Source organism: Gossypium arboreum, chromosome 6, assembly GCF_025698485.1.
Source record: "Gossypium arboreum isolate Shixiya-1 chromosome 6, ASM2569848v2, whole genome shotgun sequence".
Lineage (NCBI taxonomy): Eukaryota > Viridiplantae > Streptophyta > Magnoliopsida > Malvales > Malvaceae > Gossypium > Gossypium arboreum.
This window is the reverse complement of record NC_069075.1, coordinates 4,857,806-4,929,894: the sequence shown is the minus strand read 5'-3', so window position 1 is coordinate 4,929,894 and position 72,089 is coordinate 4,857,806. Positions and strand designations below refer to the sequence as shown.

Genomic DNA, 72,089 nt, shown 5'->3' with positions numbered 1-72,089 from the left:
TATTTACCTTTTAAAAATTAATTTTGTTTTTCTCCAAAAATAAACTATATTTTTACAAGAAATTGAATTATCCAACTGTAGAGATGAAACTAAAATTTTTCCTTATAACTCAATTATTGGTAAATAAACAGGTTTTATCCTAAGGAAACCCGTGTTTTTCAGTATTTATTGGGAAAAACCTAAAAATTAATTCTAAAAAGGAAATAAGAAAAGAAAAGAAAAAGGTAAAATGGTTTTTCCTTGTAAAAAGCCCCAAGTAATTTTTCATAAAACTCCCAAGTTTTCTTTTTTTTACCTAAATTAATTCTAAAAAAATTAAAGTTAAAAAATAAATAGGGTTTTCGTATAAAAACCCAGATAATTTCATGCAAAATCTTGTGTTTTACTTTTACCAGAAAAACTAAAATTAAATTCAAAAAAGGAAAAAGAATAAAGGAAATTAAAAAGATAAAATGGTTTTTCCTGTAAAGATCCAAGTTTTTCTATAAAATCTCATGTTTTTCCTTTTACTGAAAAAATTAAAATTAATTCTAAAAAGGAATAAAATTAATTTTAAAAATATAAAATTAGTGACCAAAATAAAACTTATTTAAGTTGGGTGACTAAACTGAGTGCACCATAACATTGAATTAACAATGAGTAACCAAAATAAAAACTTATTAAAATTAGATGATTAAAATAAAAATAATTGATAACAGCAATTTTCAGTTTTTCTTTTTTGTCCTCCAAATGAAAATTTATAAAAATTAAGTGATAACTATGGAATTTACCTTAAATTTAAATATTTTAATTATTATTCATACTATAAAATGAATTTGAATATAAACTATATCCAGGATATAATTATGGACTACATTTTTGTCGAATTGTGCATGTACATTTATCTTATGTTCAACTTACATGTGATGCATGCCAAAACTCCTAGTAATTGTGAACTTGAATACGGCATAATTATTTAGATTTATGGGCACGTGGTACGATATTGATTGTCAAAATTTTTGTACTATACTCCTTGTTCTCGCATTAAGAGTTATGTTATCATCGGCTCAAGATTAGAATGAGTTTGGGCTGGACGAATCAGTTTTTACTGAATTCGTGCATTGATCATGTAAATTGAATTCACAGTATGAGCATTTATGTTTTCATGCGAAATCACACATGAGATTGTATAAACATGTGTTAAGTTTAGAGTAGGATACATGGTTATATGCATAGAACCTGCCTAGTACGTTATATCAATAAACAGTACACTTATCATATAAATAGGCAAATACCACCATCCAAGGGAGATAGAGAAAACACTCAACAAAATCAAAAATCTTTTTAGGGATCGAAATTAAGTTATATAATTTTATGAGAGTTAAAATGTAATTTTATGATTATATTAACTTTTATTTTATGATTTTCAAAAGAATAATTCAAAATTTTAGCATTTGGGGTTAAACTTATATTTTACTTTATATTAATTTAAAATTTTATAAATTTTGAGGATTAAAACAATAATTTTCTATTAAAACAATAATTCTAGCTTGGAATTGCAATCTTTTACAAACCATTACCAAATTATTATTATCCCTTATAATAGCAACTCCACTAAAGCAATTCTTTTCTCTACTTTCTATAAGTGTTAAGGAGAGGTTTCAAATAATGGCCGTCTTTTCTAATAATAATAATAATCGAACTATTTATCAATTCAAGTGTTTTGTGGGGTGTGCTTTATATTTATCAGACAGTTTGCAAGCACTTAATAAAGGTAGAGGCAAAATAGGCACGACGTGGAGGACACCTGTAGCGACGTAAAAATTTAATTTTTTAGCTTGGCCGCTAATTGTGGCAATTTAGTGAAAACTTGAAAATTGACGTTTGATTTTAAAATAAAGAGGGAGTCGCCACCGATCTTTTTTCTAGGTGTGATCAGACACCTAATAAAATCATCTTTTTGAAAAGAAAATTTATTCTCGAACAAAAATGAAGATCAAATTTGGGTCTACGTGAAAATCAGAGTAAAGTAGGGTTCGGGAGTCTGTTACGCGCGAGAGAGGTATTAGCACCCTCGCGACGCCCAAAATTGGTATCTTGTAAAACACCTGTTGTCTTGATTTTCAAAAATACGAGTTCAATATAAGATTTAATCGTGATCCGATTGAAAAGACGAGAAATTTTAAATTTTGATTTATTAGAAGGGCATTCCGTTTTCAACACGAGCCGATATGATTCACCCAACATAGCGATGAAATCAACGACTTAGTGTCAAATCGGTACGTTGCCTCGTATATTTAGGAAAACAAGAATAAGATTTTCGAAATAATGCAAAGCAAATTGATAAATAAATGACAGAGCTAGAAATATATTGAAGCAAATATAAGTGTGACAATAATATTACAAACAATAAAGATACATGTAACACTAGAATAAAACATGAAATAGAAATAATGAATGTATATACATGATATTAAGAGTATGTATGTAAACTATATATAATGTTTGAATTATAGACCTAAGATAGTAAAAATATAACTAGTAATGTTAAAATATATACATAATATATACATATATATATATGAAGTAAATATTGAAAATGTATGTACATGATATATATAGGAAAAGTATATACATATTAACATTAAAATTAAATAATAAGTGATAATGATTAAAAGAATAGGTATAAATATACGAAAGTAATACTATATATAAAATATGTATACAAGAGTAATAAAATATATGTACTAATATTAGTAATAAATTTAGTGGGGTAAAATTATAATAATACGTACATAATACAATAAAAATATATATACATATATGTGATAAAGTATTAGAAAATGTATACATAGTATATATACTAGGAATAATAATAATAGTGAAGAACAACCATTAACAATGCTACATAAATGGACGTAAGATAGTAGTATGCACATAAGATCAGTATAAAAATATATATAATTATGATACCAAAGTAAATACATAATATATATATGAAAACGTAATATAATATTAGAAATATACATACATAATTATAGAAATAAATATATATGTATATATAGCACATGCAAAAAGAATATTCACGTAAGTATACATGTATATGTACTAAAATATATGTAATAATATCACTTGAAGAAATACACATTAAAAATGCCTATACATAACATGGGATTTAAAATATATATACATAAATAATAATAAGTAAATAATAAATATAGTGAAAATAATAAATATAAAAGTAAAAAATAATATATAAACAAAATTAAATAAAACGATGATATAAATAATAATGTGTTAAAAATAAATAATAAATATAATAAGGTAAAATAATAAAAAAGGGTATATTTACGTATATAATAAAACATATATTAATAATAATAATAATAATAAGGATAATGTAAAAAGTATATAGGCTAAATAGTACAAAATGTGTAACTATGATATATAAAGAATATACAAATAATATGGTATTAAGGGTATATAAATAATTTATATAAAATGCAATATTTAAAGACACATACACATAATATATATGTTGTAGGCCAATTTTGGCCCAAATACAACCAAATACCCACCCCAATTTCAGCAGGCCCAACTCCCACATCAAATGACCCAAACAACAAAAAAAACCTAAAGCCCACCTAGCCCAACAAACTAAACATTTTCAGCAGCAAAAAAAACCCTAGCCACCAAGTTTTCAGTCGCCACTCCCCAACCTTGGCCACCACGCCCCCAAGCGTCTGACACTGCTCCACCTTGTCGGCCACCACGCCCCGCGCATGTTGAGCCATCACACACTCCACCGTTCATGCCCATGCCCTGCAAGAAATAGCAGACAAACAAAGCAGAAGCAAGAATGGCAAAAATAATAAAAAAAAACATGTAATCGGGTTATAAAACCCGATTCAAAAGCATTGTAAAAAGGGGGGGCTGCCATTTAACCCCAAAACGACGTCGTTTTGACTTGGACCGGTTCGACCCGACCCGACCCGCCTAGGATCCGCGTGTTTTTTAAAGGAAGGGCTAATTACGCTTTTAGCCCTTCCGCTTTTTATTACTTTACAATTAAGTCATTTTTGTTTTTTAATTTGGCCCCGAATTTGTCGCGATTTTCAATTTAGTCCACAATGATGTCTTGCATTTTATGGGAAGGAATATTTTCGCTTTGGTCCCCGATGTTTCGCATGTGTTCAATATAGTCCTTTCCTTTTATTTTTATTTCAATTTTGCCTCAAATATTTTGTTTTTAGCTCAATTTAATCCTTTTAGTTATTTTACTATTTAATTATTTTAGTATTATTATTATATTTTATTCACTTATGTAGTGTGTTAATATTTTATCATTTCTAATATGTATATATATATTATGTGTATTCTATATATATATTATGTATATATTTTAATGCCATTAGTTATATATTTCTTATACTATTCCATGCATGTATTTTATATCATCTTATGTACATATTCTTAAATATTATATATATATATATATATATATATATATATATTTTAATACCATATTGTGTATATATTATTATTAATTATTATTATTATTATTATTATTATTGTATTAGTGTATATTTTATGTACGAATATATATATATGTGTAGCAATGTTTTTATTACTTTATTTTAACATTTTTATTGTAATAGATTTTGTATTTTAATATTCCTATTATTATAACATTATTATTTATTATTATTTTTTCTTTGTATATATTATTCATGCTATGATTATTATACTATTATCACTATTACATTTATTATATTAGTATTATTATTGCTATCATTATCAATATTGGTATTATTGTGTGTTTTCATTATGTGTATGTCGTTTATATCCATAGTATTATTTTAATATTGTGTTTACTATATATATTTACCCTTTTACTATTATTACCTATTATTTTTTTATATTATTAAGTTATATTTTTATATTCTTTTATTATTATCATTATCATTATTAATTTAGATATACATACATATATATATTCGTACATATCATTGTTTCATATTATTGTTGTAAATATTTATATATATATTTTTATGTACGTTCTCTAATATTTTCTTTTATTGTAGATATTATTATTATTATTATTAGTACATACTCTTATTATATGCATATATATGAGTATTTTTATGTACATATTATTTTATATTATTATTACCAAATATATCATTTTCTCTTATTATTAGTACATGATTTGTTTTATTCTCCTTTTTGCAAATATTATTATTATTTTATAATAATTTCTAGTATATCCATGTTAAAATTTTTCATTAATGATATCATTGCTTATGCGTCGTTTATCTATTTTTAAATTCTCACTTTAGAAATAAATTTTTTATGTTTTAATTAATTTCCATAAATAAAGCAACGCGCCGATTTAACATTAAGTCGTAGGTTTCATCGCTATGTTGGGTGGAATTTGTCGGCTCGTGCTAAAGACGGAACACCTTTCTAAAAAAAAAACCAAAAAAATAAAAACTAAAATTTTCGTCTTTTCAATTAGATCACGACTAAATATTACATTGAACTCGCATTTTTGAAAATCAAGACAACATGTGTTTAAAAGATACCAATTTTGGGCGTCGCGAGGGTGCTAATACCTTCCTCACGCGTAACCGACTCCCGAACCCTAATTTTTCTCTGGACTTTCACGTAGACCTAAACTTGGCTTTTTTTTTTGTTCTAAAAAATAAATTTATTGGGTGTCCGATCACACCTATAAAAAGGATTGGTGGCGACTCCCTTTGAATCGAAAGTTGGTTTTCAAATGTTTAATAAATCACCACAATTAGCGACCAAGCTAAAATTTTTACGTCGCTACAATATATATAAAAAAACATTTTCATAACAATATATATAATATAACAGTAAGAACACATATATATTAATATGAAAAAGGTATGTATATATACGATACAATATTAGAATACTTACATATTATACACCTAATATAAATACTATTAATGTTTAAAACTTATTAATTATTACATAGATACATTATAATGTAAAAAAAAATGTGCGTAATATGTATATTAGAAATAATAATAATGACTATAATAATAACATATTGATAATAAGTAATAAGAGGAATAAAAATAACAGTGTACATGAACAATAAATAAAATGACAAAGACAATATGAAAATAAACTTAAATCTAGAAAAAAGGACCAAATTTGAAACAACAACAAGGTTTTGGGGCGATTTTAAAAAGAAACAAAGAAAAAGGATCGAAATGTAACATGCGCACACCCTAGGAGGACCAAAACAGCAATAAATCCCCTGGTCAAAACGCAGTGCAGCACGGGGGGACCGAAATGCAAAACGCGACATATTTTGGGCCAAATTAAAATAAATAAAAAACTTGATTGTAAAATAATAAAAATGCGGAAGGGCCAGAAGCGCAATTAGCCCTTCCGCTATAAAAAACACGCGGATCCTAGCGGGTCGGGTCGGGTCGGTCCGACCCAGGGCGAAACGACGCCGTTTCAGCCCTGAATTTTAATGCCAAAAACGGCACCGTTTTGAAAGGCTATAAATAGCCTAAAAAACAAAAAAAAATCATTTTGAGTTGGGAAAGAAAAAAAAAGGGAGAGGGGGGAGAGAAAAGGAAATCCAAAGAAGGGGGTCATCGGTCCGTCACGGACCTTCACGCCGTCGGCGGCAGCAAAAAACCACCGTGCACTGATGGCGAAAAGGTAAATTTTTTATTTATTTTTTATTATTATTTTTATTTATTTATTTTAAAACATATATATTTTCATAAATAAACTTGAAAGAAAAAGAAAAAGAAAAAAAAAGAAAAGAAATCGAAAACACACAAATCACCTCTTTTAAACTTCGATTTTGTTTCGTTTTTGGGTGTCCGTTTTAGTGCTATTCTCTAGGTTTAGTCGTGCTTGAATCTTCTTTGGTGTTTTGATTGTATCTTGCTATTCTAATGCCTTCCTTTCGATGTTAATTTCTCTATTTTTTTTTTTATTTCAAAAGGGTCCAACCCCCTTTTACATTTGCTTTTTGATGGCTTTTATAGCCTTACAACTTGATTTTTCTATATTTTTTGTCCTATCTCTGCCTATTGCTTGCAGGTGCGGTGGGTGGAGGACATGACCGGGGGCAGTGCTGCAGGGGCTGGTGTTAGAAGGCAAAGGCAAGTGAGAGCCAGGGTTTCGAGTTAGAGCTAATTAGGGTTAGGGGTAATTGGGCTGTTGGGTTTAGGGATTAGTGGGTTTGGTAATTGGGTTAATGGGTATTGTAATGTAAATGGGTCAGGGGTATTGGGTAAAATAATTGGGCCTCTCGGGTTTTTTAATGTAAAATGGGATTTGGGTTTTGCGGGTTAAATTGGGCTTCGGGTTTAGTTTAATTTTGGCTGGTAAATGGGGTTATTGTAACTGGGTTTTAAGTTGGGTCAAATTGGCCTACAACAACACCGACGTCGCGACAACACGATGTATTTCTCAAGTAGTATAGTTGCGTTTTAACAGTCAATTAAGATTTCTTCTCTTAGTCGAGATCTGATTACTTCAGGGATAGTTTAGTTGTTTTAGCCCTTTAAACTTAACCTATTTAAAGGGGTCTGAAGCAATTAAAGATGTAGTACTACAGGATTTTTCTTTTGAGGGCAACAAGATATAGGCGTAGATGAGTTTTGGTAAGAGTTTTCGTGGTAGCAATTGTAATGCCCCAAACCCAACCTAGATGTTACAGCTGAATCTGATGATGTCACATGGAATGGGTTTGAAACCAAAGCTAACTCGATAAAAACCTTAAGCTTATAAACCCTTCTGCTTTCATTTATTTCAAAACATTTAATCATTTGCCTTAATATCCTTTAGTGCGGAAGTTTATGAAAAACCATGATGTTTTAAGCAATACAGTCCGAGATTTAGAAAAGCTTGTTTAAGTAAACCGTTATTTTAAGAGAAAACATTAATCAAGCATGCATAAATCGAGCAACAAAACCAAAACCATAGTTAAAGTCCATACAGTCCAAAAAATTACAAACTCTCCAAAAACAAGTACCGAAACTTAAATAAAATCATAAAGCAAAATAAAACAGTTCTATTGTAATGGCCCCAAATTCTCGAGTCAACGTTCGAGTGTTGACCTAGGTTGGCGATGAATAAATTTATTTTGGGATTGGGTTTGTAATAACCCGAATTTTACCGTTACCGAAATAGTGTATTTTCGGGTCTCCGTTTCTGAAAAACGGATTCGTAAATATTTATTAAAAATATTTACGAAGTAAAATGAGTGGTTAATTAGAGTTTAATTAAGTAAATTTAGCTTAATTAAGAGTAATTAGGAAAAATGTCTAAATTGAATAAAGGATGAAAGTTGAATTGTAGATTAAAAGAAAATGAAGATGACCAAAATGGCAATTATGCCATTTGTCCTAAGTGAGTGGTATAAACATAAAAATTTGAGATTTTTATGTGTTAAAATATATATTAAATTATTATTATTTATTATAGTTTTATATTTAATTATTATTGTTATTGTTATTATTATTTAAATTGATATTATATTATAAAATGAATAAAAGTAAGACAAGTGTGTGGTAAAAAAAATTTATATGTGTACCAATGATATACATACACTTGTAATACACATATATGTTTGCTTATTATATAAGTATATTATATATTATTAAAAGTAAAGTAAATAAAAGGAAATAAAGGAAAGAAACAGAATGAAAAGAAACAGAATGTGGAAATGAAACAGAGAAGAAATAGGGGAGAAAGAAAGAAAGAAAAAGAAAAAGGAAAATTTGGGGTTTCAAGGTTCAAAGTTAATTTGCTAATGTTGTCTCGAGAAGTTTCGGCTAAGTAAGGAAATAGCAAAGTCGACGAGGAAAAGCTTGGAAAAGCTCAAAAAATACGGTTTGTATTTCTATAATCCGAACCTAGTTATTATTTGTTATATTTATATACATATGACAATTGTTAGTGTTAGAATTATGATGTTTTACTAGTGAAATGGATTGATTTTGGTATGTGATGAATTTATCAAATTTATATTGATTAAAATCATTTTGATTAAATTTATATTGATTGAAATTATAATATATATATATATATATATATATGATCTATGTAAAAATTTGAATATTGAATGAATGTTATATTGAAAGATTATATTGATTGGAAATATGAGGGAATTGATATGAATATATGAGATTTGTGATAATTGAATATTTGATATTGAAAAGTGAATTGAGTTGTATTGGATTATGAATTAATGTGAATAATTAAAATATATTTGTTGAATTGAATGAAAATGTATGAAATTGTGAAAATGTGTGAAAATATGTGATTATTAGAATGGTATATTGATGAAAGATTTATTAAATTGAGAAAGTGAATCAAATACCCTATTAACAGTATCGGACCAGATTGGATACAAATGGCATGCCATTGGATTTGTGATGTGATGAAGAGATTTGTAGTTCGACCGAGAAGATGTTTCTGTTATTATATACTTCGGTTTATCCGAGGAGGCATTTAATGCCTTATGGGTGTGTTTGGGAGGATATGATATACTGGTGTGTTATGGAGGATTTATAATATTCCGGGTGTGCTTGGGTTGGATATTCTAGTGTGTTTGGGTTAAATATTCTGGTGTGTTTGGGTTGGATATTCTGGTGTGTTTGGAAGGAATCCGCGTATCTATCAGAGTTCGAGTCTTGTTAATAGGGGTAAATAAGTGAAAAGATAAATCGAGTGAATTTGATTGATTGAGCTATTGGAATGAAATGAGAAATTGAATTGAGAATTGAAATTGAGATATGAGATTGAAAATATGAACCAAAAGGTTCATGAAATGAGTGAAGTTTAAATGGATGATAATTGATGCCACTTGATGAATTGAAATGTGAATTGAGATATATGACTTGTATAGAATTTTTATGGTAAGTAAATGAAATTTATCTATAAAACAAATAAATGAATACTTATAATTGTTATTATGATTTTAAGTTTAATTGTTATATTATTAAGTGTTCGGATTATAGAAATACCACTGAGTATACCATACTCAACGTACGGTTTGTTTCCGTGCGCAGGTTTAGTAAAGATAGAACGTTGAATCAGCATCCCAGTTCGATCCCGAATTCATTAAGGTAAAGTGTGTTAATTATTGGTAATGGCATGTACCTAGGATGTCTTATATGTGTGTCATTTTGAAATTGTAAATGTAAGTATGAAATGATATTGTATGGATTTAGTGAATAATAGTGGTAAATGAATAAATATGGCCTTCAGTAGTGTAACTTTTGAAATTCACCATAAATTGTGGAAATTGAATTAATGGCTGAATAAAATATGAGATTAAAGCCTGATGAGTCTAGTTTCATATAGAGGAAACGGTGCATGAAATTGGATTTTATATTATGAGATATTTAAATTGTTGTGAGACAGAGTCTGAATGACTTCGAGATCCTCTGTTCTGATTTTAGAAAATCATTAGAAATTATAAAAAAATAATTATGAGTTTTAATTTATATAGTTAAAATCCTTATCAAGTCTATTTTCAAGAGGGATAGATAGGAACATCATCCGAGTCCCGAATTATGAGATAAATAATTTTTAGTGAAGAGAGGTCAGAACTATTAGACAGCGAAACAGGGTAAACTTTTAGAAATAAACTGTACTAATTGGCTAAATAAAAAATTCTGAAAATTTTATGGTAGAAAGATATATGAGTCTAGTTTTAAAGAAAATTAACGGAACTTAATTTGGAGTTTCGTAGCTCCAGATATAATTATTTTAGTGACTATTGCTCAAGAAGACAGTTTTGACATGAACATAAGAAAATAATGGAATTATGTGTAATTATTCTGTAAACTCCGGTAATGCTCCATAACCCTCTTCCGGGATGGTTTGGGGTTAGGGGGTATTACAGGGTTTTTGTTGGAATTAATTTGGGTGAATTTTGGACCTTTTTATAAGAAATTAAGGATGTTGGGAAGCTTGTGTGAAGTAGGGGGAAGATGGATGACTAATATGGTGATTTTACCATTTTTTAATAAAAATCTTCTCCCAATTAATGAGAAAAGATGGTTTGGTAGATTGGGGTATGAGATAAATTAGATTTGTCCTTATTTTTTCCTATATTATAATCACCCTATTGTTTTTTTTTTCCTTTTACATTTCTTCATTTTTATTTTTATTTTTCTTCTTTTCTTCATCTATTTTTTTTCCTTAGCAAGTCTTTTAGACGGAGAGAGATTTGAGTGAGTTCTCACCATTTTTTTTCATCCTCCAAATCTCAAAGAAGGTAAGAGTCTTGATTTTTTTTTTTTGGTGTTTGGAAGGGTTTGAGTTTGAGGAAGTCTCTATCCATCTTCTCATATTTTATTTATTTATTCATTTAAAGTATGTATTTTTACATTCTATCAACTCTTTTTTTTATTTTTTTTGTGTGTGGGAAATCTTATGTGTTACATGGTTATTAGTTAAAGAGGGTGGTGAATCTTCTAAAGCTAAGGGTAAAGGCAAAGTGGTGGAGAGCTAGGCAAGAAACTTTGTTGGTGTTCTTCCATCAAGGTGATACCCTCTAACTCTCCTACACTTCTTGATAAGTCATAAATATGATGCTTGTGTGACAATGCATGCATGTTATATGTCTTTGGGTGGAAATCTTGTTTGGGTGATTTAAAATGAAGCTAAAAACTTATTTGTGAAATATGATAGAAAGAGATTATTACATAAACAGTAAGTTCAAAAATTCACCATAAATTCTGTAAAAATAATTAAGAAATGATCTATACATTGTTGTAACCATGAGTCAGTCTAGTTTTTTTTTAGAATAAATGGAGATCAATTTCAATTTGTATTTTAAAATATATGAATTTTTGAGTGTTGAAAGGTCATAAAAATTTGGCAGCAGAATTCTTATAAAACAGATTTAGCAGTGACTTTGAAAAATCACCAAAAATTTCATAAGATAAAATAGAAAGCGAGCCTTATATCTCTATAACCATACAGAAGCCTAGTTTCGTTGAAAACAAACGATGCTAGATTTAGTGTTATATATTAAGAGTTATTAATTTTTGAATAAGGAAAGGTCAGAATGTCAAGGTAGCAGACTGTTACATCTCTTTAGTTAACATTTTAGCTGGAATGATAAGCAAGTTGAAACAAGTATGAGACTCGAATGTCATGGTTGTATTTTTGTGATTATATATTTGATGCTTTGTTTGCGCTCAGCCTTCGGGCTCTAACCTAACTAGCGGCCATGAGTGGCGTTCGGGATAACCCTACAGACACCCAGGATTATTTGACTAGCGGCCATGAGTCGCGCCGGATACTCGATTATTTGAGCAATATGTGCAATCTAACAAGTTTGACAAGTTTGATATGAAAGCGGTTTGGTTATGTAGATTTAATGACTCATGTTTTAATTATTAGACACTCATGTCATGTTTTATGTATACATTTGATTTGCATGCTTATATTTATGAATTGCTTGAAGTATGGTAATTTGTTGTGTACCAATGAGCTTGTAAAGCTCAGCCTTCGAATTTTCTTAATGTTCAAATTTGTAGACTTTTGTTCGTATCTGAGGAACATCATCAACGAGAGACTCCTAGCATCACGTATTCAGAGTACAATACCTTATCTATTAGTGGGCATTGTATTCCTAAGGACTTACTTGTATTTTTTTTGCAGGTCTGTAACTCATTTATCATTTTTTGTTATTTTGACTATTTTGATATACGATGATATTGGAGCTACACATATTTTGTATTAATATTTTCAGTATAACTATATATGGTATTTTCTCTTATATAAAATATATTTCAATGTTTTAAAATTATTTGAAAATTTTGTTGGGTTACTCCGGTGACTTGATGTAGCGCCTTAGTATTCGAGTACTCCGTATTCAGGATTAGGGTGTTACATCTATGGCGAGTGGTCACCTTCGAGTCCTCCGCTGCACCGATCCACCTAAGACTGTGGATTACCTGTGCAGATTAGACAGAAAGGAGTGAGTTTACGTAAACTCAGTATGTAACCCCACAGAATTAAGCATGCACACAACTAAAAATTAGAATCAGATAGATTCGAATTCGGGCTTAAGCCCATTACAGATACAAATACAGAAGTACAAACCAGAATTAGAATCAGATATCCTACCCCCATCTTCTACACACCATCTCTGTTCATCCCTACACACCATATAGGGTTTAAAACACCCACCTAGCCCTACACACCATGTTGTACCGAGTACGGCACATAACAGATATAATGCAATCATGCTGCCAGATAATAGGCTCAAAATGCCTTTCAGAACACTTCCTCCAATATACATCATCCCATACCCAATATCAGATAACATAACACACATACAGATTTAACAGATATATCATACTTAACATGCTTTTATAAATAGATAATTGATGTACAAACATAGGCATACTCATAACCATTTTTCAGTCTAACATATCACTTAGTTTTAGGGTTAGATAACGTTTACAGACCCTACGGTAGGCCCACAGTTGATTAGGACGACCCGAGAGACCTTATGAAAAATCTTAGTATAGTGGGCCCACATGCTCGTGTGGGCCCACACGCCCAAATTGGCATTGCCTTTGTGGCCCACACGGCTTGGCCCAATAATCGACATGCCCGTGTGTCATGCTCGTGTGGGACACACGCCCAACTTGGCCTAGCCCGTGTGGCCCACATGGCTACACTCGAGCCACCACACAGCTGTGTGCTGCGCACGGCCATGCCTTCATTAATCATACGGCCGTGTCCCCTCACACTACCTACCACATGGGTAACCACACGCCTGTGTTGTGTCAACAGTGGCCTTTTTCGGCTTTTGTCGAAACCTCATTTTTTATATTTCAGGTACACACCTAATATCGATTCGCTGCCAACCCCTCCCGAGCCTTCCAAAACCTAAATATTGTCATTTCAGAACCCGAATTAGTAACACTTATGAAATCTCCACCGAACTCAATTCTCCATCGAAGCCTTACACTATTAAACAACGCACGCGGAAACTTACCGTTATCGAACAGACACCCCGATCACTTAAATCATTACTGTAGCTTAAGCCAATTCTTGTTCTTCCCCTAAACCGAAAGTGACAAGAACACCCCCTCATTAACCGCTTAACAAAAAAAAAACAATAAGAATTGATAGAAAGACTTACCAACCAACGCAACTGGAAATTGCACAAAAGAAATCGCTTTGAACAAAACCCGAAAAGGAAAGAAAAGAGGAAGCAATGGACAAGGAAGACAAGAGAATTGAACGTAAAAACAGAAGGAAATATTTGGAAAAAAAAAGAAGAGATAAAATAAAATAAAATTAATTTGATATACCCCAACTTCCCCCTAACTGCACAATCTCAACCATTTTAGCATTTAAGTCCCACCAAAACTCTTAACACAAAATCGAGCAAAAATAAATACCTATGCTCACACAATGATTCAAACACAAGACATCCAACACACCAACACCCTTACCACTCGAACCAGTAGACTTATTCTAATGTGGATTAACAAACAATTAAATATAAGCCCACTGAACAAAGATAAGGCTTAAGTCAGGAAAATAACAAAATTTGCTAAAGGTAAAGCTTGAACCTAAAACCTCTCGCACACCCAGAACACTTAACCACTAAAGCAGATACACAATCGTGTCAAAATTTTACAAAAGCACACATAAGAAATTTGGGGCATTACAGCTATGGAGAGAATTTTGTACATGAGTTAGGCTTTGTTTTCGAGGCTTGGGTTTATAGGTTTAGTACATTTAGATTTATTTTTTCCATATTATACTATTGTTTATTTACTCATTTAGTGAAAACCCGAAGCCTTCTAGTTTTTAATCCTCTTTAGAAGAGTTTTCCACGTAAATTTTGTCTTCTTGATCTGCTTTATTTTTCTCTTTCGTTGTTTATACGAGTCAATCCCCAGCAATATGGACTCGGATTTGTATGTCCAAAAACAAATCTTGTTTCTTGCTTTCTAAATTTTCCCACAAAAGTACAAGAGAATAAAAACTTCTTGCCTCTATGTTCTTTAAATCCTCTCTTTGCAACCATTAAAGGATTTGATCGAAGATCGACTCCGTATTGGAGGATTAAGTTCTTACAAATAAACCCTCCAAACATATGACTCTTACAAAATCACCTTTCGCAAAAAAAAAAAAAAAAATTTACATAAAAAAAAGTATAACATTGTCACGTTGATTGATCTCTTTGTCGGTTTCTCCTTTACAGGGATCAAGAACAAACTAGAGGTGTGCATGGGCCGGGCTACCCGGTCCGGCCCGAAGGCCAGCCCGAAATGTGGGAGGGTTTGGGCGAAAATATAGGCCCGAAAAATGGGCTTGGACCAAAAATAAGGCCCGTTTAAAAAATGGGTCGGGCCTCGGGTAAGGTATTTTTAGCCCGGGCCTGGCCCGAATTCACTAAAGGACAAAAAAAATCTGTATTTTTTTTTATTTTTGAATGTTATTTTCTTGTTGTTTTCTCCATTTTTTGCTACCATTTTACTATTATGTTGCTATTATTTTGTTGTTATTGTTTGGATATTGTATAAAATTTATTTTATTGTTAATTTTCTTATTATTTTAAAGGCATTTGTTAATTTTTTATTATTTTAGAAGCATTTGCTTGTTAAGTTGCATTTATCTTAGTGTTATTTAAGTCTACATATTTTTCAAAATTTATTTTCAATTTATTAGGAAATATTTATTTTGATATTTTTATTATTTTAATGTATTATATATATTTAAAAATAATAAAAATAATATAAAATTAATCTGGTAGACGGGCCGGGCCTGGGTTTTAGTATTTTTATCCGAGTCAGGCTTGGGCAAAATTTTAGGGCTATTTTTTGGGCCCGGCCCAGCCCGAGCCCAATAAATGGGCATGATTTTTTAGTTGAGCCCGACCCGAACTCGGCCCGACCCATGAACACCTCTAGAACAAACCTAAAGGGTAACAAGAATTTTCCTTCATATCGTTAAATGGCAAAATTATTTTTAGATCCTTTTAAAATTATAAAATTATAAATTAGTATAAAAATAAAATTATTTTAAAAGTTGTAGCAAATAATAATTATATATATATATATATATATATATTGCAAATCTATTAACTATGAAATGACTTCACTTTTCTCCTTAATTTCTTTGTTTTTATGTTTTAATCAACTTATTTTCTAATAAATCTTTTTAAATAATGATAATTAATTTTAAATAAAAATAATTAATGAATTAATATCAAAGTTAATATATAATTGAATTAAATATAAATTTAAAATACATATTTGTACGGAAGCCAAATATAATTTAATTTTATAATACTTTAATATAATTTTAATGTCAATTTTAGCCTTTGATGTTTACATCTTTTGTCAATTTGGCACTTATTCTTTTTTGAGCTGAATTTGACCATTAACCTTCTAAAAAAAATCAAATTATTTTTATTAAACAAAAATGTTGACTAAAACATTAATTTTTATTGATGCTGGCATGGCAACCTGACAGTCTACATGTACTCCATGTTGACATAACATTGTTTGTCTTATATGTCATGTCAACAAATAATTTAAAATATATAATTCAAAAATTCAAAATTCAAAAAATATAAAATGCTAATAAAATTTCAAAATATTAGCATAAAATACATGTGGATTGTCATGCAGGTTGCCATGTTTAAAATTTTAATGTATTAATTAGCTTTTCTATAAAAACACAATAATTTGATTTTTTTTTAAAAGTTAATGGTCAAATTCGACTATTTTTTAAAGGTTGAGGGCCAATTTTAGCTTAAGAAAAATAAAGATCAAATTGACAAAAGATATAAATATTGAGGGCTAAATGAACTTTATTCCCAATTTTAAAGTGCTTAAACTTTCATATTCTATAAATAAAAATGGAGAAAACTGAATAAAATAAATAATAAATACATAATAAATAATAACAAGGGTATAATTATATTCTTATTAAAATTTACTTTCATAAATAAATAAATGTTAAGAGGTTTTATGAGATACTCTTTAAACCCTAAGGGGTTATAGGTAAATGTATTTTACTCTAAATATCTTTTAAACAACAAACGATTGAGTTTTTAGACTATTTAGACAGGTCACTCTTTTATTTTGAGTTGTTTTGATCATTAGAAATCTGAATTTAGTCTCAATCACTCTGAACACCTAAAATTCGTTTTAAAATGTTTCTAAATTGTTTTCAATGACTTAGAATTGATTTTAAATCAATGTGAATGTGCTTATATAAGTTGTTAATTTTTTATGTTCATAATGTTAATCAAAATGGAAATTAGTTCAAGTTGCTCCGGCAACGAATGTAGTGTCTCCTACTTGGACTCAACGATTAGATTAGGTATGTGAAGTGCACATTTAGTGGTAGGCAATGGCAAATTAAGAAAATCTTTTAACAAGGACTGATATTTAATTATAATTTTTTACAGATCCAAATATAAGTTTATTATGTATCAATTTATAAATTTATTATTTTTAAGAGATTAAACAGAAACTTTTTTATTTTTAGGTAGATTAAAGTGAAATTTTATTATATATTAATTTATAATATATTTTATTTATTTAAATTTTTGGGATACCAAGAACTTGTTCCCCCTCAAATTAGTAGGAGGAACAAAACCATAGTCCATAATACAAAGCACAATAAAAATACACGAAATAGCGAATGTGAACATTATAAAGCACTAACTGGCAGGGGGAAAGTGAACATTGTTGGTGAGAGGGTCTTTACATCCACCGGCAACTCTGGTGGGGCAGCTTTGAACCACCGAAGGTGGCGTTTTCTTGGTCCTTGTGAGGCAGAAACGGATCTCTCTCAGATAAAGTGCGCCTCCTGATCGTTGACTGCATGAGATTTGAGGATAGGCTCCCACGTTCTTGTACACATTTTGTAGCAATGTGTTTAAAAGATAGGGAGTGTTTGATGGTTGAACTCCCAAAGCTGCAATTTCAACAATGAAAAAGAAAAACAATAATCAATCACTTAATTCTGTTAATTTATGGGGTTTAATCATTTTTTATAATAAATTTTTGAAATAAGAAATTATATAATACAAATTTGTTTTTGGCATAGACTAGAACAGGGGTAAGTATAATGTAATTGAATTTACCTCTTTTTAAAATTAATAGTAACAATAATTACCTTTGAAAGGGTCGAATTTGGTGGAAGTTGCAAGATTTAAGGTATCATTAAAATAACTCAAAGGATCTTGAGGATAATCAGAGCATATCCCATGGTTTTGCCATTCATGTCTCCAAAAAACAGAGTTTTCGACCCCTGCCCTAAGGTTTGGCCACCTTTGGTTTAGTCTGTCTTGAATGGGTGTTAGTCTAGCCTGCCATTTTTACAATAAAACAAAATTAACACAACACCACCAATTCATGTTATCTAAGCTAAACACATGAACAATAAAAATAAAGAGGTTACCACAGCAGCATCAGGACCAACAGGATTGGCATTGCATCTATTATTAGGCCCATAAGCAGGAACTGCGGTGTCATTGGCAAATGTTGGCCATAACCCATGGATGGTGAAGAAAGTAGGTAATGGAGTCTTACAGTTGGAGAGTGGATAACATGCAGAAGTCGGCCATATCAGACTCAGTTTATAAAATGCAAAATCGGAGCCCTGAGCTGACACCACCAAGCTTGCAAACACAACTAAAGCATAACCTATAAATTGCTTAATACCCATTTTTTCTTACAACACTCAACTCAATGAACAAGAAGAAGAAGAAGAAGGAGCAGGAGGGGGAGGAGAAGGAGATTTGATATTATTTTCTTGAAAGTATATCAGTGTTGCATTGCATGCCTTCAACATTCCAATGCTAGGATTTTTATACCAACTTTCAAGTTTATTTTAGGGAAAACCAAATGATATAATAATATGAATATAAAGGGACCACTTGGTTTTTATCTTTTTGGCATATTAAAATTTATTAATATCTTTGTCTTATTGTGGACTATATATTATATATAGTCACATTTTTGTTGTGTTGAACTTACGTGGAGGTGATAAATCTATTCCTATCCACAATATATATTATAACTAAATAATTATGATTATTTGGTATAATGATATTTAGAAGAGTAAATGAGAAATTGGTTCTAGTAAGCTACTCGAGTTTGACTTAAATTCAAACTTATTTTGATAATTATTAGGCCGAAGTCAAACTCAAGCAGCTTGGGCTATTAATTAAGCCGAATTTGAGCTTAATAATATTCAACTCAAATGGCTCGCGAGCATTACCAAGCTTTTCATATTTTTCTATTTTTCTCGGGGGGGGGGGTTACCTCACACTCTCTCTCTCGACCACACTCCCCTACACCTTTTTTGGATTCCGGGGAGTGTGGGGATGTGAGAGAGCACGCAAAAAAAAAAAAGAGTAAAATAGGGGCTACGCCCACCTAAAATACTCAAATAAATAGCTTAAGATGACAGATGAACCAACTAGAGTATGTTGTGCACATTAAGTGGCATCATATAATGCCACTAAACCCATGACCCAGCGCTTGACAAAAGAACACAAAATCAAGACATTTATTGGCCAATTGTCGAGGATTCTCGACAACTTGGATCACAGAATCCTCGATTGGTCAGATGTACCGTTACCCCTCTATACCTCCCTAAAGCCAATTACAATCAACCAAAGACAACATTAGAATTAGATGGTATAAAAGTATTATCTAATAGGATCTGATTAGCAACTCTAGTATGGGCAACATGAAACACACGGGGCCCAAACGGAAACTCTTTCACCAGACTAGCCAGGATATGGGGGACAAAGTTCTCTTCCCTTGGAATTTGCTTAATGACCACCTGCCAATCATGTATATATATTAATAATCCTAAGTTCAATTATCGAGTTGAGCTCAAGTTCGAGTTCGAGCTTGAGTGCAAAATTTGGTAAATGAGATTAATTGAGCTTGCGCTCCAGTAGCTCGATTATATCTCAAGCCAAACTTGAGCTTAGAAATAGATGTTCGATCGAGCTTGCGTCAAGTATCAAGCTCCAAATTCTGAATGAATAGCTCAAGCTTGACAATATTCAAGTTTGACTCAGCTCGTTTACACCCCTACAAGCAAGAGCCTTGGCTCTTCTCGACTAAATGGGTAATTTTCTTTTTAGTCCCTCCTGCAAATTATAATCTTTAATTTGAGTTTTTTTAGCTTTGGTTAAATGAAAAAAAAAACTGCATTTTCAACCCTTCTCGGTTATCTCAATCCACTCTGATTTCTAAACAAAATTTTGGAATAATGTATAGCTTTAAGATAATTATTGATACTCGGGATTTAGATGTTTGCAAATAATCCAAACTCTTTTCTTTTTCGATTCTAACATTACATAATCAAATACTTTAATTACTATCCATAATAAATTTGAAATGGATGCCTATATAAGCAAAGGTGTTTATAAGTTAAATCGAGTTTATGTATAATATATTTCATGATTACCCAAGTTAATCGATTTGAAATAAAAGTATTAAATTTTGCTTAAATTTTTTTATATTTATAAATAATTAATTCAAGCTTATTTTGGACTCCTCAATATTATTTTAATTTTTTACAAACTTTTTTATTTTTAATTCAATATAATTTTTTCTTTTATTAAAATTTTAAATATAGATAGCTTGAAATATTTTTTAATGTTTTCGTTATAATATTGTATCTTTTTATATACAATATTTGGGGTAGGAGACAAGGGTCATACAAATTGAACCTATGTCAAACAGTGGCTCGACAAGAGCTTTAATCATTATTACATTCAAGTCAAGACAATATTGCATCTCATTATAGAATTAATTTTACGTGGTATATAAATTACATTATGTTAGAATTAAGTGACCCAAATTCTTATTTAAATAAAATACGATGGAAAATAAAATAAAAGTAAAATCCATATAGAACTAGACTTCTTTTATTTTATTTTAGAATAAGGTTTTAAACCTTATTAAACTCCATCTATTTTATATTGATTAGATAAGGTGTTTCAATCCTACTAGAATATGGCTTTGCAAGCCTATAAATAGACATAGTCTATTCCTCTTGTATTTGAGTAAAAATTTTTCGACATAGTGAATTTTCTTTTCCTCTGCCCGTGGTTTTTTTTCCGAAAGGGTTTCCACGTAAAATTTATGTGTTCTTTATTTTTATTTATTTTATTCTATTTATTTTTCACAAATTGGTATCAAAGCTTCCGGGTTATTCATCTCGATCACGGTAATGGCGTCTTTGAAGTATGAAATTCCTCTGTTGGATCGCAACACCAGATTTGCGTTGTGGCAAATTAAGATGCAAGCGCTTCTTGCAGATGGATCTAGAGGATGCCCTGCTAGGATAGATAAAATGCCTTCGACATTAACAGATGAAGAGAAGAAGCGTAAGGATCGAAAGGCATTAACACAATTACATCGCATTTGTCCAACGAAATTTTGCGGGATGTGATGAAAGAGAAAACTGCCACGCATTATGGAAGAGGCTAGAACAAATATGTATGTCGAAAACTCTAACAAGCAAGTTGCATATGAAGCAGCGTCTTTATGCTCATCGTTTGGAGGAAGGTGCGTCGTACACGAACACTTAATGTTGTTTAAAGAAATTCTCTCAAATTTGGAGGCCATGGAGGTTCATGATGATAAGGAAGATCTAGGGTTGATTCTACTTTGTTCGTTGCCCCGTCTTATTCAACCTTTAGAGACACGATTTTATATAGCCGCGAGTCTCTCACGCTTGATGAGGTTTATGATTCTTTAACCTCGTATGATAAGATGAAGCATCTTGTGGTTAAACCCAACTCTCGTGGAGAGGGTCTCATTGTTCGTGGGAGACAAGACCGGAATGTTGATGATGATCGTGGTAGAACACGAACGGAATCCTCGTGGTAAATCTAAGGGTAGATCGAAATCTTCAAACAGAGGTAAAACTTGCAACTTCGCAAGAAGAAAGGGCACATTAAATCGAGTGCTATAAGCTACAAAATAAGATTAAAAGGGAGGCTGCGAATCAAAAGGGAAAACAAAGAAAAATTCCGGTGAAGGCGATGTTGTAGAAGACTACAATGATGGTGAACTTCTAGTTGCTTCATCAATGATTCTAAAGTAAGCGAGTGGATACTTGATTCAGTGCACCTTCCACATGAGTCCCAATCGGGATTGGTTTACAACTTATGAAACAAGATGTCAAGGTGTTGTTTTGATGGGAAATAATGCTTCATGTAAAATCGCAGTGTTGGAACAATTAAAGTTAAGATGTTTGATGGAGTTGTCGAACACTTAGTGACGTGCGGCATGTTCCGAATTGAAAAGAAATTTAATTTCGTTGAGTACTCTTGATTCAAAAGGGCAGATACACAAATGAAAGTGGGGTTTTAAAGATTTCAAAGGGTCCTTGTTGTGATGAAAGGGCAAAGAAAGATTGCCAAGTTATATGTTTTGAGTGGTTCTCATATCTTGGTGATGCAAATTGTCGCTTCTCTTCCTTGTCGATGATGATATTACTAAACTTTGGCATATGCGCCTAGGGCATATGAGTGAGAATGGCATGGCGTAATTAAGCAAAGAGGACTTCTTAATGGGCAAGGAATTTGCAAACCGAATTTCGTGAGCATTGTGTTTTGGGAAGCAAAGAGAGTTCGATTCACTAGAGGAATCCATAACACGAAGGAAGCGTTGGAGTATATCCATTCGATCCGTGGGGGCCGTCCAGAGTGCCTTCGAGAGGTGGAGCTAATTATATGCTAACCTTTATTGATGATTTTTCCGAAAAAGTTTGGGCGTTCTTCCCGAAGGCGAAAGCGATGTGTTTTCCACATTTAAGTCTTGGAAAATTATGATTGAAAAACGACGGAAAAGCAGATAAAATACCTCCGCATGCATAATGGCTTAGAGTTACGCTCGATGAGTTTAATAGATTGTGCAAGTCGGAAGGATCATGAGACACTTGACGATTCGTCATACTCCACAAAAAAGCGGCGTTGCGAACGAATGAACGAACGATCATGGAGAAGGTTCGATGTATGTTGTCAAATGCCAACTTACAAGTCATTTTGGGCGAAGCGACCTCTCGCATGTTTTTGATCAACCGATCTCCATCCGTTGCCATTGAGAAAAGACTCACAAGAGGTATGGTCCGTAATCCCGCTAATTATTCGATTTAAAGATTTTGGGTGTCCTGCGTATGCTCATGTTGATAATGGAAAATTGGAACCGAGATCCATTAAATGCGTTTTCTTGGTTATAAAGTGGTGTAAAAGGCTATAAGTTATGGTGTCCCGAAAATAGAAAAGTTGTGATTAGCAGAGATGTTGTTTTTGATGAAACCGCTATGCTACCTAACTTATCTCTTAAAGACTCTTCCAATAAAGAAAACCAAAAGCGGTGGAGCATCGATTAATACTAATCAACTCCTCAAGCCAAGTACAAAATTGAGAATAGAGTTGCTTCTTCACCGCAATACTCTATCGCCAAAAACAAGACAAGAAGAGAAATTAAACCTCCAAAGAAGTATGCCGAGGTTGATCTAGTTGCTTATGCTTTAAATGTGGTGAAGATATAGATGCGAATCAAGAGCCATTTAATTATTCGAGGCGATTAGTCATGAAGACTCGAAAAGTGGATGTTTGCTATGCAAGAGGAGATGGAATCACTCCACAAAAACAGAACATGGGATCTTGTAAAACTTCCTAAAGGTAAAAAGGCATTCGTTGTAAATGGGTGTTTAAAAAGAAAGAAGGACTCAGGAGTTGAAGAACCCAGATATAAAGCAAGGCTTGTTGCAAAGGGTTACAGATCAAATTCCGAGTGGACTTCACAGATGTGTTCTCTCCGGTTGTTAAGCATAGTTCGATTCGAGCTTTGCTTGGTATTGTTGCCATGCATGATTTGGAGCTTGAGTAGTTAGATGTAAAACTGCATTTTGCATGGAGAACTTGAGGAAGATATTTACATGCAACAACCGAGAGGGTTTTATAGTCTCGAAAAAGAGGACTATGTTTGCTTCTGTCAAAAAGTCCCTTTACGGTTTGAAACAATCACCAAGACAATGGTACAAGAGGTTTGATTCCTTTATGACTTCTCATGATTTCAAAAGAAGTAGTTTTGACAGTTGTGTCTACTTTAAGAAAAATAATGATGGTTCTTTTGTGTATCTACTTCTTTATGTTGATGACATGTTGATAGCAAGAAAAGATAAAAGAGAGATAAGAAAGGTTAAAGCCCAACTAAGTGAAGAATTTGAGATGAAAGATTTAGGACCAAAGAAAGAAGATACTTGGTATGGAGATTCTCGAGATAGAAAAGCAAGTAAATTGTACCTAAGTCGGAAGGGTACATTGAGAAAGTTCTTTGCGAGTTCAATATCAGAGTTCTAAGCCCTGTTAGTACTCCTTTAGCGATCCATTTCGGACTTTCATCACCTTATCTCCTCAATCGATAATGAGATTGAGTACATGTCACATGTTCCATACTCTAGTGCGATAGGATCTCTCATGTATGCTATGGTTTGTTCACGTCCGATTTATCATATGCGATCGGTCAGATTAGCGAGATACATGGCGAATCTCGTAAAGAACACCGAAAGCGATTCAATGGATTTTAAGATACTTACGAGGCACTACTAATGTTTGCTTACGCTTTGGAAGAACTAAAGATGGAGTTATAGGGTATGTTGATGCTGATTTTGCTGGAGACCTTGATAGAAGAAGATCTCTCACAGTTACGTCTTTACAATCGGAGGTTGTGCAATTAGTTGGAAAGCCACTTTGCAAACTACAATCGCTTTGTCTACCAATCGAAGCTGAGTACATGGCGATTCTCGAGGCTTGTAAAGAAGCTATTTGGTTGAAGGACTATTTAGTGAACTCAATGAAGACCTTCAAATCAACACGATATTTTGTGACGATCAGTGCCATCTTTCTTACAAAAGATCAAATGTTTCATGAGAGAACAAAACACATTGATATTCGGTATCATTTTGTTCGTGATATTATTGCTCGTGGTGATATTGTTGTGAGCAAAATTAGCACTCATGAAAATCCTGCAGATATGATGACTAAGTCACTTCCTATAACCAAGTTTGAGCATTGCTTAGACTTGGTTGGTGTTCATTGTTGAAGTTAAACCTTTAAGGGTTTTTGGAAGAGGTGAAGAACTTGTTTATTGAAAGTTCGCGATGAAGAACTTGTTCATTGAGAATTTGTGTCAAGGTGGAGATTGTTAGAATTAAGTGACCCAAATTCTTATTTAAATAAAATACGATGGAAAATAAAATAAAAGTAAAATCCATATAGAACTAGACTTCTTTTATTTTATTTTAGAATAAGGTTTTAAACCTTATTAAACTCCATCTATTTTATATTGATTAGGATAAGGTGTTTCAATCCTACTAGAATATGGCTTTGCAAGCCTATAAATAGACATAGTCTATTCCTCTTGTATTTGAGTAAAAATTTTTCGACATAGTGAATTTTCTTCTCCTCTGCCCGTGGTTTTTTTTCCCGAAAGGGTTTCCCCGTAAAATTTATGTGTTCTTTTTTTTATTTATTTTATTCTATTTATTTTTCACACATTATACATTAAAACAAATAACAATATATTGCATAATCAAAATACAGATCAAACTAGTTGGAATTCAAATGTTGGAACTTATACTTAATTTATATTTTAAATGAGTCTAACTTTTATTTATTTAAATCCATCTCTCCCGAATATCATGTAAGCAATGAAGATCCACTAAGAGACCCAGGGGGCATGGCCCCCAAAAATAAAACTAGGTCCCGTAATATTTTTTAGTATTAAAATAATATTAAAAAATTATTTCCAAAAATAAAACTAGGTCCCGCAATATTTTTTTAGTATTAAAAATAATATTAAAAAATTATTCTTGATAAAAACAAAGGAAAAATATTATTGAAGAAACCAAATTTGGGAGTAAAAATTGGAACTTCCACGGTTTCTTTCATATTTTTTTCACCCTTTATTTGTCTTCCTTTCTTGACTATTGCGGAGTAAATACAAGTTTTGAGCTTTGTAGGGTCTCGATACTGGCATTTTCATCAGTCAAGCCGTTTAGGGATATACCTTCAACCGACCAGTGTGCCATCTCTTAATAGGAAAGAGGTATTTAAATGTCTCGATAGTTTATTAGTGAAAATTGGGAAATCAAATTGCATGTAAAAGTTCAATATTTTTTAGATGCTAGTTAGTTATATGTTGTTGTCATGCTTCATAATTAATGAAACAACTGAAATTACTATTTGTCATGTTGCTTACTTGGTTGCTTTTGGTAATGATTTGCAAAATGTGATTGTTGAAAAATGGTCAACCATGTTGTTGAATGATTTTTGTTGAGTGCATGTGTAACACCTAAAAATTTGAATGTTTATTTGTAGGATTTTGTAGTAATTAAGTCTCTGTATTTGTGGTTATGTGCTTTACTTATGTGTTTAAGGTTGGAAGTTTGAGTCGCGTCTTTAGAAGTTTTGCTAATTTACTTTTAATAACATCTGCTTTTGGGTCACTGACTTAAACTTAATCCTATGTAAATTATATCAATGATGAGTTTGCTGGTTCAGTGGTTAAGCATTTGTTTGTATCAATGGTTCTATGTTTGAGTCTTGGTGTATGTATTAAGGATTATTTTGCTAAATTTTAGGAATTTTATTTGTGGTTAATATAGAATTTAATGTTTCCTTTTATCTTTTCTTTTCCATTCTCTTTCCCTTCCTTTCTTTTTCTCTTTTTTGTTCTTAATTCATTTTATTTTTTTCTTTTAACTACGTCTGTAAAGTGGCTACCGAAACTAGTTGAGGGTTTTACATTTTTCGCTGTGTCGTTGGAGGATCTCTGTGTAAGCTTTTCATTTTTGTGAGTTTCAGTTGTTTTGTTTCTTTTCGGTGAAATTGTGTTATTGCTCGAATTTTCTGTTTTAAGCATACGTTTGACTTCCTCTTTAGGCAAAGATCGTGCAGGAATCGTTTTGCCAACGCGTTAATTCCATTCCGTGATCACGAGCGAGGTGAGTGTTGAAATTTGAGCGGGCAGGTTGTGTCAAAGTTTTCGATATAAGAGTTAGTTGTGCACTAATTCTTGTGATTCATAGGGAATAGTTGTTGAAATGGTTTTTGTATAGTCATTTTAGGGTTCAGGATTCCACTACATTGCTTCTACGTCAGAATCTAATTCAGGTGCATACCAACCTGAGTTTTTTGTGAATTTCGGACCCCAAAAAACATGGCTGTCGACGCCACATAGTCGTGTGTCAGTCCATGTGGTAGGCCATGTAACTCACTGTATATCAAATACGAGCCACATGAGTAAGGGACACAAACATGTGTCCAGGCCGTGTGTGGTCGGGTTAGTGGAAGGTTCACACGGGCTAAGGATACAGGCGTGTGTCTAGGCCGTGTAACTCACTGAGTACAATGTAAGGATAGTACGAGTTAGGGACACAGACATGTGTCCAAGCCGTGTAACTCACTGTTGCTTTTAGAGACCACACGGGCGAGAGACACGGGCGTGTGTCTAAGCTGTGTGAGACACATAGGTAGTCACACGGACGTGTGTCTAAGCTGTGTGAGACACATAGGTAGACACACGGACGTGTGGTCGGTCATGTGGAACTAGACGGGCGTGTGGGTAAGGTCTAGAAATTATTTCTAAAGCCGCAAGCATCGTACAATGCGATCGTAGGCCTTCCGTAGTGTATTTATTATCTGAAGTAGATCATATGAGTGTTATCTGATGCTCTAAGACTGATACATTGAACGTACAAATGTATATTGATTGTGATGACTATTGATGATATTGATCTGTATCACCTAACTATGAATTGAATCTGAATGACTGTATATATATTCTTGATATATGTAATCTGCATTTGCATTGGATGGGTATTATGTGAAAGACGAAGTAATCTGTTTTGATTCAGTGGCTAAGCCACGATTTATATGTGAATTTGGCGTTATATCTCAATTCGATTTGACAACTAGTCTGCATCACATTGAACGTGTCGGATCGACACTATATGGTGTGTAGGGCTGGATAGGTATTAAATACCCTTAACGGTGTGTTGGGATGGTCGGAGATGGTGTGTAGCAAATGGGATAAGAATAACTGCATATATTTCTAATATGTTTTGTATCTGAATTGGAATTGTTCTGTCATATAACTGATACATTAAATTTGTACTAGATATTCTTTGATTCTAATGGGAACTTGAGACTTGAGAGTTCATTATTGTAATCATGCTTCTAACTGAATCTATATTGGCTATATACTAAGTTCTCTACTCATTGTATTGTTGATTGGATTTCAGATAACTTACAGGCTTGATTAGGTCGGCGTAATGGAAGCTTGGTCAATCTACTTTATGACCCCGTTATCTATATTATTATGTAATTTCAATAATTCTTAGTACTACGACTTTTCTAAGATTGTTGAACTATTGGTCGAATTTTATGGTTGCTATGAATTGTCAAATGGTTTTAATTGTGCTTATAAAAGTTACTTTTCCTAATAACATTAATGTAACTCTTTAGACTTGGTCTAGATGCCTAGGCCAGGTTTGGAGTGTTACAACATCTAGTTTACATACATGTTGCAACAAGTCTGTATGCTGCTCAATGTTAGTTTCATTGTTGTTTTTGAATCGATTGTTTGTTATTTTAAATCGATTCTCTGCCTTTTAAATTGATTGTTTACTATTTTGACTTGATTCTTTGTTGTTTGAATCGATTCATTATTTTTTAAATAAATTATTTTCTGTTTAACTCGATTCAAACTCCAACAATCATAGTTTCATTTATTTATTTTTATGTTTTTCTCATTGTTGAATTGGATCCATATACATCTAGAAATATAACGTGGAACAAAATTTTTATCTAACCTTTTTAATATAATTTTCATAAATAATATATATTATAAGAAAAAATTTACGTAGCACGTCTAATTTTAACTTTGGATCTCACAACATTACCACTGCAATCTTAAGATTAAACAATCCAATTCATAAACAAATAAGTTTTAAATAATAATAAAGTACCACAATTTTGTCGAACACTTTTGGATGACGACATAAGCACATTTTTCTTGTGTTTACTTACATGTGATGATAAAACTCGAAAAAGGATAGTACGAATTCATATATTTACAAAAATATCCGATCAAATTTAAGGGTAAATTACAGAGTTGATTATCTAATTTTCATAAATTTTTATTTTAGGCATTAAAAATAAAATAAATTGCAATTTGGGCATTGTTGTTAACAATCCTTTCCATTTTAGCTATCCAACTTTAATAAGTTTTCATTTTTGCCACAATGTTATTGCTCACTCAATTTAGTCTCCCAACTTTAATAAGTTTTTATTTTGGTCAATCATTTACCTTTTAAAAATTAATTTTGTTTTTCTCCAAAAAAATAAACTATATTTTTACAAGAAATTGAATTATTCAACTGTAGAGATAAAACCAAAATTTTTTCTTGTAACTCAATTCTCGGTAAATAAATAGGTTTTCTCCTAAGGAAACCCGTGTTTTTCACTTTTTGTTCGAAAAAACCTAAAAATTAGTTCTACAAAGGAAAAAAGAAAAGAAAAGAAAAAAGGCAAAATGGTTTTTCCTTGTAAAAGCCCTAAGTAATTTTTCATAAAACTCCAAGTTATTTTTTTACCGAAATTAATTCTAAGAAAATTAACTTTAAAAATAAATAGGATTTTCGTATAAAAATCAAGATAGTTTCATGTTTTTACTTTTACTGTAAAAACTAAAATTAAATCCAAAAAAGGGAAAAATAAAGGAAATTAGAAAGATGAAATGGTTTTTGTAAAGATCCAAGTTTTTCCTATAAAACCTCATGTTTTTCCTTTTACTAAAAAAATTAAAATTAATTCTAAAAATAAAATTAATTTTAAAAATATAAAATAATTGATCAAAATAAAATTTATTTAAGTTGGGTGACTAAATTGAATGCACAATAACATTAAATTAACAATGGGTAAAATTAGATGACTGAAACAAAAAATAATTAGTAAAGGCAATTTCCAATTTCTTTTATTTTTGTCCTTAAAATGAAAATTTATAAAATGAAGGAATTTACCTTAAATTTAAATATTTTAATTATTATTCATACTATAAAATGAATTTGAATATAAACTATATCCATGATACAATTATGGACCACATTTTTGTCGAATTGTGCAGGTACATTTATCTTGTGTTCAACTTACGTGTGATGCCAAAACTCCAAGAAATTGTAAACTTGAATACGGCATAATTATTTAGATTTATGGGCACGTGGTACGATATTGACTGTCAAAATTTTTGTACTACTCCTTGTTCTCGCATTAAGAGTACTATTAGGGATGAAATTGGTTATGTTATCATCAGCCCAAGATTCGAATGGATTCGGGTTGGATGGATCGGTTTCTATTGAGTTCGTACATCGATATTATAAGTTGAATTCGCAGAACGGGTATTTATGTTTTCACGCAAAATCATACATGAAATTGTATAAATATGTGTTAAGTCTAGGGTAGAATACATAGTTATATGCATAGAACCTACCTAGTACGTTATATCAATGAACAGTACACTTATCATATAAATAGACAAATACCATCATTCAAGGGAGATAGAGAAAACACTCAACAAAATCAAAAATCTTTTTAGGGATCGAAATTAAGTTACATAATTTTATGAGAGTTAAAATGTAATTTCACGATTATACTAATTTATATTTTTATGATTTTCAAAAAGAATAATTCAAAATTTTAGCATTTTGGGGTTAAACTTATAATTTTACTTTCTATTAATTTAAAATTGTATAAATTTTGAGGGATTAAAACAGTAATTTCTGTTTTAAGGGGCCTACCCTGAGTAGGATTCTAGCTTGGAATTGCAATCTTTTACAAACCATTACCAAATTATTATTATCCCTTATAATAGCAGCTCCGCTAAAGCAATTGTTTTCTCTACTTTCTATAAGTGTTAAGAAGAAGTTTCAAATAATGCCCGTCTTTTTTAATAATAATAATAATTAGAATATTTATCGATTCAAGTGTTCTGATTTAAGTGTTCTGTGAGGGTGTGCTTTATATTTATCAGACAGTTTGTAAGCACTTAATAAAGGTAGAGTCGAAATAGGCACGACGTGGAAGACACGAACATCGCGACAACACGATGTATTTCTCAAGTAGTACAGCTGCGTTTTGACAGTCATATAAGATTTCTTCTCCTAGTCGAGCTTTGATTACTTTAGGGGTATTTTAGTCGCTTTAACCCTTTAAACTTAACCTAATTAAAGGGGTCTTGTATCCCTATTTTGATGAAGCAATTAAAGATGTAGTACTACAAAACTTTTCTTCTAGCAGTAACAAAATATTGTCGTAGATGAGTTTTGGTGAGATTTTTCGTGGTAGCTATGAAGAGAAATTTGTACTCGAGTTAGGACTTTGTTTTTGGGGCTTGGATTTATTTTTTCTATATTATACTCTTGTTAGTGAAAACTCGAAGCCTGCTAGTTTTTAATCCTCTTTAGAAGAGTTTTTCACGTAAAATTTATCTTATTGATCTTCTCTATTTTTCTCTTTCATTGTTTATATGAGTTGATCCCCAACAATATGGACTCGGATTTGTATGTTCGAAAACAAATCTTGTTTCTTGCTTTCTAAATTTTCCCACAGAAGTACAAGAGAATAAAAACTTCTTGCCTCTATGTTCTTTAAATCCTCTCTTTGCAACCGTTAAAGGATTTGATGAAGATCGACTCCATATTGGAGGATTAAATTCTTACAAATAAACCCCCCAAACATATGACTCTTACAAAATCAAATTTCGTAAAAAAACAAAAAAATTTACATAAAAAAAAAGTATAGCATTGTCACGTTGAATGATCTCCTTGTCGGTTTCTACTTTATAGCGATCAAGAACAAACCTAAAGGGGAACAAGCATTGCCCTTCATATCGTTAAATGGCAAAATTTTTTTTAGATCCTTTCAAAAATTATAAAATTATAAATTAGTATAATAATAAAATTATCTTTTGACCTTCAAAAATTTATGATTCATTTTAGTCTCCGTTGCCACACACCTTCCACAAGAATACAATTAGTTCGAATAAGAGTTTAAACTTGCAAAAGGTTCATTCAAGCTTTTCTCATTGGTCCTTTAAATTATTTTCATTTTAGTTAAGATTCCAAAAAGAAAATATATAAAACATAAATTATGAACATACAAATTTTGTATAAATATGAATTTGAAGGACTTATAAACAAATAAATACAAATATCATTTCTAGCTTTAAAAAATACACATTAATATCAAATAATACTTGATAGTGTTTTGCTAATAATTGCTTACACACAACATGAGCATGATACTAAAGAGTAATTAAAATACGATATGACATAAACATGATATAAATACAACATCATCATCACATCTTTTAATGAGATATATCATAATTTATACAAATACAAAATTGCCTTCAACACCAATACACATATGAATATACAAATTATCAAATCTACTTAACACAATCCTACTTTTAACACTTATAATCTTTATACCATCATCACTAATCTTAGATTTTGTTAATTAATGGAGTATTAACAAATTCAAAAAATAACCAGTTATGAACAATTCGCTCAAAAACCAATTCAACCCTTTTGTCTGGACCAATATATCAACCGGTTCGCAGTCTTAACTAGCCAGTTTGATCAGGTTCCAATAACCATGATTAGATTACATGGTTAGAAGTGGAGCTTTTTAAGTATGGAATGGTTGTTAGATAATACTCTATCTCTAGTGTGTCAGATCAGAGTACGTGTCCAGCACGAGAGGTCGAATTTTTCCAAGACTTGCATAGATTTGGAGTCTTTGGAAAAACATATCTCTATATCCATGTCCGAATGTGCATCGGACATAGATATTGAACACCGATGTTTCAAGAAAAATGAAAATCGTAGCAACAAGTTTTTTAGTTAAGAGAGGAAACTAAAGAAGTAAGGTGCAAGCAAACATTGCTGATTCCCCATTAGAAATGCATAGGAAATCAAAGCTTTCCCTATCTCGTTAATATTATTATGATAAACTTAGCACGTTTAAACATGTAAATGCATCATCCTAACTACCCAAATCCTCATATTCCTGATTTGTTCTCAATTCAACAAGTCCGAATTATATAGGTTGAAGCTCTCGTACCTTGGAAATCAACTGATGTTTACGGTGCATGCCCGCTTCCGGAGCAACTATGCAAAGTATGAACACATGCTTTTCAAGATGCAGAAGCCTCACCAAGTACTGCATGTGCCTCAATGAGGAGACAACCCACTACCGTTTTTTTCTTCTTTTTTTAACCTTTTTTTTTTTACATTAAGGGTTTAAGATGCCATCATGAGAGATGGATATGTTGTTGCAAATTCAGTTTCAGGACGAAGCCCACTCGAAGTAGTGGCAGCGGGCACCTCGGTTGATAGTCCAGTTTCCACAACCAAAGAACACACTTCCTTGCTTCGGTCCGGGCTCCCGAACCATTCCTTTGCTACTCTTCACCCCACAGAAACAATAAGGGTGGTAATGGAATAGGGGCATTTGCTGATCCTTTGGCTTGTGGGGGTGATGTGGAAAGAAGGCCATGTTCTCGGGGACCGGGTTCCACATCAATGGACCATCACTAGCCTGCCACATCAGTGAGTTCGTGATCGCAAATTTAAAACCTTTGCGCATCATGAGGGTAAGTAAGTGAGCAGTGTTTTTGGCATCATCGAGGCCGCAATGGGCACGGCCCTGCCAGGCTAGACCGGCCATCTCAACTGCCTCCTTCAGATTGCATCTCATGCCACCGAAAACCTTACGGAACGGAACTTTTAAGTTAATCCATCTGCCAAACAGGAAAAATATATATCATGTCAATTATATGATCTATTGAAGAAAAAAATTGAACAAGCACATATCTAAACTATTTACCGGTTAAAGTAAGGAGGTTTACGGATCTTCTTGAACCGGCACTCAGATTCCAGCATAACCCGACAATCCCAGTTCGACCATGTCACCACAGCAAAGTTAGTGCTCTTTATGCCCTTCTTCTCGAGCCATTTATCATGCCTAAGGAGAGCTTCACTCAAAGTAACACCTCTATCTACCTAGAACACATATGTGCATATTTAGAATACGGACTCACAAGTCATACCAGAAAAATTACCGAGAAAAGAGCAAGAAACCCCATTCAAATATCCCAATCTAACTTGCTATCGAGAACCCTTGTCAAAATGAAGCCTAACAAGAAGATTCCCCCACAGATTCCATGTTATATCGTCTATCTTGTTTGAATTCTATCCAAACACAATTCAATAGATGCTATAGTCTAAAAATCAAATAGATACTACTTCCGAGTCCACTAAAATAACCAACTCAAATTCATGTTACCTTTCCTATCTTGGTAGAGACATAAGAGATTTGGAACTAACCTGAATTTGTTGGATGCCAGTCAGATCCTTGCAGAAATCACTCAGGAGTTGGTTGCAAGTTGGTCGGACGTATGTCTGAAAACAAGCTTCCAGCTGCCCAGTAACACTACTCACAATAACAGATGGAAACTCGATTATCTCCTGTGGATGTGGGTTTCTCTCCTTGTCACAGGTAGCCTCAAAATCTATGACCACAAAGTACTGAAAATCTTGGAACTGGAATTCATAAGGGTATCCATGAGTGATCACATTAAATGGGGCATAATGAAATCGGTTATCCACAGGAAAGTGGTAAACTTGGCCCCCAAAAGCATTCAACTGGTATGCCTGCAACTTATGAGAGTCAGGATAGAAGGTCGACCATGAGCCACATTCATGGTGGAGTGTAGGTTTGTGGTAAAATTCATTCGGAAGTTCCACAAACTCTCCACTCAAAGAGCAAACTGGTTCTACAACATCTCTGCCCGGATGAGTACCGAATTCATGTTTAAGCTCTGGAATGCCTTCAACTGAATTCCTGTTACATTGCAGGTTGTACGGGAACCCCTTTGTCTGGAGGCATTTTAAGGTTGCCTCACAGTTCTGCATTGTTTCTACAAAAATAAAAGCAAAAAACATCAGAATAATATCAATCTTGATGTATGTATCACCAATAAACCCATACTAATTCATAGGAATCAAGAACAAAAAAATAAATGCCAACTATTGACACAACGACAAAGTGCAAAATGAAAAAAGAAAAAAAAACAAAGAAAAAAGAGTAAAAATTGAATAAACAGAAAGTTCAAGATATGTTTTGAATTGTGATGCATGAGTCCAGTATTGGGTTTTCAGACAATAAAATATGTTTCCTAAAACTAGAAGGGAACCCACACATTTGATAGCACAAAGAAGTATAAGGAAACTCTATATGTGGTTCTTTTGACAGACAAATCAGTAGCAAGTAGCAATAGGGGTCTATGCTACTCCGACTCTTCATTTTCTTGTATGTACCTGTGTCTAACACCCATGTCACATACATATTCAGACATGAGCATGGGAATATAGCAAAAAAACTTAGAAATAACTAAGCATACTAATATCCAACACTTACCCCAAGTCCAAGTAACATAGATGGGTGAAGCTCCCCACAAAGACAGACATAAAGAAGGGAACCTGTAGCATGTCTTAAAAGGCTTTAACTCACCGGCATGCTTCACACAATAATATCATATATCCAATTGATAGGCATAGCAAGCATCACTGCCTTCAGTGATGCCCCTTCATCTTTCACTCCCATGGTGGAGCCAACATATATCTTTAACAATATGCAAGAAAATGGTGGCCTAAATAGGATTAAAGAAATGAAAATGAAACTATAAAACTCAGGACCCTCAAAGATAAGGATCCCACCCCATATATTCCTCCATCAAACTTCTAATTTTAACGTGAAAGACATGGCTAAGAAGATGCAAGGTCAATATCTCCATCAACATCTCCATCTATCTCCACAGGCTGAAATTCAAGTGGCCAGTAATTGACCAAGCATATCAATAAAAGGACCTTCTTAGATGCCAAAATATATCCATAAGGTCAATATTCAAGCTGCCATAACTTTCCCAAGATCAACAATGAAGTTGCTTTCCTAAATGCTAATACAAAACTAAAATATCAAAGCATTCTAATAGAAAAGATAACAGATGCAAATCATGAAATTCATCAGTTCATACAAATCTCTGATAACCCTCCAAATAACTCGTTTCAAAACATCATTGAAAAGTTTGAAGGAAACACAATGCCAGTGATGCACTATGCTAGGCATGAATACCTAGTATGATGCCAAGGCTTTATTTCTCTTATTCTCGTTTAGCTCAAATTTAATACTTACATTAGCTTAAGCACATTAAACATCAATTACACAATTCATTTGGACTAGGGACGTAAGTCAAGTTAGACTATGCTACTTGGACTAGGGTGTGAGTGTCAATAAAAATGTGTCTGACACAGGCTTGTTAATTTTTTTTTCTAAGTTTCCCCATGCATTTAGAGGATCGTTCAAGCTCATATCTCCATACCCATGTCTAGATAAGTGTCGGACACAAGTAATTCAAGAAAAGTAAAGAGTCAAAGCTAGGCCATTTAAGATGCTAAAGCTACCTTCCAATAGGACCAACCCTAAATTTACACTTGATTGCTAGTGAAACTAAGCTAAAAGAGGATCAATAAAATCTAAGTCAATCAGTACTCAAGGCACAAAGTGTTTCCAACAGCCTTTTGGGAATCTAAACACAAGAGGCAGCTCATTGAATACAGAAAGAGTAACTCCACTGTGATGGATGTGTATGCCAATGAGGCTATGCAACAAAATAGGGTACCACAAAAACTATGTTACTCGAACTAGCATGTGAGTGTCAGATACGAGTATGCGTCCATCATGGGTATATGCCATTTTTTTCTGAGTTATTCTATGTATTTAAAGGGTCCTTGGAGAGTCATCTCCCCATATCTATGTCTAAAATGTATCTGATACGGATATGAGAAAAAGGAAGAATTGGGTCAAAATAGCTTCAAAAGAGTATAACAGGCTAAATATTTCAAAATATCTAGAAATAATCCAACAAGCCACCTAAAGCTTGTCTGCATAATCACTGCTTGCTTAAAAGACAGCTTAGAACAAAATCTGACCAGCAACATTTACATAATTCTCTTCCAACCATTCCAATAAACAAACAAGAGTCAATTTATACATCCATTTTAGGATCAAACACGCCAACCTTATCAAACAGTTTAGCCAGTAAGCTATTCAATAGTTCTTCATTATCCAATACGAGGTATCACAGGTATCCAAAATACTACTTAGACAACACAGTATAATAAATACTTCCAGTTTATCGCATTCAGCATTAGCTATATAATCAATGGCAGAATAAAAATTCAATAAAGCCTTCAAATTTAAAATGCCATATCTCAAACCAGTCGACTGTGAAACATATCAGGCATCTATTGGATCCTAAATTCGATTATAATTATTCAAATAACACTCAAAACTGAAGCAACCCAGAGCAATAAAAAGAACTAGATTAAAAAATACAAATAAAAAACCCATCAAGACAATGCTAAAAATATCACATTTGTTATAAACCCCATTAATGAAAACACCACAGAAATAATTTATACATATATAGTCAATCTAAAAAACAGAAACCCACAACTCAAAGCAGATCAAAGTTCCAAACTTTAAACAAAAAAAAAAAAAAAAGAATTCTTAAAAATAAAAATATAACCTTTATTTTCAAGGGCCATCATGATCTTGTCTGTAATTAAGATCCACAGGCAAGTACATCAGATCCTCTTGTTTTTTCCCTCACCTATAGAAAATAAATAATACTAAATAAATAAAAGAACCCAAAAAATGGAGCGATTTCAAACAAAAAGAAAAGCGTAGAGAAGAGACTAACCTTGTCTGATGCTAGAGAGAGCAAAGAGAGACAATGGTGAAAAGAAGTTTATGTAAATTTGATCTGTATATGGGCCAAGTTCGAACCGGTTCAATTTCGAATCGGGTCGTGGGCTGCCTGCTGCATTGGTTAAAAAAGGCTAAATTTTGGTATTAGTCCTTTTACTAAACTGAAATTTTATATTTATTTTTCTATATTATTATAGTGTTATTAGTAGCCTCAAATTTACTTTCATTAGAGTGATGTTTTCTATTTTTATTTTTACTATTAGTCCTTTCACATAATTAAAATTACATAGAAAACTAATTTATTATGTTGAATCAATAATAAATTTATATTGTCGCAATGAGTCACTTAATAAAGTTTGTTCTTTCTTTCGATATTGGGTTTCAGGCCTCTCTACAACTTCTTCCTTAATAATGTAAAGATTTTTTTAAGAGATATTACTTTGTACCAATTTTTCCTTTGAATGCTTTTTATTTTACATTTTTTTTTATTTTTTTATTTCTCAAGGTATCTACAGGAGCGAGCACAGTAAATAATCTTGCTCATTAAAGAGTAGATACTAACCACAAATTTTTAAACTGTTCCATACCTAGAACGAGAATAGAACCCTCGACCAAATTTACCTTTAAACCATAAGTCTATCCTCTTAATTAATATTTGCAATGTAATTATATTTAACTTTGAATTTAATTATTTGCAACTCATTTACTTATTTGTCAAATATAAATAATTTATTTTTTTATCAAATTAAAATTTAATAACTAATTAATTTTGCATGTTGTCGCATATTATATGCGATTTCCTTAATATTTTGTTTTAATCATAAAATACAATTTTAATTTTAACATCTCTTGATCATTATGAATTATAGTAGGAAAAATATAAACAACACTGTAATTTATTTGTATTTAAGATATAAACTCATTTTGATTTTCGTTTTGTTGACGATGGCAATTGTCGCTGATGTGGAGTACCATATCTGTTGTTAATGACTACATTAGCATTCTAACAATTAAAGACGGAAAACATTGATTAAAGGACTTAATTTATGCAATTTGTGAGTTTGCGGGCTTAATTGAATGTGCTTTTCACAGATGAGCTTAATTAAATTTTTTCGCCAAAATTCAGAGGCTTATATTTCCAATTAGCCCTTTTCTAGAAAAGGCATAACGAAAAATTTAGCCATTAATGTTACATATTTTATTAATTTGGCTCTTATTATTTTTTAACTAATTTTAGCCCTTAACTTTTTAAAAGAGTCAAATTTTATCATTAAAATTTTAAAATAGTTGAATTGATTTTTTAATGAAAATATTAACTAAAACATTAAACCTTAAGGGCTAAATTGATCATTATGCCCTAAAAATTATAATTTAGCATTTATATATAGACATTAATGATCTTAAATTTTAAATTTATATATTATAAAATTTTGAAAAATTAATTTAAAACAAATTATGAATTTTGAAGATTATTTTGAATTTTTTTAGGGTACCAATTTTCACGTTTTCAAAACTGTCGGGGCTTGATGGATATTTATATCAAATTTTTATTTGAGTAATTCAATTATTCAAGTTATAAATTTTAACTTGACTCGAACTTAAAAATTGAACTACTTATTTAAATTAATTTAAAATATTAAATAACTTAATTTGATTAATTCAAATTGAAAAAAAAATTATGAGGAAATCAAAGGTATATACACCATTGTTAACCAATTCTTGTGATTTGATTGCACATATGAATATAAAAGTAAACAGTTTTAGAAAATAAACCAAACAATGGGATTTGAAGGAATGTTAAACCTTTTATTTAAATATTAAAATTATTATATAATATATTGATTTCTTTTTACTTCCAATCACTAGTTATAATGACACATATTTGTATTCTTGTATAAATCTTTTATGGTTTAAAATATGATACACATCGTTGTATTTTTATACATTTGAATTTTAGACTTTTATTTTTATTTTAAGGAATTTAGTTTTTAATTTAAAATTCAAGTCTTGTAATACCTCAAAATTTTTACAGTAATATATTATCTTTGATATAGTAAAATAAGGAAATAAAGTGACAAAAGGAAATTTTGAGTTATGTCAATATTGAGAAGTATATCATGATATATTAATTCAAGAAAGGACTAAATTGTAAAAGTGAGAAAAGTTTTGTTGCACAAGAGTAAATATTCATAATTTGAGGGGTTAAAGTATAAATATGAAAAAGTTGAAAGACCAATAGTGTAAATAATTTAAGAGTGGAATGATCTAGAAACTAAGGAAAATGGATGAATTAGGACCAAATTGAATAGATGAAGAACTATGAGGGACTAATTACAATTTTACCAAATTAAATGATGACTCAATGATGGAATTTTAAAAGATAATGAAGGGCAAAATGGTCAATTGGAAGAGAGAGAAATCTAGAAAGTAATAATGATGCTAGAGATATTTTGATATTTTATAATTATTTAATTAGATAAATATTATTTTATTAATACTTTAATAAGATATTTTATTATTATTTTATTAGTATATAAAGAAAGAAAGATGAGAAATTCTCATCCATATTTTCCCATGCACTAACGTGAGGGAAAGAGAGGAAGAAAGAAAGTTTTGCTTTCTTTACAATTTGGTCCTTTTACCAAAAATTCACTATTTTCACCCAAAAATCAAATGAATTTCCATAGCTACCAAGAGACAAAAATGTTAAGGAGAGCATGGGGAGTTAGAATATCAAGTTGGATTCAAGAAATAGAAGCTGGAGGAGAGAGAAAATCAAGTTAAAGATTAGTATCAATAGAACAAGGTAAGTATATCAAGATTTCAATATGTTTTAAGTTTGTTATTATTGACAAAGCATGGAAATAATGTTATAGTAGAGTTTTCTTACATAAGGTCCTATGTTTTTGATATGTTAGTGAAGAGAAAATAAGAGAAAGTGATGAGAAATGGTGTAGAAAAAGAAAATAAGGGTGTTATAACATGGTAATTAATAGCTTGCACAAAAACAGTTTGGACAGCAGTAGTAGACTAACTTTGAAAAATCACCATAAATTGTAGAAATCGAATAGAAGATGAAAAAAATATGGAATTAAATATTATTGAGTATAGTTTCTCATAGAAGAAATAGTGTAAGCAATGGATTTGTAAATTTTTGAGATATAATGAATTTTGTGAGACAAGGTCAGAATGAATTCGGGTTCCCCTGTTCTGACTTTGAAAAATCATAAAAAATTGAATAACAATAATTAGGGGCTTAAATTTATATTTCTAAAATCCTGAATGAGTCTATTTTTAATAGAAACAAACAAGAACATCATTTGAATTCTGTATGAGGAGATAATTAATTTTTAGTGAAGAGGGGTCAGAACTGTCAGACAGCAGAACAGGGGTAACTTTAAAGAATAAACTGTACTTATTGGCTAAACCAAAAATTCTGAAATTTTTATGGTAAGAATATATATGAGTCTAGATTCAGGGAAAATTATCGGATATTAATTTTGAGTTCTATAGATCCAGATATAAATAATTTAGTGACTATGATGCAGATAGACAGCTTGAATATTCATAAAAGTAAATAATAAAAATTATGGATAATGTTACTTACAAGTGTGTTATCTACATTAAGGATGTGGAATAGAGAGGAGGAGAAGGAAAAAATATGTATGAATATTCATCTAGCATGGCTAATTTGCATATTTTAGGCTCAGGGACTAAATTGAATAAAAGTAAAACTTTATGGCAAATTTTGTGAACATGTCAGAAATGACCAAATTGCATGAAATGGATTATTTTATTATTTAAATTACAAAATTGAATGAAATTATTAATTTAGTTCAAGATCGGGGGAAAACATGTTTTAGAGATTAAATTGAAAAGTGTTGAAATTATGAAAAATTCTGATATTTTATAGAATTCATGGATTGTTATCAATATTTATGAGAATAATAGCTGGAAATAAGGATTAAATTGCAAGAATTTTATTTTCCTGACCCTAAGGATGAAATCGTCATTAATTAAAAGTTTAGGGGCAAAATGGTAATTTTGCCTAGAGCATTAATTAAATGCATTAAAATATGAAATGAATGAAAATGATGATCAAATTTATTTATAAAGATCCAAACGACTCAAATATGAGACTTGATCGTGGAAAAGAAAAGATATCAGATTAATGAAATTATAAACACAAACAAGCAATGAGGTAAGTTCGTGTAACTTGAATTATATTCTTAAATACTTGAGATTGTATGTTATTTATGTGAATATGATTTGAATGTTCATTGTATGAAAATTTATGAAACATTGATAAATTTGATAAAAGGAAAAGAAATCTCGGTTGAATGAAAGGAAAATTCGATGGATCTCTGAAAAGGAATTGACGGTAAAAAGGATCTAGCCCGGACGGGTGATCCTATCCTGATATAGCCCTCCCGAAGAATATGTGTAAAACGGATTTAGCCCGGACGGATAATCCGAATTAGGGTTTGAATTTAGCCTGGACTGATAATTCAGATCCAAGCTCATTAGAGTAATTGTCGTTGCAGGGGATTTAGCCTGGACTGGTAATCTCGACAATACTCTATGAGTTTATATTACAGGGGATTTATCCTGGACTGGTAATCCCACTGTAAGGATGAGGTTCGCGGGAGTGTGCTCTCTGATATGAAATGTGTAAAACCATGGTTGAAAGATACCATGCAACCTGTGTGTAAGACCATGGTTGAAAGATACCATGACAACCTGATATGAAATGTGTAAGACCATGGTTGAAAGATACCATGGCAACCTATGTGTAAGACCATGGTTGAAAGATACCATGGCAACTTGTTATGAAATGTGTAAGACCATGGTTGAAAGATACCATGGCAACCTGATATGAGATGTGTAAGACCATGGTTGAAAGATGCCATGGCAACGTGACATGAAAAGAATAAGACCATGGTTGAAAGATACCATGGCAACATGACAGAAAATGAGTAAGACCATAGTTGAAAGACACTATGGCATCACGTCAAAGATAAATAAGACCGTGGATGGGAGACGCTATAACATCTGTTGAACAATTGATATTCAGGTAAAATGTATCAGATGATGAATGGTTATATGAAATGGTTGTGTGAAATGTTTACAAGAACTGGTCATATGGAAATATATGTACAAAAGCGTTGTATGAAATAATTATGAAAATGGATAAACGAAATAAGTATAAGTACATGGAATATAATTTATGTTAAGTTTGATATAAGCTATTACCAGAATAAATATACATAAAATATATGGAAATGATGAAGCATAAAATATTGATATAATGAAATGAATGATATATGCTTGTGAAGAAACGGTAAGAGCATGATATGTTTCATGACATGTACATATATGATTATCTTTGATATGTTGATATAAGGAAATTATGTAATTGAGACTATTATTAAACTCAAGTGCGACATGTCGAGAAAATAGATATATCAATGTTGAATTTATATGAGATATGTACAAGTATACTAACAATGTTGTTGTTTGATGCTTATACAAGTGCCAAACTGTTGATTGAATGGTAATATATTTATTTTATATGATGCATTGAATCGGTAAGTATTTTAATTTTTTTTAAGTGATCTGCAAATGGTAGTAATGCTCCGAAACCCTGTTCTGGCAGCGGATACGGGTTAAGGTTCTAGTTATTAAGAGGGTTAAAATTTTGTTGTTAAACTTAGGTTTATTATATGTCTACCAAGCAAGTTTAAGCTTTATTTCAAAATGTCACACCGATAAATTTAACAGAAAAAAATTAATGATGTTAACAATTGAACTTGAATTCTAAAATTTGAAAAGTAGAACTAAGTTCATGAAAATAAAAATACAAATATTAAATTCCAAATTTATGAAAAGTATAACACCCTTAACCCGTTTCCCTTGCCATATTAAGGTTACAGAGTGTTACTATACAAAGCAAAATAATAATTCAACTTAAGTATAAATTTCCAATAATTTATTCCAATTATAGTAAACGTACACATTTGGGCCTTAAAAAGAGCTTTCGGGGCCTTAAAAACAATTTAAAAATGATTAGGAATCATTTTGAATAAATTAGAAAATTTTAGGAAAAACTTGAAAAATAGGTAAAACAATGGTCACACGGCTGTGTGGCCAGGTCGTGTGATGCATCTCAAACCATGTGAGCATTTGAAGTAGGGACACATAGTCATATCTAGGCCCGTATCATAGACCATGTAACTCACTGACTTGAGACACACGGCCATGTCTCAGCCCATGTCTCAGACCATGTGAAACCTGTACCAAAACTAACAGAGCACATATGGCCGTGTGACAGACCGTGTCCCAAGCCGTGTGCTTCCAAATTAACCCCTTAAATAAGCTAAAAATCAAGCCAATACTTACACATTTAAAACACATCATTTCTACAAGCATTCATAAGACCAAAACTCATTCCAAACTTGCTCATAATATACTAAATCAATCATCCTATACGTTCTAACCAATGTACCAACAATAAGTACCACAATTACAATCAATTTTGAACCTATTCAACAATATAGTTTCCATCATTTAGCATACTTTATGCATATCAAATGACCATATCACAAACATATCAAACAACCTTCTTCTTTCTACTCACATGAGAGTATGCATAGCTACCGTTATCTCATATGAATACACATCATTTACAAGCCTTCATCAAAAGACATAAGCCAAAATGAACTTCGCACCATTCAAAAAGAAACTAATCTCCAAAATAACACTTAAAACCTTATTACATTCAAATCATACCAAAATGGCACACAACCCTATACATGCCACCTATAACCATTTCAATATGTTCAAAAGCTACCAAATTAGTTCGATGGATAGTGTGATCATACTTCGACAAAGTTTCTAACCGTTCGAGCTTTCTGATTATCTACAAAACAAAGAAAACAACTATATAAACAACTAATGCTTAGTAAGCTCATATAAAAAGAGTTAAACTCGCCAGTTGTAATAAATTAATCAACTATGAGTAATTTCATTTAGCCATAAATCATATTTCCCTTTTCTTATACACCAAACCTCACAAGGTTAGCAGGTAAAGAAATACGCATATAATTCCAACCAAGTCAAGGCATATAACATATCAAGCATTTCAATTTCAAACCATTCATCTATCATATGACTACTGTATACCTTCATTTTCTTTTAACTATGCTTATCATATGTTCCATACTATTACTTTAAATCATAGATCATTTCATATGGTTAAATACTCTGTAAAACTTTAACTCGTTCATATCATGAAAAGAATTTTACTATATAAATTATTCATCCACATAATTCAAATGTTACCTTTCCAATCCAAACACATCAATACAAAGTCCATTTCAAAGGACTTTTCCATATCATAAATCACATTTACTTAAGGTAACAAACTATACTTGTAACTAAGAAACTCATTACAATATATTTCACATACCAATACTATAAATATGCCACAATATATATAAGCACATAAATAGATTGTAATTCAATTATTTCATAGCCCGATGAACTAGTAAATTAACTAGAATACTAGAGTAACTAGATCGATTCCATGTAACAATCCATATCATGCAGTCTAAATCATTAGTACTTGGTTCACATACTCGGTCATTACTGTAACAACCTAATTTTCAGTGGTGTCGGGAATAGAGATTTGAGATCACTAAATCCGATGAGTGAGTTGAATATTTAATAAATTAATATCTATGAGTCAAATGTGAATATAGAAGTATTTTTGAATTAGTGAATTTGGTGATTTAAAAGAATTAATTAGGTAAATTGGGTCGAGAATGAGGTATTGAGACCTCGACTTCATAAGCCGAGCCATAAATATTTTTAGAAATATTTATGGAGTGTTAGTGAGGTAGTGTTAAAATTTTGTTAGAAAATTTTGACGTTTGGGTGGTTAATTAAATAAAAAGGACTAAATTGAAAAAGGTGTAAAAGTTGCTAAAAGGATTAAATAGCTCAATTGTCAAATGAGGAGGGACCTAAAATGAAAATAAGCCCAAAGGAGATACTTTGGGCAGCAATAGCTGAGAAAAATCAAGAAATACGTTAAATAAGGGCAAAATTAAAAAATTGCCAAAATTAGCTAAATAAAAATAGGACTAAATTGGAATATCTAGAATTCTCTTCATTTCTCTTCATATTCATCAGCTGAAAAATAGCCATGAAAGAGGGTTCAAGCTGGTTTTCATACTCTAACTTCATGTAAGTTTAATTCTTGCTTTCTCCTTAAAATTTTTACATTTTTAGACTTTTACAATTGGGTCCAACTTACTATTTCATTAGTTTTTGATTCCATGGCTAATTTTTAAAGTTTTTATGGATGATTTATGGAATAATATGATGAATAAACATATAATTGAATCTTTAATTTTGATATATGATGATTTTATCAAGTAAAATTGATAGAAATTGATTTTAGGACCTAATTGTGAAAGAGTTTGGAAATAAGGTTTAGTGCTAAAGTTCTAAATTTCAAGGGTTATGAAGTAGTTTAAAATGATAGAATAAAGTATTAATTGATAACAATTAGCTCAATTGAGGGGTTAATTGAGCGAGGACTGAATTGTATGAACTGTGAAATTTTGGGCAAAATGGAAATCAACATTTTGCACTAAAACTATTTTGGACAGCAACAGTAGTATAACTTTGAAAAATCACCAAAAATTGTAAAAATCTAATTAGAGGATGAATAAAATATTAAATTAAAGCTTATTGAGTCTAGTTTCTTATAGAAGAAACGATGTAAGCAATGAAATTGTAAATCATGAGATATAATAAATTTTGTGAGATAAGGTCAGGATGATTTCGGGTTCGCCTGTTTTGACTTTGGAAAATCATAAAAAATTGGAGAAAAATAATTAGGGGCTTAAATTTATATTTTTAGAATCCTGAATGAGTCTATTTTCAAGATAAATAAACAGAAACATCACTCGAATCTTGTACGAGGAGATAATTAATTTTTTAATGAAGAAGGGTCGGAACTGTTAGACAACAGAAAAGGGGTGATTTTAAAGAATAAACTGTACTTATTGGTTAAACCAAAAATTATGAAAATTTTATGGTAAGAATATACGTGAGTCGAGTTTCAGATAAAATTAGCGTATCTTAATTTGGAGTTTTTTAGCTCAAGATAAAAATAATTTAGTGACTATGACAATGATGGATAGCTTGAATATTCACAGAAGTAAATAGTGAAAATTATGGATGATGTTACTTACAAGTGTGTTATTTATACTAAGGATGTGGATGGAGAGGAGGAGGAGGAAATATATATAAATATATGAATGACATGTGTATAAATTGATCACATGCCCTATTATAATCGATAAATGTTGAATTAGAAATGATATAATGTTTTATTTGGAATATTTATTATGAAATTATGATTATCGCTATAATACAAAAATTGAACTTGTGAGATTATATAACTAAATTTTAGTGACCATTTGTTAATTTTATGAATTTCATAATGTGTTATTTCATATGTATTGATGATAAAATCGTGAATAATGTAAAAGCATGAAAATTGAATAAATGATCAAATTGAGCACTTCAATTCAGTGACAAGATGAATTGACGGAAAAGATCATGGTTGGTCCACGACAAAGTGTGAAATGTAGGTATGGCATTAACCATACTGAGTTGTGAAACGTAGGTATGGTATTAACCATATGGAGTTGTGAAACGTAGGTATGGTATCATCCATACCGAGTTGTGAAACGTAGGTATGGTATTAACCATACTGAGTTGTGAAACGTAGGTATGGTATTATCCATACTGAGTTAAGAAACGTAGGTATGGCATTTCCCATACCGAGTTGTGAAATGTAGATATGGTATTTGAATGAGGAAGACAATACTGAGTTGTGAATCGTGGCACTGAGCAACGACATACTCAATTTCGTAAGATGTTTTCTAATTTGATAATAAGTAATTTGATCAGTGAGAAGTGGTAGCTCCGGCTACTTGATCAGTGAATAGTGATAGCTTCGACTACAAGTGACAAGTGATTTCCATGTAAGACCATGGCTGGGCTATGGCATTTTAGTAAAAAAGTGATGAATTGATGGATAAGTCCATAGTTTCACCATGGCATAATGATAGTGAAAATGTAAGACCATAGCTGAGCTATGGTATTTTAATGAAAAGACCATAGTTATGTTACGGCATCAGTGATTATCAATGAAATTCAGTGCATACCGGTACAGACCAATGAACGTAAGACGTTCTCTAATTTGACAAAGTTTTGGTAATTATTATTTGAATTTATATGACAGATTTTAGTGAACATTGAAATTGAGCTCAATTATGTGATTTCATCATTCAGAGATTGTGTTTGACAGGTTATGTTAGTAAATTTTGAGTATGTAAATCAAAGTGACAGAATTTAAACAGCTAATGAGGTTGAGCTCATTCACATGAATTTGTCATTTGAAATTGTGATTGATAGGAAGAAATAGTGAAATTGCATGCTTATGAATGGTTACACATATTTATCTGAAAAACAAGAAAAATGACGATTATTGATATATGGAGACATGAGACATTGATATATGAATATGTAATGTGTTTGATAAATGTGTTCATTCATAATTATGGAATTATGTAGCTCATGTGTGCTATTTGCATAAAGATGACATTTCAAATACTTTGATGAGTAAAGCTTAAATATGAAATAATATGAAATCGAGACAAGTTGTTATGAAAATATGTTTAAATTATCTATAAATGTTTCGTACTCCTCGATAATGCCTCGTACTCTATTTTGGCAACGGATGGGGTGTTACATTTTTTGTATCAAAGCTTTGGTTTGGCCGATTCTCGGATCGAATGAGATGTGTAAAGTATTTAGAAATACATGCCATATAAATCTGTGATAAAGTGATATGTATGATCCGATCTAATTTTTGTTTTACTTATAGACAGAAATATTTTTCAATCGAGTTATTTCAGAAAGTGTTGAAAGTGAAACTAAGGTGTCTGAGTAAGAATGTGTTTATGATGAGTCGAAACTTGGAAAGGTATGAAAAAGAGTTCATGATATGGACGTGATGATGTACGAAATGAAATAATATGAAATCGAGACAAGTTGTTATGAAAATATATTTAAATTATCTGTAAGTGTTTCGTACTCATCGGTAATGCCTCGTACTCTATTCCGGTAATGGATACGGGTAGGGGGTATTACAATTACTCTATTTTTAGGGACATCATAGATGCAGAACAGGGGCACATACATACAGCCAGGGGACCAAAGTGTGAACAGGGGTACATACGTGCAAAGGGACACCAAAGTGAGAACAAGAGCACAGACGTGCAAATAAAGACACTGAAGTGTATACAGGGCACCGAAGTGCGAATAGGGGCACAGATGTGCAAATAGAGATACCAAAATGTATTCAAGGGCACCGATGTGCAAACAGGGACACTATTGCATTTCCGTATACAATAGAACTCGTTACGTCCACATATAATTTATTTCAAATCCAAGAATTACTATTAACAATCTCTTCTTAATTTCATATATATATGTATAATACTTATAATTCTTATTGTTATATAAATAACTAAAGATATCTCACATATATATACAATTCCATTAACTAGATAACAACATTAGTATTAGCTCTCATATCATTTAATTTGACTAATTCTTTTATTTGAACCATAATAATTTATTAATTACCACTTTACCCTTTAATTTTAAACCAAATTTCATCAAATGCCAAGCCATGATCATCCTTTATTCTTAAAATAGGTAAAATTAGCCCTAATTTCATGCTTTTATATCCATTTAATACAATTAATACTATAGTGATTAAATTTTACATCTATCACAATTTAGTCCTTTTCCTTAATTAATTATTTAAACGTTAAAATTTCTTAACCAATTTTTAATATAGCCCTAAGGACACTATGTAAATATTTTATAAAAAATCTATAGACTCGGTTTATTAAAACAAGGTCTCATTGCCTCATTTTCTAAATTCACTTGACTTTAGGGACACACCACTTAAACTTGATTATTCATTCAAATAACATAAATTGCCATATCAAAATCAAATATAATACAATATTTGACACATTAATATTAAATAACAATATTTACGGACTTACTCATTGAATTTGTGATCCCAAAATCACTATTTTCGATACTATTAAAAAAACAGATTGTAACAATAAGTATAGAGACCTATAGCATATTTTAACAATTTTTTATCATATTTATTTATGCTATTCGCTTATTACACAAATAATGAAACATGACACATGTATGGTTCTAGTTATAGTTTCATACAACACCTAAAGTAGTTTTATATTTCAAAATTAAATAAGTGTTTGATAGTTTAGTTGGTTATGTGATCTATCCGTGAGCAAGACACAATTGGATGATCCATTTTTTTCATAGGAGATCATTTGGCTCAATAGAATTGATCTATTGTTTGGAAAAGATTGAAGGCTCACTTACTTAGCTTGGTAAATATGTAAACTTATATTTTACTAGAGAGAACATTTTATAACTTTAGAGGTTCTTGAAAAATCCCTCAAGAATCTCAATTTGTAAACAATTTTAGCCGCTGATTATTTTAAACTAAACCGTTAGATCAGAAGAGTTAAACTATAAATAGAAGTTTTTCTCTCATTTGAAATTATTTCATTCAGAGTTATAGAATATTTTAAAAATATTTACCCAAACACATGATATGTTATCGCTTTCTTATGGCTCTTCTATTCAATTCATGTTTTTTTGTCTTTTGTGTTTTCCTTCGCTTTATGTTGGTGTCTTAAGGAATTTTCTTTATCAATTCTCATTCGAAAGTAAAGACAACTTAAGAGAATTTGAACTAAAAGAATCCCCTAAAACCACATTATTTGTTGAGTTAAAGTTCTAGATTTCTGATAGGTATTAGCATTTACTGGAATTTTTTTATTCATAGTTTTTCCTGGCCTGTTGTGAAGTTTATGAGAAAGCCCAGATTATAATTTTTAGCCCAGTTATGAAGCTTATGAGAAAGCCCAGAATCCAATCCATCAAAGACCATTCAAAGCTAATGGAAGCAAACGGTAAAAGAGTAGAAGCTGGAATTCCATCATGTTTTATTTTTAAAGTTCAAACTTAATTCCTGTAGCAAAGAGTTTTTGTCATCTCTATTTCACAAACCGTATTGATATTCAACTCTTTTACTCTTCAAAAAAAATTTTGTTGAATGCTTTATCACACTATTACAACTTCATATTTCTTTCATGTTTCAATTCAGCTAAAGGGTATATTCCTACTTCAATTTTCCTTCCTTAACCTATTATCGGACGTTTATTCCGCGTCCCAGTTTGGAATGTTAGCCGTTGCTTCGTTCACCATCTTCACAAGCGTCACCTGCAGACACAATAATTCGAGTGCATGAAACCGGAGATGAAAAGTTGAACCCAAATGTGCTACGTATGTCTCAACTTGTTTCAGCTGAGTCAAGCTCAAAAAAGAATGCCGTATGACTTGGCTCGGCTGAACGAACCAGAGTAACCAACAAAACAAAGACCGTCTCAAACCTAACAGAAAACACAATACAGACACCGCAATATTGGTCCCTAAGATTGGTCTGTACCATTTCTTAATACTGATATTTGTAAATACGTACCACACTTTCTGGGACCCCTGGAGGAGGCAAGGGGAGATTTCGTGGTGGTGGTCCTCGTAGAAACGATCTCTTGTCAAATCGCCACTCACCGATTTTACCATATGTTAATTCACCCTGAATGTAAAATGAAGGCAATCTTGAAACATGTTAAAATTTAAAATAAAACTAGTCTGTAGTTGCGTTTGGAATAGCAACAAGCCGAGAACCTATCATAAAACGACTAAAAACAGTTTACCTTCATGTTGTAGTCACATCCATAGGTGTAATGAATTATGTACTTTTTCCCTATTTCCAGATCCCAAGGTGGCTGATTTACGAACAGATAATAAAAACACAACGAGACGTATCAATGAAAACTATACAGAAAAGGAAACATATGCCAAAAAGAGAAAACCTTTAAAAAAAAAGGTGCCAAACCTGAAGCATGAAGTCTTTTTGAAGTATATGTTGCACGCCATGCAAAGCCGATGCCACAGCATAAGCATACCTTTAAGTTCAGAAAACATGTCAATACCTACACATATTCGGACAGGGCATGGAGATATATATAGAAAGATTAAAAGAAATTTGAGCATGCTCATGTCGGACAGATACTCATATCCGACAATCTTGCCAAAGTCTGAGTAAGATAGCCAATACTTACATTTCTAGCACCCATCCAAAAGTTTTATCAGTCTCGGGATCGTCCTTCATTTTTAAAGAAACATTCATCCAAGTAGGAGCGATTTTTTCCAATAATTCCTGTATAAGAAAAGTCCTTCAATATATAGAAGCATCTCCCCTTAACCCAATACGTTTTAATAGACTCGAATCCGAATCCATGACAATTGACAAAAAATAATGACAACATAAAAGGAATGCCGTCAAGGGTGACAATGGAGGAACAAATACAGTCATCCGAGAACTTGGATCTAATAATGAAAATCAACGCTTAATTGTCAGACAACTCTGCATCGAGCCTAACCTATAAATCAGTTAATAGGAGTTTTTTTTACCTTCTTGATAATGACGGGTGAATTGCCGATTGGATCTATATTTGTCACCGGTCCCATCTCCTCCGGGAAAAACTTCCTTAACAACTTTTCGTTCTGATCCGGCTTAATGTAGAAAAAGGGGAATGCAGCCGGGTATCCTCCATGTGCTAGATTAGGTAGGGGAGTGACAAAAATGTGGTCAGGCTCTGCCATCAATACGTATCTGCATCGAGAAAAATGGTTAAACAAGCTTTAGAAACCTATATTGCTTTGACTTCTCATTGTTCTCGAAGTTACCCATGTCCGACACATATTCGGATATGAGGATAGTACCTTCTGAGGAACCCCAAATACATGGAAAAATTGCACTCATACCCGAACCCAAGTAACGGATTAAGGTACTATGAAACTGATAACGAAATCATGATATGTAAAAGCACTCACTCTTCTTCAATTGTAGCCTTTTCCAGCCATTGCACAAAAGCCCATGGTCGATTTAAGACGATGTATCCCTGACAAATACAAAGAATGCATTCTTTCAAGCTATATCAATCTATAATTGTTTCAATGTTATTAAGGCTCATGATAACCGATAAGAAGAAATCTAATCCGACTTCTTGAAAGACAAATTAGTTCGCTTTGTCTAGATCGATGGCTTAAACAAATAAAACAAAACTCTAAGACCTTTCTGAGCCTGTAAACATACATAGAAAAAGTGACAGCGACTAGTGGTAACCAAAAATATGGTATCACAACAAAACTCACCCGATCAAGCCCTGCTGGAAGAGGATCGACTATGACGGTAGGAATCTCGTTCATCAAATTGTCAGGATTCCCAGAGTGTAAAATACGAGTGAAACCTCCCATCTCCGACCCAGGTAAGTCCTTCTGCTTCTTATACCAATAGTACATGATACGACACTGCCATTTGCTGTAGGGAGCATCAGTGGCAGTTAAGGCAACATGGAAAGGCATTTTGGCACGCTTCAATTTCCTCACACTTTCAGGCATCTCAATGATGGGATCAACAAATATTCCACCATCGGAGTTATAATAGATTGTCGGTTTTGAAATAGATCTATTGTGCATTACCATTGTTACAAGATTATATGTGGCAAAGCAAACACCAAGAACTAATGTAATGAGAAGGAGCGGCGAAACACTTCCCATGTTCTTTCTCGATATCATCGACCACGATCTCCGATCCTCCAAAGTCCAAACTGCTTAAAAACAAGCTGTACACCGCAAAAACGCCCACACCGGTTGACAATGGAAAAAAGCCACTACACAATTAGTTGGAGTACACTAACAGGAGAATGCAGCTCCAAGAATTACTGCAAAACGAAGTTGACGCCAATCAAGAACCGAACAACAAAGTCCACGGAATATCGAAAATCAAGCAAGAATATGTTGCAACTAAAAATAGAAAGACTATTCAGAAAATCTACATAAAACAGACAAAATATTATCACAGGCACATCAAAGCTATGTTGCTCAGATTCGGGTATAAATGTTCGATACCCCGAACCCATGTCTAAAAACATGTCGAACAGGAATATTTCAAGAAAAAGAAGAGTTGGAGCCATATAAGAATCGAAGACATACAGAAAGAATGAACAAAAAGGGATCCATATTTCAATAAAAGCAAACAACACCATTCAATTTCCATGAAAATCAATCAAGAAACCAATGCAATTGGTAAAAGCAAACACTGTTTTTTACAAGTTTCAGACAAAAAGGAATTCAAAACATACCCAGAAAGGATGGAGATCAAGGAAATCTTGAGACCTAATCAAGAACCAAATAAGAAAGTCAAAACTAGAGACTCAATTCGCAAGGTTTGAAGTTAAAGAAAAACCCCCATTTACAGGCAACCTTGTCAGAATTTTGAGATCAAAAACAAAATAAGTGAATAAAATATATATAAAACTTGCCACTAGTTAATACAATTCAAAAACGTTTACTAAATAAAAAGTCAAACAAACAGACAAATAAATAAAGATAAATAAATGAATAAAAAAATTGAAGTTTTAAGAACTTCGATTTGTGAGAAGAAAAAAGAGAGCAAAGGAATGGTTTTTAATGCAAAAACAAGGTAAATAAGAAAAACCCAGATGCAAGTTAAGAACTTTGGAAATGTATTTTTAAAAGCTTATTAGCTTAAAACCCATGTTGTTTGTTTAAAGAAATTTTACATGGCATAAACCATTAAAACATGGGAAAAAAAAAAAAACCCAAGCTTGTTGGTTACACTATTGCTTTTTTATATGTTAGAAAGAGAAAATCTTACGGTTGTCTGAGGGAGATTTTGTAAAGTGAAAAGTTGAAGTCTTGTGGAGGTGAAGGAGGGGTTGGTCAATGGTGGGGTGTAAATTTAAGTTATGATTGGCAGGTGAGAAAATTGAAGATGAAAGAAAAAGGAAAGTTGGAAATTAGAAGATTGATGATAATCATATATGGAATGGAATCCATGAATATTAGTGTGAATTCATTAAAAGGATGAGGAAATTTTACTTCTTTTTTTTTATTTATGGAAATTGGAAATTTGCTTACAATTTTTTAGTGGAATTGATTTATTTATTTATTATAGTTTACGTTATTTTATTTTTTCCCTAAAATAGTTATTTTATTTTTCTTTCTTTAGGATAAAACTATAAATATTACCCACTTCTAAGAGTAGTTTTATATTTTTTTTCTTTTTTAAAATAATAATTATATAAATGGACGAAAAGCAAAGCAAAAATATGTTTGCATGGAAAATATATTTTATATTAAATAATTATTTTGTATAAAACTTCTCAAGCATTGTGAAAAAGTTGTAAAATGTTCTTAAATTATATTAAAATAATAAATAAATAAATAAACTTTAACTTGCTCTATGTATTATAATAATTAGTTTGTATTTACATATTATAGATGAGTCGGTTGTATATATTAAATTTATAATATTATTTTAAATATAATAAATTTATAAAAATATATTAATGAATTAAAAAGTAATGTAATTATAAAATACTTTTAAAAATATTTAATTAATTTAAAAGAGTTATACTAATGAGATTTAAATTAAAAAGAAAATATTGAATATTGAAATAAAGGTGAGAAATTTTTTATTCCACAAAAACCTTAAAAATTTGACATGTCTTTTTTAAAAATATTTTATTATATCCTTATAGAACTCTTGTCAACCCCGATTTTGTTTATATAGTTTAAAACTCTTCGATAATGTAGAGGCGAAGCCAGAACAAATTGTTGGGGGGCCAGAAAAAATTTTAAGTTTTTATAGTTTATATCTTTATAATTTGTAAAGGATTAAATCAAAATTTTATAATTTTAAGAGGGCCAAAGTACAATTTTACCTTTATTAATTTAAAATTTTTAAAAAAATTTAAGGGCCAAAAGAACAAATTTACATTTTGGGGGGCCGAGGCCCATGCCAGCCCCCCTGCTCTGCCCCTGTGATAATGTACAAATAATCTTCTTTAAAATTATATAAAAATTCATTACGGTTTGAATATTAATATATTAGAATTTAAAGAATATTATTAATAATTTCTTACAAATTATTTATTTTATATCCATTGTTAAATTAATTTATTTTAATGCTAAAATTTAGTTTTTGTATTTTTATATTTGTCTTTTTTCACTTTAATCAATAAATTTAATTAACTCTTATTATATTTAAAATAAAATTTAATTTGATAAATGTTATTAATATGTGCTTTTTTTAACTATATTTTAAGTTAAACAAATTTAATATTTATTAACTTTAACATTATATCATTGATATAAAGTTAATTCAATTAAATAAAATCTTAAAATAAAGAGATAATTTTTTAAAATCAACTTTATATTTGACATATAAAAATTTAAACAAAATGTATGTGATAACTTAAAAATTTAAAAGAGTAATTTACCCAATATATATATATATAACATATAAAAATTATAAAAAATTAAAAAAGCCATGGAATAATTTAAAAATTAAAAGATAAGGAGTAAAATAGTGATTTATCCAATTTGTAAATTAGTACTTCTAATGGAGAGTTTCGTGTGTCCAAAAAAAAAAACTATAATGTCAACACGACTATTATTTCCTTTTTTTTTAGCCTCGTATTGTTATAGTGTATATATATATATGATTAAAACGTATTTGAAAAACCACATAATAATTAGTAGGCCTCACTAAATTGAGTGGAGTTGGAGCATTCCAACCATACCATACAAATCGTAGAGAGATGATGAGAATTAGAGTAGTTATACAAGTAATTACTAACAATTACAATATCTCTTTCTAGACATACCCATGATTTAACTTTAAAATTCATTTTATACAATAATAATATTTTAATTTTAAACTATATATTTTAAAATTAAATATTTTATTCACATTTTAACCTACTAAATAATGAATTAAATTACATAATATTTATTATTAATTATTTTTACTTGGGCTAATCAAGAATAGCAAGACTATATGTTTAATGTTAGAGAGAGAATATCCCAACAAATATAAAAAGATAGAATAATTAAATAAAATTGTATAGAATATGTATTTTTCTTATTAATTTTATTACTAATTGTATTATCAAATATAATAATTATACTTTCATGCAATTATCTCGTGATCTCCAAACACACTCTTATTTTATAAGGTTAACTACAAAAATAGTAAATTACATTTTAGTCACTTATGTTTGAAATGTTACGTTTTAGTCATTTACGTTACCGTTTTGTTACAAAGTGGTCACTCTACCGTTACCTCTCTAATGGTAGTTCAAATAAGTTTTAAATGCCAACTTAGATGTCCAGTTATTGAGATAAAAATAAGTTTTTAATTAAATAAATTTAATTTGGATTGCCACATAGGACATCCAAGTCAACATTTAAAACCCATTTAGACAGCCACATAGGATTGCTGTTAGGGAGATAACGAAGCTTAACGGTAGAGTAACCACTTCGTAACAAAAAGATAATGTAAGTGACTAAAACGTAATATTTCAAATATAAATATCTAAAATGTAATTTGAAACAAACAAAAATGACTATTAATTTAGTTTATCCTATTTTATATTATAAACAACTTACCTTGTGTATTTAATTGGTACAGTACTGAAAATTTTATATTCATTCCAATTAGATCCCAAAGATAATTTTCAAAATAATATATAATTATAAACAGTTAATTTAAAAAGTAAATGATACTCGAATCCGCCGTATATTATTTATCATATTTATGGCATTTGGAATTGCATTGGGAAAATGGGAGCTGACTTGGTCCCCAACACATGCCAAATTTTTTAATGCCGAGTTTTTTAATGGCTAGATTTTTATTTATTTTTAATTGCCAAACATAAATTAAAATTTCTCCCATGCCAAACATCAATTAAATTTAAAGTACTGGATCAATTCAATGCCTCGTCTTATTTTTTTAAAGAATTATGATTTAATTTAAATAAAAATTATATAATTAAATAATAACTCTAACCTGACTTGAATTTTTAAATCTTTGTACAAAGTTAAACGAGTATCCCAATTGATCATTATAGTCTTTTTATATCCTTATTATGTAGGGTTTAATATAACAAAACACATTGTTAATGATTTTAAAAATAATAATTTAAAATAGCCAATTGCAATTATATATAATAAACTCGGAAAAATAAAAGAAGATTTTATTATATAGCTATAAATGAACGCTTGTGATAGTCAATCTGTTTAAATAATACATTTATTAAGTTAAATAAATGAGTAGGGATAAATAATTTATGTTCATTTATGTTTAAGTACAAACTTCTTTGTAGATTTGCTCATTAGCTCATTTATAAACTATTTTTTTAAATATAATATTTTTCTATAAAAAATATTAATCGAATATGCTCACGAACATTAATCGAACTGAACCTGAACATATCAAATAATAATCAAACTGAGTTCAAACATGATGTCAAAAACTTAAAGAGACACGAACCCAACATAAACAGCTTCAAACATAAACAAACAAACATGAACAAAATTTTCTTTGTTTGAGCCTTATTTACCCCGTTATCTCCTTTAAACTTCAAAAGTTATTTAATTAAAAGAATATCAATTTTGAGAAAACAAATTACTATAATTATAGATTTAATTATTTCAATTTTAAAAATCTGTAAAACATAAAAAATAATAGAAAGCACAACACAATACAGAAGGAAATAATACGAATATACATACACGAATTGCCAGAAATCAACATTTTATTATAAAATATAAATAGGATCAAATGATAGTGTGATTTAGAAAGATTTATGAGAACAAAACTTTCGGTGATGTACAGAGATAAACCCTAAATCAAGTGCAGATATCTACTAGCTTATACTATTTGATGTGATCTTCCACTCAAGTCCGAAAATTCAAGAGCTAAACGCTTATGTTGATTTTCTAACATCGGACCAATTGCGACCACGGACACATTTTCAGTCTCATCGCATTTGTTACGGTGGCGGATTGATGACCGAGTCGAAATCGTAAAATAACGATCATAACTTATCTCTCTATTTAATTACCTGATCTGAGGCACGCGATAGGATCGTTTTAGAGATCCAAAACTCTTCGTGGATATGTGAACTTAATGTCTCTCAATCAACTTAGGCAAGATTGGTAAGGAAAAGATTCGTAGTATGGCATTACCATGGCTCGGAGTTGTTGCCAAGAAAATTACGGCCATAAATTGGTTGGCACCAGTCTTCCTCCATTGCAATGAGATTCAGACGCACAAACAATTTCTGAACAGCTTCCTCTTCTAGAATGCTAACTGAATTTGTTGACCTACTTTGTGAGGAGGAAGGACTCTGCAATAAGTTTATTGAACTTCTTTATCTCAGTCTTTAAAAATCGAAATTAAAAGTCATATATTTATATCACACTGAATTTTACCTTTGCATCTTGGTACAACCTGAGGTATTTCAGAGACTGCTGGTATAATCCACAATGGTAGAGGAGAATGCTGTAATCTCTAATTTCTTTTGGATCGGTTTTTAGAAGAATGAGACGTTCACATGCTGCAATGAGAGTAACAATTTTGTATTAATGAAGCATAAGTACATTAACCGCAATATTGCATTTCAAACGTATACAGGCAAACAAGTTTAGGAGGAAAAGACATTTGAGGGGGAAAGCAAAGAAGTTTTGCTTAAAGCAGGTTGGAGCAAAGTAATCCAAAAGCATAGGGAAGGACAAAGAAAGGTAACAGCTAAGCAGAACCTTGAGCTGACAAACTATATTGTTCGGACTCAAGTGTGTTTCGGATATGGAAATATGGTGGAAATGGGTATTTTCAATTTTTTTCTAGGTTTTTCAACGTATTTGATGGATCCTCGGAAGTTCATATCCCCATAGACTCATATCCATATCCTTATATGGGTTGGACATGAGTACTTCAAGAGAAAATAAGTGTCGGAGCAACATGACTGACAAGTAAAATGAGAAGAAATGGAAAAAAGAAATTGGGAGTGTTTTATAAGAAAAAAAATGTGAGATGCAAGAAAATGAAAGAGATGATTATTTTCCATCCTAATACAAAATCATTCTAAGTTGGAATGATATGTGGAGGGAAAAATCGGGTCAGATCATTCAGTTATTAAGTTAGATTTCAGTTAGGTTGGGTCAAGTTAAGGGTAAAAAAAATTGGGTTAGCTTTTGCCACCTCTAGACTATCATGTGTTAATGTATATTATGTTAAGGGGTAATTTTGTTGCTGTAATTGGATTCAAATTTCTGTTATTTCGGTTATGTTTATGCTTTTGTAGTTAGTAAAACGCATTGTTTAGGGACCTAATTTAATGAAACTATGTGTTTTGGGTTTAAGGTTGAAATGGGGCATATTGATGAGGGTAAAATGTCACCGTTAAAAGAAACGGTGCGGTTCAAGCCTACAACTGGCCATAACGATTTCTAACTGAATTTCAAACCAGCTGTGGCCTCTCTCTCTCGTGTTTAACAGCAGAGGAGAGGGGAAGAATGGATCATCAAATTCAGTTATTGAATTAAAAGTTTGCTTTCTTCTCTCCCTTTCTACTTTTGTTTTCTGTTTTCTGTTTCTCCCTACTTTCTGGAGTTTGATCTTATCAAAGGTATCAGAGATTAGCGATTCTCTACGGCCGATGAGGGGATCTCCACCTGATTGCAGAAGGAAGTTACCCATCTTCAGCAGGAGATGGCCAAGCTTCAGACTGAGTTTTCTCGATGACTTGTATGGAGGGGCGTTTCAAGGAACTGAAGGAAGATTTTTTAGGGGAGCTCAAGTCAGAATTTCAAGGAGCAATACCTGGGTTGTTTGGCTGGTTCTTCTGTGGCTGGTCAGTCATCAAACAAGGGCAAGGGGATCTTGGGTGGACCTCCAACAGGCTTTCCCCCTAAGGAGTCTTTGCCAACTTCTCCTAGGGTGTATATAGGCAGTTTGAGCCCTTCCCACCATTCAGACAGTATGAAGACCGTTTCAAAAGCTTAAAAGTTTGGAGTGCCTTCGATTTGATGGATATGATTTTCGTGCTTGGTGGGCCAAGTTGGAGCAGTACTTTGAGGCTGAGGGAATTGCTGCCAACACTCGAGTCAGAACAGTTATGTTGCCTTTGGAGGGTAAGACCCTTGACTGGCATCACTTTTACACTCAACGCCAGGGAGGTTTTCACATGTTAACCTGGGATTCTTATGCCTAAAGCCTACGAAAACGTTTTGGGTCAAGTGTCTTCCAGGATCCAATAACAGACCTAGTGTCTTTGAGGCAAGTGGGTTCAGTGGATCAATATCATGACACATTAGTCAGCCTTTTGAATCAACTGCACCTACCAGAGACTTATGCTTTAAGCATATTCATCAACAATATGAAGGCTAAAATTGGGCAGTACCTACAACTCTTTAAACCCAAGTCTCTAGTGGAGGATTTTTGGATAGCTACGTAGGTGGAAAACATCCTCAACAAGACTTCCAAGCATGGGCTCTTGTCTGGATGGGGAGTATCTTCTTGAGCACCTCCCTTATCTGCCTCAAGTTCTAGTGCTTCCAAGGCTTCTATGGCAACAATTCCTATCACTCAGACCAATGGTACTGTAAGCTTTGAGGGCCAGACTAAGGGACCAACTAGATCCTTGTCTTTAGTTGAAACTGAGCCCAGGAAGAGAAATGACCTGTGCTTTTGGTGTGGAGCCAAATATAATATTGGCCATAAAAGTGTGAAGCCTCAACTCTATCAACTCTTGTTGGATCCATGCATAGAGGGAGAAGGGGAAAAGTTCCAAGAGTGCCTTGATCAACTTGAGGATCCCACCCTAGCTGAGGAGACTGCTCAAGGGCCACTACTATCCTTGCATGCCATCCAAGGATCCCAAGGGCTCAACACTATGAGAGTGGTAGCATGCTTTGGAAATGCCGAGGTTATCATCTTGGTTGATTCAAGTAGCACTCACAACTTTATTAGTGGTAAGTTAGTGAGACAGTTGTCTTTGCCAATGAGTTAAATGAGTAGGCTGAAAGTTACAGTTGCTAATGGAGGGATCATGTCTGCTTATGGAATCTGTAGAGGGGTGAATTGGAGGACTCAAACCACTAGTTTCCATACTGAGTCCTTTGTGCTTCCTTTGAAGGGCTGTGATTTGGTACTAGTTGTTCAAAGGTTACTTTCTTTAGGGACCATTACTTGGGAATTTAGTTCTTTGACCATGCAGTTTGTATATGAAGGGCAGCAATGTGTGTTGAAAGGGATACAGCCTGGAACTATCCAACTCCTGGAGGAAACTCAGTCCACCAAATATTTTTCTGTGGTTGGCCAAACTTTGGGACCTTGTGCAATGGTGCTGACTACACAAGTGCAGGCATCACTACAGTCAGCATTGTTAATGACAGCTACTTCCACCTCTGATGAGCTGCAATTATTATTGGAGTATGGGGATATTTTCCAGGAACCTACAGGCCTACCATCCTCTCATTTACAAGACCACAAAATACCCTTAAAGGATGAAACCTCAGTGCTCAATATTAGACCCTATAGGTACCCTACTGTGCATAAAAATGAGATGAAGAAATTGATTCAAGAAATGTTGCAGGTAGGGATTATCCGAACAAAAATAGCTCTTTTGCTTCCCCCATTGTGATGGTTAAGAAAAAGGATGGTAGTTGGAGGCTGCGTGTGGACTACAGACAACTGAATCAATTGACCATCAAGGATAAGTTTCCTATCCCTATCATTGAAGAGCTTTTGGATGAATTGGGTTAAGCAGTTTTTTTTCCAAGTTGAACCTTAGGTCAGGCTACCACCAAATCAAAATGTGGGAGCCTAACATCCATAAGACCGCTTTCAGGACACATGAAGGGTACTATCAGTTTTTGGTCATGCCCTTTGGCCTAACCAATGCACCCTCCAATTTTCAGGCCCTGGTGAATTCAATCTTCAAGCCCTTGCTGAGGAAATTTGTTTTGGTTTTCTTTGATGATATTTTGGTGTATCAAAGTCTTGGCAAGATCATTGTTACACCTTAGAAGAGTTTTTGATATCTTGAGAAGCCAGCAAATGTTTGCCAAGAGGAGTAAGTGTCCATTTGGCTCTACTCGAATTGAATATTTGGAACATGTCATTTCCCATGGGAAGGCGGCCATGGATCATTCTAAGGTGGAGAATGCCATGTCTTGGCAGACTCCTCAATCAGTTAAGGAGCTCAGAGGGTTTTTGGGGCTTTTAGGTTACCATAAGAGGTTCATTAAAGACTATGGCACCCTAGGCAAAGCCCTTGACTGATCTCCTTAAGAAGGGTGAGTGGGCTGGTCACTGCAGGCAGACAAAGACTTTCTGGCACTGAAATGTGCTCTAAGCACTGCCCAGTCCTTTCCTTGCCTGATTTTCAACTTGACTTCTGCATTGATGCTGATGCCAGCAGTTTGGGGGTGGGACCTGTCCTTCATCAACAAGGGCACCCTATTGCCTTTTTTTGTAAGGCCCTTGGAATGAGGCACCAATCATTGTTTATCTATGAGAAGGAGATGCCGGCAGCCCTTTTGGCTGTCAAGAAGTGGCATCCCTACTTGGTGGGCCGCCGATTTCGCATCAGGACAGATTGTCAAAGCCTGAGGTTCCTTTCTGACCAGCACGCCATCTCACCTTTCCAGCAGAAATGGGTAGCCAAGATGTTGGGCTATGACTTTTAAGTGATATACAGAAGGGGCAACACTAATGTGGTGGTTGATGCCCTCTCAAGACAGCCTAGCAGTTTAGAGGGCCAATTACTTCAGATGGTAGGTAGCTTAGTTATCTCTAGGCTGTTGACTCAGTGCAGCTTTCTTGGCAAAATGATCCCAAGCTCAGCAAGTTATGTCTCGAGCTCCAACACCGACCCTCCTCTCCTCCTAAGTACACATGGGATGGTTGATTCTTGAGAAGAAAAGGGAAGTTAGTGGTGGGAAATGATCGAGAACTCCAACAGGAATTATTCTCATACTTCCATGAGAGTGTTGCAAGAGGGCACTCGGGCATCCATGCTACTTGCAACAGGCTGGCCAGTTTGGTTTATTGGAAGGGACTGAATTCTGCTCTTAAACAATGGGTGAAAGGTGCAAGTATGAAACTTCAGCTCATCTAGGCCTTCTCCAACCCTTAATCATTCCTACCAAGGCTTGGTCTGAAGTTAGCATGAACTTCATAGAAGACCTCCCTTCTTCCAAGGGCAATGACACAATTCTGGTGGTTGTGGACCTGTCCCACCCTTTTTCTGCTATGATTGTGGCTCAAGCTTAAATTGATAACATCTATAAGCTTCATGGCCTCCCAGATTCAATAGTCTCTGATAGGGATAAAGTTTTTATTAGTTCTTTTTGGCAGGAACTTTTCAGGAAACTGGGAGCCTGGTTGCACCTATCCATAGCTTACCATCCAGAGAGTAATGGCTAGACTGAGGTGCTTAATAGGTGTTTGGAGGGTTACCTACGCTGCATGACAAGATAAAGGCCAGGGGACTGATTTTGTTGTCTCTCTTTGGCAGAATGGTGGTATAAATCCACCTTTCATTCTGCTATCCAGATGACCTCCTATGAGGCTTTGTATGGCCAAGCTCCACCGCAACATTTGCCTTACTTGACAGGCTCTTCCATTGTGGATTGTGTGGATCGCAGCTTACAACAACGAGAAGCAGCCAAGCACCTCCTGCGATACCATCTTAAAAGGGCTCAAGACCGGATGAAACACTTTGCTGATCAGAGGAGTGACCGTACTTTCCAGGTGGGCGATTGGGTCTATCTGAAACTGCAGCCCTATAGGCAACACTCACTGAGGAAGCTAATCAACCAGAAGCTCTCCCCCTAATTTTTTGGCCCTTTCCTGGTTAAGGCTAAGGTGGGAACCGTGGCCTATACTCTCCAGTTGTCAACTGAGTCTAGGATACATCCTACTTTCCATGTATCCCAGCTCAAGCGCCATGTTGGCAAACAACCGGTCCAATCCACCGTACCTCTTGAAGGCCATGATGGCATGATACCTAAGGAGCCCATTCGCATCCTCAATTGTCACATGGTGAAGAGAGATAACCAGGTTGTCACTGAGGTGTTAATTGAATGGGTTAATACCTTCCCTAAAGATGCTACATGGGAGGTCTTACATGAGTTGCAACAAGGGTATCCAGCTTTTGATCCTTGAGGACAAGGATCTCTTCAAACAGGGGAGTACTTGTTAAGGGATAATTTTGTTGCTGTAATTGGATTCAAATTTCTGTTATTTCGGTTATGTTTCTTTCTTTGTTTTGTTTCTGTTATTGTAGTTAGTAAATCGCATTGTTTAGGGACTTAGTTTAATGAAACGGTGTGTTCTGGGTTTAAGGCAGAAACGGGGCATATTGGCCTAGGGTAGAATGTCACAGTTTAATGAAACGGTGCGTTTCAAGTCTACAGCTGGCCATAATGGCTTCTAATTAAAATTCAAACCAGCTGTGACCTCTCTCTCTCGTGCATTTAACAGCAGAGGAGAGGGGAAGAATGGATCATCGAATTCAGTTATTGAATGAAAAGTTTGCTTTCTTCTCTTCCTCTCTGCTCTTGCTTTCTGTTTTCTCCCTACTTTCTGCAATTTGATCTTTTCATAATACTAGGGAAATGGAAATATACTCATGCAACATCTTCTACATTCGTACCAGACAAAGCACGCCTCATATCCCCAAAACGTACACTGGTCCAAACACCCCGTTCTAGCCTATGTTGAGCAGCCTTTGCAGATGCAAGCTGATAGGCACTACAAGAAACCAAATACGAAATTATAACCTAAAACTTCAAAAGTAGATACAAAAACAACATTAAATTGCAATACAGATTACATACCTCTCTTGACTGCCATTAGGGTCATCTACACAATTGGCAGCATGGGCTGCCCTTAAGAATAAACTATCAACATGATCATGTTGAAATGGCCAGAAAGCAGCCTTCAAGTTTCTTAAAACCTGTAATCATGAAAGTATTTGAGAAAAACCGAAAATAGAAAAGAAAGCCAAAGGTGACTAAACTGAAGCTAAATCTCCCACAATTGCCCAAAACTCAAAAGACCAATGCCATATTAGAACTTCTTGTAAAGAATATAAACAAAGTTTAAACCAAGCTACCTGTAAGTGTCAAATACAAGTCTAAGTCCTACATAGGTATGTTCAATATTCTCTTTTCTAATTTTTAAAATATATTTGGGGAACCATATCCTCGTATCCATTTCTCAATGTGTTGGATATGGGTGTTGGGCCCAACACACTTCAAAGAAACTGAAAAGTCTGAGCAACATTGCGAACTACAACACCAGTTATGACATCACATAAACGAAGTTGAATCTAAAACGGCACCATTGACTTCTCATGGAACATAGGAGAAAAAGAATAGTGAAAGAGAAAGTACATAATTAATCAAATAATTAGCAATCGTTTTACTTGTCAGTTTCTTCTTTTCTTTGTACTGTGAAAAGCCCATGCAGACAAAGTAGAAAGCTTATATCCACATCTAAACCAGGCTACCTGTGAGTGTCAAATACAAGTCTAACTCCGACATAGGTATGTTCAATTATTTTCTAAAATTTTAAATATATTTGGGGAACCATATGCTTGTATCCATGTCTGAATGTGTTGGATATGGGTGCAGGACACAACACTTCAAAGGAAATGAAAACTTGGAGCAACATAGCAAACTACAACACCAGTTATGACATCACATAAATGAAGTTGAAATCTAAGACAGCACCATTGACTTTCATGAAACATAAAAAAAAAAGGAATAGTAAGAGAAAGGATATAATTTTATAAAATAATTAGCTATCATTTTACATATTAGTTTCTTCTTTTCTTTGTACTGTAAAAAGCCCATGCAGACAAAGTAGAAAGCTTATATCCAAGTTATCATCCATTTTTTCAACTCATTTTGAACTTGCCCAGACTTGATACTAAATTATCAAAAGCCAAAAAAAAAAAAGAAAAAAGGGGGAAAAACAGAGATGCAGTCAAAACTTATTGTATACATCATTCTCTAGCAGGTTTTCTTTAACTTCCCTTAGATAGGATTTAGTACATAGAAATTTAAGGAGCCAAACGGCCAAGAGTATAAATGTCACCTTCTCCAATAGCATTTGTACGGTCATTATGTGTGGCTGATCAGATTCTTTGCTCTTTTGCTTATCATAGGCTCTCGGAAGACCATAATGATCATGTGGAAAAAAAATCTCTACATCAAAATCCAAAAGGCCCCACAAGCGAAACATTTTCAGGATCTCACTATGTATGAGCGAAAGCATTAATGCAGAACCTGAACGATGTGTCAAAACCTGCTCAAAGCTTAAGATTAATTAACAAAAAAATATCCCTACAAAATGATATGCCCTTCAGAAGAGAATATAAAATAATAATATAGAAGGCTATCTTTCATACTGAGTGAAGATAAAGGGCTCGTGGCTCTGCAAGGTTCTTGGCACTAGATCTTCGGAAGCCCTATGAAGAAGTTGATGGATTGACCAATTAGAAAAAATAGAGTAGACTATCGCCTTAATAGTTAAGAAACTAAGCAACTAAAAAACATAAATCTTTATTTCAAATATAAAAGTAAAACTAAAGAAGCATAGAGGCTACACTGTTCATTACCACATACAATTCCTTGAATTCAATAGAGTTAATATTAGTTAGTAGAAATAAGAATAACTTTGTTATAGTCAAAAGACTTGAAAACGACATAAATAACATTAACAGCAGCAAGGCATTATGTTATAAGCAATTAAAAGTTTTATACCTTTTTGACGTATAGATATTTCTCTATGCTCTCCAGAAAATTCTCCCGTGACGACCTAGACAATGAGTTATAGTGAGAGCAATAGCCCAAGGAAAGATCATCCAATCTTTCAAGAAAAGCATCCACTGGTAAAGGAACAGAGGAGTGCGAAATGAGAGAATCATCCTCTGCTGCTATGTAAAGAGCTGCTCTTCCAAGATCAACACGCCTATTTATGCTAATACTTGTTTCTCTCTCGACATCGGATAATTCATTAATTTGCGAAATAAAACCCTTCCTCGCCTCCTGCTCAAAAATCAATTAAAAAAAATTAAAATTTCAGATTTAAACTTAAACAAGTAACTAACTAGATCAAACTTGATATATCATTAAAATTGCCATCGAACTTAACTATGGTGTTTCCTAATTTTGGATATTTGAAACTCTATTGGACTTGAATGAAAAACTGCAACATAAATCTCAACCTCTATCCTCCACAAGATTTAAAAAAAAAAAAAAAAAAAGAAGCATTCAAATTGAAAGTTCGGGGTCCTAATTGTTGGCATGTCCTTAACTACAGAGATTATAAAATCAAGACACTTTCAGAAATTTGTTTTATTTGCCAAGCGATTTTTTCTCTTATTATTTCATGGCACATCAGGATGGAAAGTTCATTTAATTTCCCTCAAAACAAGAAACTGAAAAGGCTCAAAAATTTAGTAACAAACACAAATTGATTCATGCCACCAAGCACAAAATTCACCATAACAATATCAATTCTTGATAGATGATCCTTTAAACTAAAAATAATAATAAAAGATCAAATTTCCATGACTGAAGATTCTTCAAACCCAATAAGGAGGCAAAAACATCACATCTAAGTTTTCCAAATCAAGTTCAAAGAATTAAAGTTCGATCAACATTGATTAGAACACTTAAATAAATTTAAAAAAGTAAGTTCCATCATAAAATCAATTGAATTTACTCGAACATCATTAAATCAAACTCAATCTAACATTTTCCAAACTGAATTTCGGAATCCAAGCATAACTTCTATAATCGTACACTTTTTACAAAGAGATCAAAGGCAAAAACAGAAATGCGTATAAAAATTTCCAAAAAGAAAAAGATCAATCACAAAAACTACGGTAGAGAAGAGATAAAATAGCAGTACTCTAGCGTGAGAGGTGTTGATTCCAGAGGATTCGAGAGCATCATGTAAGGCGAAGTCAAAATCAGTAGCAGAAGCGTGCGGAAGGGATGCAGCACGGCGGAGGAGACGGAAACACGGCGGAGATGACGGAGGAAGGGAAGGAGGAATTGATTGGAATCTGGAGGATTTAAAAGCAGGAGAAGGTTTGAGAATCCAAAGAGACGATGATGAAGAAGCGGCGGTTAACGAAGAAGATGGACTCATTGTTGCCGCTTTGTTAATGGCGACAAAACAAAGAGAGTGAGTGAGTAATACATATGAGAGTACAAATATTATAGAATCTGCAAAATATCTCTCTAGCATCCATGGTTGAAAAACGGAATCTAACAGATATTTTTGTCTGCTCGTTTGTTTTTTAATGATAATTTGGATATTTAACGATTTCGAGGTGAAAAATCAAATAAAATCTTTGTTTCTTTTTAGGGTAAATTATTTTAGTTCGTCACTCAATTTTTAAGATATTTTCATTTTGGTCATCTAAAATGAAATTCTTATAATTTAGTCATCCAACTAAGGATATTTTCATTTTAGTTGCCCAAGAGCTATATCTCTATCAGAGGTTAACTATACATGGCACGTTATATTTACAACTTCATTTTTGTTACGCTTTTATTTTGGTCACTCAAAATTTTTCTTTTAAGTATTGATTGGGGTAAAAAATTTAAAGATTTAAGTGAAAAGTGATAGAAATTAAAATAATACACAAACATTGTTAGATTATACTTGTTTATTCCATTATCGAAATTCTAAATTTCTTTTTTTAATATTAAAATTTTAATTTTCAAAACATCAAAATAAATTGAATAAATTGTTAAAAGTTTATCTATAAATAATGTTAACCGATTTGTTACTATAATATTAAAATTAATTAACTGCTTATTTTTCGTTTGGGTAAAAATGATGAAAAATTATAAGTCTTGTTAGGAATGAAAAATAAAATTAATTACAAGACCATATAATTAAAAGAAATTGGGTTCAGAGACAACTATTAAAAGCAATAATTTTCATTGATAATTCTTTTAAAATAATTTCAAAATATCGAAATAAATTAATTAAATTATTGAAAATTTTTATTCATTAATTTTTTTACCCAATCAGCATAAGCAAAATGAAGGTGCAAATATAACGTGGCATATGAGGGAGGATTGGATGAAACGGTTACGCCACGTCATCCATGTCCCTTCCCAATCAATTAATGACATGTCAGCTATTTTTTACATGTCATTTACACCTTATTTAATTAGATTTATAATCATTTAATGACAAGTCAATTAATTTTTACATCTCATTTACACGTCATTTAATTAGATTTTTTAATCATAAATCCCTAAAATCCCAATTACAAATTACTCAACCCTAATTAAATGTTCTATCTTCACGTCTCTGCTGCTGCTTCACGTCCCTGCTAAGTATATTTTTCTAGCAACTGCATTGCTGCTGCAATCCCTGTTGATTTGCTTTGGTTTTTCTGCGTGGCTGCTGCAATTTATTTTACAAGTGAGTTTTTTTCAGTCATGGATGGATATTCAGGGAAGGGTGAAATCGGGTTGTTTCGGATGGAGGATTCTGGTTTTCTTTGTGGGACTAGTCTCGAGAGACTTTTGACCAATTGCCTTAGTTTGGGTAGTTCAGCTTCGAGGTACGATGATGGTGATGATCGAAGCGTTGAACATGATGATCGAAGTAGTCAGATTTCGGGTTGTTGTAGTGTTGTGAATGATGGGGTGAAGAGAGAGCGGCCGAATCGTTCTCCTCCCTTTTGTGTGATTATTTGGAGAATTAAATGATAATGGGTTAGGTAAATGTTTCATGATAAGAATTTCATGTCTTTTGTATTAAAGAATTAAATGGATGAAATATGAAGTTTTATTAAAAGAAAAAGGGGTGAAAAGAACAAAGTTTTGTCCATCTTTGTTCATCATAGCTGAAAGTTAGAGAAGAGAAAGGAGAGGAGAAAGCTCTTGAGTATTCGGTCATTAGGAGGAGGAAAATTGAAGGTAAGTTCTTGGTATCTTGCTTCTTATTTTGAGGTTCATGAGTTCATCTTGATTCTACCTTAACTCTTGAAGCATATTTTGGTTTTTAGTTGTGTTGTGAGCATTTAGTCATGAATTAAAATGAAAGAAATGGTTGTTGTTTCATGTTATTTTGATGAAAAATGGAAGATAGGTGAAGTTGAGCCAAACAAATGAGCATGCATGTGCCTTAGATGTTAAAGGGAAAAATCAGCTAACATGTTGTGCTTTAAAATGATGAAATGGAGATTATACTTAAGTAAAATCATAGATATGTGATGATTGATTGGTGATATACATGTTTAAATAACATGCATGCAAGGTATGTGTGAAAGAGTGATTTGGTAATAAATCTGCTTGGGACAGCAGCAGTAACGTGACTTTGGAAAATCACCATAAATTGTGGGAGAAGAATTAGAAGCTGAATAAATTATGTAATTAAAGCTTAATGAGTCTAGTTTCAAATGAAATAAATGAGAATATATTTTGAATTCTGTACAATGAGAAATTTGATTTGAAATGAAGAGTGGTCAGATTAGTCAAACAGTGAAACATAGGAAACTTTAAGAAAAATCTGGTATTGATTGGCCATATCAAAAATTCTGAAAATTTTATGGATAGAAGATATATGAGTCTATTTTCATGGAAAATTAACGGCACTTGATTTGAAGTTTCGTAGCTCCAGTTATAAATAATTTAGTGACTGTTGCTCAGGAAGACAGCTTGCAGTGAAATTATGATTATGTGGTAAACATTGACAAAAAATTTGTTAATGAGTTGCTTATTGATTCTTATAAGCTTACTATGATCTATAGGTGTGGTTGGCCGAATATTGTAAGGGGTTAATACGTAGTTTGTATTTGAATAGTTAGATTAATGTGTTAGTAATCCAATTGTAGGCGGTTCGTGTGTGGATCTCGTCAGCATATCGTCACAAATAGGTGTGTAACTAACACCCTCTTTCTTAGTCTAGATCGGCAAAAGCCGAAAAGCCGAAATACCGAAAACCAGTATTTTGTAGATTTGCGAGTGTGCGAATGCT

General features: G+C 32.3%; 4 protein-coding genes across 5 annotated transcripts; all 4 read right to left on the bottom strand.

Moving 5' to 3' along the window:
- Positions 1 to 17,548: 17,548 nt before the first annotated feature.
- LOC108485799 (ribonuclease 1-like) lies at positions 17,549 to 18,869 on the bottom strand. The gene is made up of 3 exons (XM_017789644.2): positions 18,451 to 18,869; positions 18,166 to 18,358; positions 17,549 to 17,964 (listed from the first exon to the last, which is right to left on the bottom strand). The coding sequence occupies exons 1-3, from the start codon at positions 18,715 to 18,717 to the stop codon at positions 17,708 to 17,710; spliced, it is 717 nt and encodes a 238-aa protein (XP_017645133.1). The 5' UTR covers positions 18,718 to 18,869; the 3' UTR covers positions 17,549 to 17,707.
- A 14,181-nt stretch (positions 18,870 to 33,050) lies between these two features.
- On the bottom strand, positions 33,051 to 38,043 carry LOC108486633 (uncharacterized). Its single transcript, XM_017790783.2, has 5 exons — positions 37,920 to 38,043; positions 37,746 to 37,829; positions 34,483 to 35,075; positions 33,983 to 34,158; positions 33,051 to 33,896 (listed from the first exon to the last, which is right to left on the bottom strand). The coding sequence occupies exons 2-5, from the start codon at positions 37,765 to 37,767 to the stop codon at positions 33,443 to 33,445; spliced, it is 1,245 nt and encodes a 414-aa protein (XP_017646272.1). The 5' UTR covers positions 37,768 to 37,829; positions 37,920 to 38,043; the 3' UTR covers positions 33,051 to 33,442.
- Positions 38,044 to 51,067: 13,024 nt separating this feature from the next.
- LOC108484254 (hydroxyproline O-arabinosyltransferase RDN2-like) lies at positions 51,068 to 55,074 on the bottom strand. Of its 2 annotated transcripts, XM_017787973.2 has the most exons (10): positions 54,870 to 55,074; positions 54,334 to 54,367; positions 53,345 to 53,913; positions 53,024 to 53,091; positions 52,601 to 52,802; positions 52,249 to 52,346; positions 52,023 to 52,092; positions 51,841 to 51,912; positions 51,606 to 51,719; positions 51,068 to 51,346 (listed from the first exon to the last, which is right to left on the bottom strand). In XM_017787973.2, the coding sequence occupies exons 3-10, from the start codon at positions 53,765 to 53,767 to the stop codon at positions 51,284 to 51,286; spliced, it is 1,110 nt and encodes a 369-aa protein (XP_017643462.1). In that variant the 5' UTR covers positions 53,768 to 53,913; positions 54,334 to 54,367; positions 54,870 to 55,074; the 3' UTR covers positions 51,068 to 51,283. The 2 variants fall into 2 exon arrangements, with proteins under 2 accessions (XP_017643462.1, XP_017643463.1); XM_017787974.2 differs by lacking the exon at positions 54,334 to 54,367.
- A 3,723-nt stretch (positions 55,075 to 58,797) lies between these two features.
- Positions 58,798 to 69,398, bottom strand: LOC108483917 (uncharacterized). The gene is made up of 8 exons (XM_017787458.2): positions 68,994 to 69,398; positions 67,841 to 68,125; positions 67,486 to 67,545; positions 67,173 to 67,382; positions 65,909 to 66,027; positions 65,725 to 65,822; positions 59,495 to 59,619; positions 58,798 to 59,409 (listed from the first exon to the last, which is right to left on the bottom strand). Exons 1-8 carry the CDS (start codon positions 69,333 to 69,335, stop codon positions 59,245 to 59,247), a joined length of 1,404 nt encoding a protein of 467 aa, XP_017642947.1. The 5' UTR covers positions 69,336 to 69,398; the 3' UTR covers positions 58,798 to 59,244.
- Positions 69,399 to 72,089: the final 2,691 nt, after the last annotated feature.

What these genes read in the sequence shown, in the direction of transcription:
- LOC108485799 (XM_017789644.2), bottom strand. Translation starts at nt 18,717, where the DNA reads ATGGGTATTAAGCAATTTATAGGTTATGCTTTAGTTGTGTTTGCAAGC. An exon ending in TTGGTCCTGATGCTGCTGTG is followed by an intron (nt 18,359 to 18,450) that starts GTAACCTCTTTA and finishes TAAAAATGGCAG; the next exon opens with GCTAGACTAACACCCATTCA. An exon ending in CAAATTCGACCCTTTCAAAG is followed by an intron (nt 17,965 to 18,165) that starts GTAATTATTGTT and finishes TTGAAATTGCAG; the next exon opens with CTTTGGGAGTTCAACCATCA.
- LOC108486633 (XM_017790783.2), bottom strand. Translation starts at nt 37,767, where the DNA reads ATGATGGCCCTTGAAAATAAAG. An exon ending in GATGGCCCTTGAAAATAAAG is followed by an intron (nt 35,076 to 37,745) that starts GTTATATTTTTA and finishes TTATTTTTGTAG; the next exon opens with AAACAATGCAGAACTGTGAG. An exon ending in CTGGCATCCAACAAATTCAG is followed by an intron (nt 34,159 to 34,482) that starts GTTAGTTCCAAA and finishes TATGTGTTCTAG; the next exon opens with GTAGATAGAGGTGTTACTTT.
- LOC108484254 (XM_017787973.2), bottom strand. Translation starts at nt 53,767, where the DNA reads ATGATATCGAGAAAGAACATGGGAAGTGTTTCGCCGCTCCTTCTCATT. An exon ending in AAGGCTACAATTGAAGAAGA is followed by an intron (nt 52,803 to 53,023) that starts GTGAGTGCTTTT and finishes TTCTCGATGCAG; the next exon opens with ATACGTATTGATGGCAGAGC. An exon ending in TTTGGATGGGTGCTAGAAAT is followed by an intron (nt 52,093 to 52,248) that starts GTAAGTATTGGC and finishes CTGAACTTAAAG; the next exon opens with GTATGCTTATGCTGTGGCAT.
- LOC108483917 (XM_017787458.2), bottom strand. Translation starts at nt 69,335, where the DNA reads ATGCTAGAGAGATATTTTGCAGATTCTATAATATTTGTACTCTCATAT. An exon ending in TACAAATGCTATTGGAGAAG is followed by an intron (nt 66,028 to 67,172) that starts GTGACATTTATA and finishes TCATGATTACAG; the next exon opens with GTTTTAAGAAACTTGAAGGC. An exon ending in TATGAGGCGTGCTTTGTCTG is followed by an intron (nt 59,620 to 65,724) that starts GTACGAATGTAG and finishes CTCTCATTGCAG; the next exon opens with CATGTGAACGTCTCATTCTT.